The sequence below is a fragment of the Achroia grisella genome, unplaced genomic scaffold (assembly GCF_030625045.1).
Source record: "Achroia grisella isolate CSIRO2021 unplaced genomic scaffold, CSIRO_AGI_Agris_v1 utg1112, whole genome shotgun sequence".
Classification (NCBI taxonomy): domain Eukaryota; kingdom Metazoa; phylum Arthropoda; class Insecta; order Lepidoptera; family Pyralidae; genus Achroia; species Achroia grisella.
Genome location: NW_026712582.1, coordinates 867015 through 939103, shown reverse-complemented (window position 1 = coordinate 939103; position 72089 = coordinate 867015). Strand labels below are relative to the sequence as shown.

General features: G+C 38.1%; 1 protein-coding gene across 1 annotated transcript; it reads right to left on the bottom strand.

Moving 5' to 3' along the window:
- Positions 1-41924: 41924 nt before the first annotated feature.
- LOC131849987 (uncharacterized) lies at positions 41925-47561 on the bottom strand. Its single transcript, XM_059200126.1, has one exon. The coding sequence runs from the start codon at positions 47559-47561 to the stop codon at positions 41925-41927; it is 5637 nt and encodes a 1878-aa protein (XP_059056109.1).
- Positions 47562-72089: the final 24528 nt, after the last annotated feature.

Genomic DNA, 72089 nt, shown 5'->3' with positions numbered 1-72089 from the left:
ATTAACGCGAGCAAAGCCGCGGGCTAAAGCTAGTAGTGTATAAAATGCTGAAGAACAATGTCATTAACAGAAATATAAAACTTTGTTGTGAAAATCGATGCCAGCCTCCGAGTTTATTTAATATCAAAATTATTTCTATTGTCTCATAAACTGTACATATTGAAAATACATTCATATTAATATCTTTTTATAAAGTACTAGCTACTCGCACCGGCTTCGCACGGGTGTACATGTATTATATGTACATATACCACTTCCTCTTGAATCACTCTATCTATTAAAAAAACCCGCTTTAAAATCCGTTGCGTAGTTTTAAAGATTTAAGCATATCATCATCATCATCATCATCTGCTTCACCCTTATCCCATTTATTTGTGGTCGGCGTAATATGTTTTTCTCTTCCATTCATCCCTGTCCGCAGTCATCTCGTTATTTACTTCCTTTCTTACCATCTTTCACACAGTCCATCCATCTCTTTTTCGGCCTTCCTCTGCCCTTATAACCATCCACATTCATATGTAACACCTTTCTTAAAATATTATCCTCGTTTAAAGATTTAAGCATATATAGGGATGTAAAGCGACAGCGATTTTATTTTATACTATGTAATGTTGCTAAGGAAACAGTCACGAATAAAATTTTGCAAGTGTTAGCTACCTTTTAAAAATATTTAACTGCTATTACGTATAATGACATAATATTTGTATAGTACTTAAGAATTCCATAAATAAATGTAGCATTCAATTATTGAGCATTATTAGGTATATATAATAATTGAACATACAAAAATTTACAATAATAATAATAATATCTCACGACAATTCACACAGCGCCATCTAGTCCCAAGCTAAGCAGAGCTTGTGTTATTGGTACTAGACAACTCATAAATACATGGATACATTTTTTTTCGTAAATAAATACATATTATACATAGAAACAATCATACTCATGAATACAAATGTGTGCACCGTGCGAGGAATCGAACCCTCGACCATCGGATAGTAAAGCGGTGTGCTAAACCACCAGACCACGGAGGCTGTCAAACTAACTAACAATAAAGTAACTTCCGCTGTCTGTTCGCTTAGATCTTCTAAACTATGCAACAGATTTTAATGCAGTTTTTAGCAATAGACAGAGTGATTCAAGAGGACGGTTTATATGTATAATACATATACTTCTGCAAAGTCGGGGCAGGTAACTAACATATTATAAATCCGATTCCATCAAAATGAGCAATGAATTTCAGTAAAAATGTACTTAATACTTAACTATGCGATAAAAAGCATCTCTAATATCTAAAATAACCGTCTTTAGCACAAAAATCACGTAAAAACAAAAGCTTTTAAACATAAAATAGCGTAGCAATGAAACGGTTTGAACACAAAAAGCAGATTTACAGCCACGCAAAGGGTCGTCAACAAATAAATTCCCCTTTTGTACCGTACGTGTTCCGCACAAAGAGACACGACAGGTGTGGAGCGATTGAAGAAAATAATTATATTTAATTACGCTTCACGCCCTAAAGGAACATTCAAAGGCATATGTTCTTAGAAAATTATATTAATGTCGTATGCGAGAACGCGGGTTACGCAATGTACTAGAAGGATATTGCACGAGTGTCGTTTCGTTAGGGTCGTTGGACTTTGCGACCGGGCAATTAGAAAATAGGGTTAACCGAGTTAAACATTAGTATTTACTATGTCACCAAAAAGGCAGTTAAACTGATGGCCCAAATCATTGCAAATATACATAAACAGCCCTCTGATCGATCAACCGTCAACTCCAAACGGCATCAAAATTACGAAGGTCTGAGCTGAAGTACGAACCTCTAGCAGTACCCTCAGACTAAAGTTGTATCCTGCAACCAGGATTTGGCCTTCAACCGCTGTGGCCATAAGTCCTTCCGCGGATTTGGAGTGCCATCTGCACCCCTAACCTTCTGTAAAGTTTGGTGAAAGGCCAAATGCAGCTAACAGAAGTAGAATAGTTCGAAACAAAATACATGAATATCATCACGGAAATCGCATCATCATGATATTCCTCACGAATCTCCTTTTTGATGTACTAAGGAGTTATGTTTCCTTATTGGAAATATGAGTTGTTAATACTCATAGTATTAACATCGCGCATACTGCCATGACGCGCTCGTCATCCTACTGCGGCTGCGCGCTGTGCAATATTATGAATCTGTGGCGCATTGCGTTTGCGCGGGAAAAACTAACGACAAAATGGCTTCTTCTGCAGACATTCTTCTAAACTATTGTACTTATGATCACTAATTTCTTTATACTGCTCTTCATTACTTTATCTGTCTGTAAATTATTTATATTACAATAAAATACTTATATACAACAAAACTGGTATATAAATAAAGCTATAATCTTACCGCTAACACGAGTACTAGTTACTTGAGATCTTGATTCACTAGTTTACGTCTAGCCAGTTTCAAAGACCAACTTGTCAGCCCAACTAAACCAACTGGCCCTCTCTATTGTCAATATATTTGAATACAACAGTTTGTTCCGATAAATCGAGTGCGGAATTGATCGTACGAAGACGTTTTGCAATTATAATTGTTGGCGACCGACCGCCGAACTCTTTAGATATTTTTATTATTTTTAAATTTATATTTTTGAAGAGTTCTTTTTTTATATGTCATGTTATTTGGTATACTTCAATTTATTGTATCATTCTATTATTGTCTTTCGTATAGTTCGCAATTGCACATAGGTATATATTATATTATTGCAAACTACGTGTTTTCATCATTTAGACACCCATACAGTCCACCGATCCATTACAATAATCATGTAGGATACAAGTAGTTAGTTTTGCTGACTCCTCACTAAACAGGTGTTAGTTCAATCTATAGTATAGATTTGTGTGTTTAGGTTTGTTTCATTAAGTTTACTGAATCGCTTCATATACGTTATCTTACAAAGCAAGTCACAAAATTACATAACTCTTTTAAGTAAATACAAGTTAGGCTCTTAATTATAGGTGGGCTGGGTCAAAGTGCTCCCTCTAATAAGTGCAATGATGGCTGGCTCATCAGTCTTACTCGTGAACGGCTGCTGCTTGTGGGGACTGGACTGTTTTGGTTACGAACACTCATTAGACTACTCGTATTTGCATTTGCAATAGCATATGCTGACGGTCACTCTATTATCCCAAATTTGAAATTAATAACAAATTTGTATTATTGTAAACATGTATAACATTTATTTGAAAATAATACGAGCTGAGTTTCTTGTCAGTTGTTCTCATCTCGAAATCATTCCGAACTGACGGTAGATTTGATATATTATAAGAATCTGTTACTTGAATAAAGATATTTTGAATTTTGAATACATGCGTTGTGATACGGTATAATACGATGCAGTGCGGTGTATTCCTAATGATTTTATGAGTAGAGACTGGATGCTTGCGGTACGGTGCGATATGATACGTTATTTAAATAATGTAAAGTTACAGTTATAATTTCTCTGCACAACCTGTGGTTGACTGGTAGAAAATGCCGTAAGGCGTTAAGTCCGCCACATGTACTTTTACCTTGGTATTTTGTGCATTGAATTTATATAAATAAATAAATAAATAAAGTGTTGGTGAAATACTCTACAGCATCTCACGGCCTCTTGACGACCTCGTGGCCTTACTTCCGATGGTCGCGGGTTCGATTTATCGCACGACACAAACATTTGTGTTCATGAGTATGATTGTTTGTATGGACTGTGGGTGTTTTCTATGTACATATGTTAATTTATGGATGATTATAGAATGATGCATCCGTCTGCGCTAACGGTTTACGCTAGAGGGGCACCAATGGAGGATGACATGATGAGCATGAGGTCAATCCAGTTAGCGCATGATGATAAATTCACCAAGAATTTATCACGATAGTTCCCAGGGGGAACCGCGTGGAGATTCACCTGATTTAGTACAATATTAGCAATGGAGTAATTAGTTTTCATTACTATCAATCCCCTTCCACCCCTAAACCTATGTAAATTATGTAGGTATATACAAAAAAAATCTATGTATTTATATCACTCGTCTATTACTTATAACATGCTCTGTTTAGCTTGGGACCAGATAGTACTGATGATGAATACTCCTGAAATATTAATGTATGATATATATACTTTATTGCACTTTAAAAATACATTCATTGAATATGTGTTACAAATTTTGTTAACAAAGGAGGACTTACCTCTAAAAGAGATCTCTTCTAGTTAACCCAAAACAGCGTGACACTGGAAGCGATGTGTGGGTCACAGGAGTGTAAATAATAAATGTAAGAAAAGATAAAATTAAATATAAAGGATTAAAGTCAAATATAATATATAACTATAAATATACTGTAGATATAAATATATACATATTTATATATATATAAATAATCAAACAAATTATAAAAAAATAACCGCGTAATCAGATATATAGATTATAATAATAATAATAATAATAATAATAATCTTAGGACAATTCACACATCGCCATCTAGACCCAAGTTAAGCTAGCTAAAGCTTGTGTTATGGGTACTAGACAACTGATACAAATACATAGATATATTTTTTTTTGTAAATACCTACATATTATATATAGAAAACACCCACACCGATACAAACAATCATACTCATGAATACAAATGTTTGTGCCGTGCGAGGAATCGAACCCGCGACCATCGGTCGTAAAGCGGTGTACTAGACCGCTGGACCACCGAGGTCGTCAATCAAATTATAACCATTATTATTTTTTACATTTATTTTAATTTCAGAAGTTACTAAATAAAGTATGTATAAGACTTTATGACAAATAATATCGCCAGACAAAAACTTCAAAAGTCCATTTAATGTTACGGTGAAACTTCGCTGCCCTTATTAGGAGCGTGTCACCGGAAAAATTAAGGAGGAATTTATACTTTCCTAATTTCTTATAATACCATTCAGCTAATCCTTCCTTTGTTGGTGATAGCGAATCATCCCTTATTAGTGGGGTTCTTCAAAAGTTAACGGAAAAGATGTTGTAATGCGCTAAACCATACCCAAAAAAACCGTATTATTATGGTCCGTAATTGGATATATTTTTAAGGAAAAGAAATCGTGTTTATTGCCGCGTACAACTTGTGGCGAGAAGTATAATTGTGGGAGTTCTATACTTTTTGTATGTATTGTAAGTTGGTAGGGATTAAGTTTCAATAGGAGTTCTGTTACACATTTATTCTTGTTGGAATACGTGAAATACAATTGTTATAAATTATTTTTCGTCTTAGATATTTGTTAGAAGTTTGCACAGTTTTCGGTATATTTCAAAAAGTTTCTAGTGACTAAGTAAACAGCTTTTTTATTATATAAAATACGTTACGGCACTTAAGTAGATCATTTAAAAAAAATACCTCATGGGATTGTGATTAGAAAGAAATTAGTTATTTATTGAGATTGAGATATGTTGAGCAAACATTGTAGCCGTAGTTTTTGCTAATTGCGTTCATCAGGCGTTATAATGTTTATTATTTGTATACCTTCGAGTTAGTCGATATTATTATGTACTTTTATTACTGCTTCTAATTGTTCCACGGCTAGTTGCTGTTTTAAATTTATTCTTTATAAAAACCAAAAGGCGAAATTAAATGTATTGTTAAACTGTGCATCAGAGTTTGTTATTGACAAATTCCATTGTGTCCACTACGAGACAAGTTATATATTATAATATAATGTATATCAGGACAATTCACACAGCGCTATGTAGACCCAAGTTAAGCTAGCTAAAGCTTGTGTTATGGGTACTAGATAACTAATACAAATTCATAGATTATTCTTTGTAATAACATACATATTATACAGTATGTCATACAAACTATCCTACTCATGTATAGAAATATTTGTGCCGTGCGAGGAATTGAACCCGCAACCATCGGAAGTAAGCCGGTGTATATGTGTATAACTACTAGACCACTGAGGCCGTCAAATATATATACAATGATAATTCGATATAAAAATTTATTTTTATATTTTTTTTTGTACTAGTAAAATGTAGAACAACGTCGAATGAAAAGATTATATTCTATTCATTACACCGCTACTTAAGAAATAGAATAAAATCTTCATTTAAACTTAACTTAACTTGAAATAAGCACTTTTGTATAGTTTTTCTAATGTCAACGATCACTCTATTCACCCAAATTGGAATTTAAAAATGAATCTGTATTATTACAAATATGTACAACATTTATTTGAAAAGAATACGAGCTGAGTTTCTTGTCAGTTCTTCTCATCTCGAAATCATTCCAAACTGCCGGTAGATTTGACATATCATAAGAGTCTGTAATAGACCTACATTAATAGAGATATTTTGAATTTTGCATTAATTAAAAATTTTATCGATACTATAAACTATAATAAAGTAGCTGGCCATTTCACCTTCAAAAACTTTTATCCTTAGGCAAATTCTGGAGGCTCCTCTGGAGTTGTACAGAAGTGGAAATTCAAGAAATAAAATAATATTAAAGTAAATTAAAAAAGGCAGGACGATTATGTCTGTGGAAAAATGTATTTTATTTAATAAAAATAAACTTATGTCCTATGTGTGATACTGATTATTCTAAATAAAGATATTTTGAATTTGAATTAAAAAAATATCAATGGCAGTCGTAGACACAGTACTTAAATCCAATAAACAAACAACTTTATAGCTCTAAAAATACGGATTAATTTTAATATAACCGTTTTAAGTTTAACTGAGATAGAATTAATTATTCACTACAATGGCATCTTTAACTCAGGATGGTAAGAAGATTATACGGCGATGGAGATCCTAATAAATATGAACTTGATTTATTTTGGTATTAAAATTTAACCCCGAGGTACCTCTTAATCGTAGGGCGTTTCGACAACTAAAACTTTCATCCCCTATTTCACACCCCTCCAGATTAGTTCTTGAGATGAAAGATGTGTAAGAACGATAATAAAAATGTATAAGAAACATAAAATCCGCTTTACACCTAGCGGTGCTCTCAGACTACAGTATCAGTCAGCCGGGAGTTGGCTTTCAGCCGCTCCTTAAGTCTTTATGGAATATACATTTTACCATCGCACCACTCGCCGTCGACAGCAAATTCATCCCACATGCTAAAACCTAAGTGGTCTCGGACAGTGTGGTTTGAGAGGAGCTTAGCTAAGCTATATTACTGTGAAGTTTTATTAAAATCCGCTCAGTAGTTGTTGCGTGAAAGAGTAACAAACATACATCCATCTCAGAAACTTTCGCGTTTATAATTATAGTAAGTTAATTTATCTATTTTTGAACACACAGTATCATATTATTTTACGTAATGAACAAATGGTACCTCTTACAACAGACTTCACTGCGGATCAGAGACTTCTCTTGTGTAAGTCACAGGTTAGCCGCACATGGTGTACTGCTCTCATCTTTGAGCAGGAGCACCTGGATACCAGCTCGGTCCTTTTGACCTTTGGTCCTTTTCGGTTCAGAGACGTGCTATGAGAATTGTCGATGATCCCAATCTCTGAAATGGTACGCCACTTAGCTTGAGGCGAGACTTCGCATCGCTTTGTGTGTTCTACCGATTATACAACGGACTGTGTTCTGAAGAATTGTTTGACATGATGCCTACGGCTACCTTTTACCACCGCACCGCTCGCCATCGACAGGGAATTCATCCCCACCCGCTGGTACCTAAGTGGTCACGGACAGTGCGGTTTCAGAGGAGCTTCCTCCGGCGTACACTTAGATTATGGAATGAACTACCTGCCGAGGTTTTCTCGAGAGACTACAGCATGGGGTTTTCAAGAAGGGTAGATTAAGGTTTCTTAAGGGTCGGCAATGCGCATGTGACACCCCTGGTGTTTAAAGCGTCCATAGGCTACGGTAACCGTTTATCATCAGATGGGCCGTATTCGTTTTTGCCACCTACGTAGTATAAAAAATAACTCAGCAATTTATCTTAATTTAATTAAATATATCGCAAGTATATATGTTTTAAATATACTATTTTAAACTTGACGTTATCATTATTTATATGTAAATGTATGTCTAATATTTGTTCTTATGATATACCTACATACATATGCTGTGATAACATTTGAAACACAATTTCGGGAAATCATTCTAAAACATGGTGAGACGCTGTGATTTTTCCTAATTATGTTTTAAATGTTATAAAATATACAAAAATTATATATTAATAAAATAAATAACTAAATAAAAAATCATATACAATTAACACGGCGCCATCTAGTCTCACGGTAAGCAGAGCTTGTGTTATGAGTATTAGACCACTGATATAAATACTTGATATATATTTTTTTTGTTGTAGCGATACAAACAATCATACTCATGAATTTTGTATTCATGAGTATGATGATTGCACCGTGTGAGGAATCGAACCCGTAACCATCAGAAGTAAAGCGGTGTAAATATTTTTACTCGCAGTATATTTACACTAAAACACCCATACTACAGTTTTCTAGTTGGTAAAAAGTATTCTTTGATGGCAGAAAGAAACGATACAGAGATATACAGACAGACAACTTTGCACAAAGTCAATCTCTGTAAAGGCTATTTGTCTATTATCTATTTATTTTACATAATAAATATGCCATAATTCCTGGGGACCATTAAAAATATTACCCATAAACTTGGGGCCACTGAAAAATATATAAAAGGAAAACCGCAGAAGTGCTATCAGGTGCATTTAATCACGGCCACTGAATATTTTACGATGATATAATTATGTAAATCTACCCACCCGAAACAATTTTGTATATGAAAATTCATGAAAAAGTCATTGATGTATTATATAGTTATATGTTAGAGTACATGATGATTAGCAGCAGTAACAATTTCTCTGCGTGATCGAATCAGAAATGAGGAGATCCGTAGAAGAACCTGAGTGACCGACATAGCCCGAAGAATTGCGACACTGAAGTGGCAATGGGCAAAGCATATAGCTTGTAGGATAGATGGCCGTTGGGGCAATAAAGTCCTCGAGTGGCGATTACGGACCGGAAGACGCAGCGTGGGAAGGCCTCCAGCAAGGTAGATCGACGATCTGGTCAAAATCGCTGGAAGGCATTGGATGTGAGCAGCGCAGGACCGATCGTCGTGGAGATCTTTGGGGGAGGCCTGTGTCCAGCAGTGGACGTCTTCCAGGCTGCGATGATGATGATGATGAATGCTACAATTCAGTCATATGGCTAATATAATCGTTAAATAAATTTCATTTAAACTTATTTCATTTATAAATCCATTAACATTTTTTTTATGTATTTCTTAGCATATGCGGCATGATATTTGAAGGCATGCATGTCTTCTCTAGATAGATTTGTAGAAATAGCTCAATGGAAAACACTATGTATGGTATATTGTAATACTTGCCTCACTCGAGGGGGACGACGTTTTTTTAGGATGGAATTAACCACTTTTCATAAAAGGATCTGAGAAGCTTACATTGAAATGTCTTATAGCTTTGAGAAAAGTACTATAATTACCTATTAGACGGTCTCGGTGGTCTAGCGATTTACACACAGCTTTACTTCCGATGGTCGCGGGTTTAATTCCTCGCAAGATTATTAATATCGGTCTGGGTATTTTCTATATAATAATCATAATAATAATTTTTAACTATAATCTACAAATTCTTTTTTTTTTAATATATCTCTAATTTCAGTGTGCCTTTTGGCATAGGACTCCTCCAGCGACTTCCATTGACTCCTATCCTGTGCAACTCTTCTCCATTTTGTGCCCACAGTTGACTTCAACTCATCTTCCTATTTCATCGTCTGCCTTCACCTCTTTCTCTTTCCGTCTCTAGGATACCGTTCTGTTATTTTTCTACTCCATTTTTCCCTAGTATCACGCATCATGTGGCCAATCCATCGCCACTTCTGCTGGTCTATTTATGACAATATGTCTGTTACTTTCGTCTTCCTGGTCCAGTCTTCGTACGCCGATCATACTTCTCTCCATAGCCCTTTGGCAGGTGGCTAATTTTGCTCTATGAGCCTTGGTCAAGGCCCAAGTTTCGCAGCCATAAGTTAGGCATGGTATAGAAGGTTTTTCTTTTGATTGCCATTGCTAGGTCTTTAGACTTCATTATTTCCTTAAGAATCCAGTATTTTTTCCAACCTGTAGCTATTCTCAGATTTATCTCTTTTCTAGTTTGATCCTCAGTAGAGATAACTTGACCTAAGTATTCGTATTCCAGGTCCTCGTGTCCGATTTTGATGCTCTTTATCTTCTATATATATACATATATATTATGTATGTATTTATGAAAAATATATGTAAGTAATTATAACAGTGTTTAGTACAAATAGAGCTAAATAAGGTTCCAGATACACAGTTTTCAAAAACAAGACTTGGTAAAACTTTTAAACAAGGCATTAGATTAGAGATAAAAACGTATAATAAACTATCTCCTTAGGTCTGATAATTAGCTGACTTTCTGAATATTTTCTATGTATTTGAGTGTATATTTACAAAAAATAAATCTATAGTCTAGTACCCATAAAACAAGCTAAATTTAACCTGAGATTAAACGGCTGAGACAGAGAATAACTGCTCCATAAGTCCTTCCTTGGTTTGGAGTGCCATCTGCACTCGCCCTCTATCGTCCGGTGAAGCTGTAAAGGTCACCAACAGCATTAGCGTAGTCCGAAAAAACCCGCTTTATATCCGATGGTCGCGGATTCGATTCCTCGCACGGTGCCCATAAAACAAGTTTTATACAGCTTCCGACTAGATGGCGTTGTCTTTCACGGGTTTGGAGTGTTATCTGCACTCGACCCTTATCGTCCGGTGAAGCTGTAAAGGCCAGCTGCGGCCAACAGCATTAGAGTAGTCCGAAAAAAGTAACAGAAATCAGCTGATCATAGCAGTAGTCTGTGACTCGACTCTTCTGTAACTTTTTTTAGTCTAGAAGATTACCTTCATATTTCTTGAGTTCGCGCGATATTCGTAAATATACAAAATGTTTTGTGATAAAGCGCCGCTACGTGAACATTTTTCATGGACTTAATACGAAAATAACAAAAGTGCGACGCGACCATCAATCTTCTTTTGTTCTTATGGCGTTAGAGAAGGAAAGGTCGAGGTTATAATAGTGAGTGATAATATGGTTTAGACGAAAATTATAAACTTGTAAAAATATAATAATAATAATAATAATAAGTTGGCATCCTCTCCTTAAGAGAGTAGATGAGATTTTTTTTTTTAATTAAAAAAAAAAAATCTTTCTATAATAATAATCTCAGGACAATTCACACAGCGCCATCTAAACCCAAGTTAAGCTAGCCAAAGCTTGTGTTATGGATAACTGATACAAATACATAAATATTTTTTTCTCAAATACATATTACACATAGAAAACACCCAGACCGATACAAACAATCATACTCATGAACACAAATATAATTTTCATTTTTTTTTTATTTGCATTAACGTATTTTTGTGTGCTTTTAACACTAGAGCTGTGACAAATGTCACAACTCACAGCTGACATCTAACATTTCGTTCAGTAATTATAAATGGTTAAGTACCCATAATGAGTATTTTGTTTTACGCATCACAGTAAAGTAAAGGTTGAAAATAAAGTATTTTTGCATACTATATTTGTATGTAAAAGTGTAAAGTATAATTACCAAAAATAAAGTAGGATATGTTATTATAAAGTATGGTTGGCAACTCTAAATATCGTATATGTTTATCGCAAATAAATTTGTTTTGAAATTATAATACTCGTACTATTAGAAAGTTGATATCGACCTCGGTGGTCTAGCGGTTTAGCATGCCGGCCGCCTTACTTCCGATGGTCGCAGGTTCGATTCCTAGCTTAACACAAACTTTGATTGACTTATATTATTTGTATCGGTCTGAGTGTTTTCTATAATATATATAATATGTATGTATGTATTCACGAAAAAAATATATCTATGTATTTGTATCAATTATCTAGTACACATAACGCAAGCTTTAGCTAGCTTAACTTGGGACTAGATGGCGCTGTGTGAATTATCCTGAGATTATTATAATATATGAAAGAATACCACTAGACCGTGATGTTAACTATTTAATCTATACAGATCTATTAATCTGACAGTTACTATTATAGTTAGAATAGAATAGAATAGAATAGAAAATCATTTGTACAAATAAACTTAATTTAAGCACTTCTGAATAGGCAACTTTTTTTTTTAATCTAATGCTTATTCCGAAAGCTTTCTCATCACGAGAAGAATAGGCAAGAAACTTGTGTGTTGCTCTTTTAAACAATCCTTGTAAGTTCACATTTTACAAGTCGAAACGTGTGAATACAAAAGTTATGTAAATGTATCTATGTTATTTTGTTTACTCTGTGCTGATTGTTTCTGAACAGCGGAGCGCGACTCTGGAATGATATCTGCCTCGAGCTACATATTGTGCCTTTTAATTGCGGAAAACTATTCTAGAAAATTGTAAACTTCACTTTAAAGTCTAGAGACATTGTTGTATTCGAGAAAATGATGCAGTTTTTGCATATAGAATACAAATCTGGTAAGAATAAGCGTATAAAATAGAATTAGAACGAAATGGGTATAACGTTTTTTTTTTCGGACTACTCTAATACTGTTGGCCGCAGCTGACCTTTACAGCTTCACCGGACGTTAGGGGGCGAGTGCAGATGGTACTCCAAACCCGCGGAAGGACTTATGGAGCGGCTGAAGGCCAACTCCTGCCTGACGGATACGACTTTAGTCTGAGGGCACCACTAGGGGTTCGAACCTCGGCTCAGACCGTCGTAATTTCGACGGCCGACGGACGGGGGATCGATCGGGGGGTATAATGTAATCGGTAAAAGGTATGAAATAATTTTATGACAACTTACTAATATTATAAACGCGAAAGTTTGTGAGTACGGATGGATGTTAGTTACTATTTCATGCAAAAACTACTGAACTGATTTTGATGAAACTTTACAATAATATAGTTTAGACATCAGAGTAACATATAGGCTTTAATTTAAAAAGATATTATGTAAATTGAGCAGAACATATCGATAAATGTCAAGTAAGATGCAGACGAAGGCGCGGGTTAGCTAGTACCTAAATAAATCTGTTCAGATATATCTAAGCAATGCTTGTAATTTGGTAATATGTTAATTTATATCACTGACTGACTCTCCAACAATGGAAACACCGTTAACGAACCAACACACAGAATCAAACGAAATATCAATTGCTGCGTTCTGCACGTTGTTACAAACTAAAAAAATAGCTACTATTTCGTATAACTGCAGTACGCAGTGCTGTTTATGTACACAGACGATGGTCAACACTTACCATCAGATTAGCCGTCTAGTTGTATGTTATTCTAATAAAAAAAACAAAAACAAAATACAAGAATTCAATAGAATAAATCTAAAATCTATACATTTTCAACATAGACTCTGTATAAGACACAGCGAGGAAGCGTTATTGAAAAATCTCACGGGAAATAGAGATAAGGGATTTTGTGGGAGTAACGATCTTTCTATCGAGTGTATCATAAAACTCTGAGATAGTCCCAATCATGATGTCTTAATAAAAGTAGTCGACATGCAACATAATATAACAATGTATGTTAAAACGACATAGCTTCTGATACTGGGGAAGCGGATCTTTAGAGTAGAATAGAATAGAAAATCATTTATTCAAATAAACTTAATTTAAGCACTTTTGAGTAGTCCATAAATAAATAATAATAATGATATTTTTTTTTTATAATAATAATAAATTTATTTCATTAACATAGATGTTTTACAAATTTTTTTTTTACATATCAAAGCACAGAGTAGGCCTGTTTTCAAACGGAAAATTTTTGATTATCTCTTGAATGAACAAAACGGTTCTTAATTATCTATTGTTGTCATAATATATATGTAAATTTCTCATTTATTTAATTTTATTGGTGTATCATTATTATGTATTATAGTAGGTATATATTTATATTTATGTATGTATATTTGTAATTATTTTTAAGGAAACCTATTTACCTATGTTAGGTAAAATTATAGGTTAGACTTAGACCCACTACTGCCCATCAACCGTTTTCTGTTCTCACCCAATAGTTAGCTGGTAGAAAATGCCATATGGTACTAAGCTCGCCAAATTGTACAATTTTTAAAAGTGCAATAAGAATAAATAAATAAATAAAAAAATATCAACAATCACATATTCTTATTTATATATTTCCTTAAGCCGGGCTGGTATCTCCTTGTAAGCATAATTAAATACTTGTGATAGGAGGTCACGCTCTTCTAGGGTTATTTATTATTATATTAAGAATTTGTTTCTACTGTAAAAGACTGTATGTGTGTGTGTGTATGTATGTATGTAAGTGTATATGTGTGTGTGGAAGGGTAAAAATAAATGTACCTTAAAACATATGTACGATTTATCTATGTTACCCTTACAAATATTACAAATACGAAAGTAACTCTGTCTGTCTGTCTCGCTTTCACGCCAAAACTACTGAACCGATTTAAATTAAATTTGATACGCAGATAGTCTAGACCCTGAGAGGACATAGGTTACTTTTTAACGCGAAAAAGATGATAGGGGAGATGAAAAGTTGTACGGAAGTATCGTCATTTTTAAAGTTCGATGCTCGAACTTATTTTTTAGGCGTTGATTCAAATATGAATAAATATTACATTGAAAGTTTGTAACGATTTTACCTCTAAGGGGATAAAATAAAAAAGGGAATGAAAGTTTGTACGGAAATTTGTCATTTTCAAAGCTAGAACGACGAAACTTTTATCTTTGGCGTTTTATAATTAGCCTAAATAATTACAAATGCCATCAAGGGTCATTGTTCCACGCGGACGAAGTCGCGGTCACAGCTAGTAGTAATATATGTACAATACGTACCTACATTGTTATAGCAGCATCCATCATAAGAAGGTCAAATTGAGAAAAATCGTTTTTTTCTGCTACCTGAAAATAAAATGGTGTCATAATAATATATTATCTTTATGTACAGGCGTATGACGACCTCGGTGGTCTAGCGGTTTAGCACACCGCTTTACGTCCGATGGTCGCGGGTTCGATTCCTCGCACGGCACAAACCTTTGTATTCATATGTTTGTTTGTATCGGTCTGGGTATTTTCTATGTATAATATGTATGTATTTACGAAAAATAATCTATGTATTTGTATCAGTTGTCTAGAACCCATAATACAAGCTTTAGCTAGCTTAACTTAGGTCTAGATGGCGCTGTGTGAATTGTCCTGAGATTATTGTTATTATTATTATTTATTTTCTCTCAGCTTTTGCTGGTTATTTTTTTTTTACACTTACGAGCCGAAATCTTTATATTATTATTGTTTTTTATATATATATTATATATCTCCCTTTGATGGGGTGTTAAACTTGTCTCTTATTATTATTATTATACTATATCGCGTATACCATAATATACATATACTAGCTGGCCCGCGCAACTTCGTCTGTAATACACTTACTTGATACGTTATATTTCGCCCAATTTACATATTTTTTTAAATTATAGCCTATGTGTTACTCTGATGTATAAGCTATATTACTATAAAGTTTCACCAAAATCCGTTCAGTATTTTTTGCGTGAAAGAGGAACAAACATCCTTCCATACAAACTTTCGCGTTTATAATAAGACTAGCTTTTGACCGCGGCTTCGCTCGCGTTAATATATTCCCTTAGGAGTAAAAATACCAAAAATATTCCTTAGGGGATGCCTACATCATAGTAGCTTTATGCATGCAAAGTCTCAGCCCGATCGGTTTAAAATTGACAAAGTTTCATACAAACTCCCCTATTTTATCCCCTTGGGGGTAGAATTAATAAAAATCCTTTCATAGCGGATGCCTACGTCATAACATCTACCTGCATGCCAAATTTCAGCCCGATCCGTGCAGTGGTTTGGGCTGTGCGTTGATAGATCACTATGTCAGTCACCTTTGAGTTATATATATACATATACATATATAGTTATTAGTATAGATTATAAACTCGCTGTAGTTCTAATCGAGTGACGTCACAATTACACCTCATCTGTAAGAATCGCTAGCGACCGTTCAGAAAAAGAAACTGTGGTAAGCATGAGCCATTACAGTAGCTCCACTACAGCTAATACCCCGGGCAGGACCATAAAAGTAAATTATGTGACATTCTCATCTAGAAGCTGCTCTTTTGTCGGCACCAGATTTATTTGTTACATTAGCCCACGAGCAGCGGATAAAACTTGGTTTATGAGTTTCAACGGTTTATTTTTTGGTGATATTCCCCATTCTATTGTTTGATGTGAATAGAATCGCTCCACTGGATCTTACTTCCAGTGTCTGCCACTTTATTTCGGTAAATTATTATAATAAGGATATTTCTGTCATAACAAGTTATTTGCGATTTGATCTAGTGGTTTACTAACTCGACTGGACTCCAATAGGATCTGTATACCGAATCTCAAATTGGATCTATATACCGAACTGGACGGTAGGGAAAGAATTAAAATTATAATGTAAAATTTTGACGTTCATACGCGGCTAAAATGTCCTACATGAATAAATTATTTTAAATTTTGAATTTTGAATACTGAATTTTGAATTTTGAATTTTGTATTTTGAATTTTGAAATTTGAATTTTGAATTTTGAATTTTGAATTTGAATTTTGAATTTTGAATTTTGAATTATAATTTTGAAATTTGAAATTTGAATTTTGAAATTTGAATTTTGAATTTTGAATTTTGAATTTTGAATTTTGAATTTTGAATTTTGAATTTTGGAATTTGAATTTGGAATTTTGAATATTGAATATTGAATATTGAATATTGAATTTTAAAATTTGAATTTTGAATAGACTCGATCTAGACTCGGTATTGGTAACGAAAAACCGTTTCTCAATACTAATAATAGTCGAAGTGATCTTTAAAATGGCTAATTATAAAATTGACGAGTTTACAAATGATAACATTGTTTGTTAGAAAAAAATTCTAACATTTATAAAAGTGAACAATATCATGTGTTTGCAGGCAGAATGTCTGCTCTGATTGTCGTCTACAACTCATTCTTCTTGTGATGAGTCTGCATTCTAAATCTAATAGAATAAAAAAATATATGATATTCAAAAGTGCTTATATTAAGTTTATTTGAAAAAAGGTTATTTCTATTTCTATCAACGAAAAAAAATATAAAATATCCGATTCTTGTAATGAGTCTGTGTTCCAAATGAGTAGTAGAATAAAAAATATGACTATTCAAAAGTGCTTATATTAAGTTTATTTGGATAAAGATTATTTTGTATTTCCACGAATCTTTATTGAATATAAAGTATCCGATTCTTGTGATAAGTCTGTGTTCCAAATGAGTGTTAGAATAAAAATATATGACTTTTGCATTAACTATTAAGAAATCCCAAATCCACACCTACGAATTAGTAGGGATGGACTTACGAAAATAATGTTTTACTCAAGGCCAACTGTATGTTGGCGTATCGCGGGTCGCAGCTTCTGAAAATCAATTTATTTTGCTGCCACAAAACAAAATAACATCAAACATGGTGTACAGGAAAGCTCTGACTCAATAAATTTAATAGCTTTTGTTTTGTAGATATGAACTGTTTGCAAACATTAGAAATGTACGAATTAATTGATATAATACAATTTCAAAAAACAAATCATTCAAATAGTAATATTTTAATAATTCTTTATAATATTGTATTAGTATCTGTATTTTGGACATTATATTTTTATGTTTAGTTTTAATTATTTTGACATTTTCATAAAAAATATAATTTGCACATTTTAACCCACTCAACACTTCCTATGCCACGCTCTATTGGGTTGACTGGAAGAGATCTCTTTTAGAGATAAGTCCTCCTTTGTTAACATTAGCTGTAATTAATTTACTTATAAATGTATTTAAGTGCAATAAAGAATATTTATAATTTTTTTCTCTTTTTTGTAACCCGACTGAAAAAAAGTGTATATTTATGTGAGAGTGTGTATGTTAAAATTGACATGTTTTGTGATTTTTTTTTTAAATACCCGTGAGAAGTCTTTGCAAGCCGCTATAAAGTATAAAAGAGTTTCGCTTCCCGTTGTCTGTCAGTACCTATGTATGTCTTGATCTTAAAAAGATACGCGGATTTCGATAAGTTTTTTTAATAAACAGAATAGAATGACTTAAAAAGAAGGTACAATCTATATAACAACATCCCACTACTGAGCAGTGTAACCTATAGTCCACGCGGGCGAAGTCTAAATATATATAAATATAACTCAATGGTGACTGTCCAACATAGTGATCTATCAACACACAGCCCAAATCGCTGGACGGATCGGGCTGAAATTTGGCATGCAGGTAGATGTTATGACGTAGGCATCCGCTAAGAAAGGATTTTGATTAATTCTACCCCCAAGGGGATAAAATAAGGGTTGAAAATTTGTATGAAACTTTGTCAATTTTAAACCGATCGGGCTGAGACTTTGCATACATAAAGCTACTATGACGTAGGCATCCCCTAAGAAAGGATTTTAATAAATTCTACCCCTAAGGGGATAAATTAACGCGAATGAAGCCGCGGACAAAAGGTATCAAATATAAAGTGTTTGATACACAAGAGTATAAAGTTAGAAATAAACAATGTATAAATAATGTATGCGTCCATTTTTCACTGTGCGCAACGCACTGGGCACGTTTGATTTATTCTTCCCCGTTAACAAACATGCGACTCAATTTACATACAAACTCCATGAATCATCTCTCTGTTAGTTCTGACATCAAAGCCGTAACAAGTCAATATGTAGAAATCACAAAACTCTAGTTAGTGTTGTGTACATACAACATAACAAGTTTCACATTTAACATTATAATATTAATAATAATAAACTTTATGTTATTAGATATATTAAATTTACATAATATAAAATTAGATTTATTGTTAACTGGCTACCCACCCTGGCGTCGCACGGATGTACATGTATTATACATATAAACCTTATTCTTGAATCACTCTTTCTATTCAAAAAAACCGCTATAAACTCCGTTGCGTAGTTTTAGACTTTGTTATCGCGAGTAAAAACTAGTAAAGTAGAATTTCAAATAAAGGTGTCATATAACTGATAAACTGTGGGAAGCCACAACACATATATTCGCGAAGCAAGCAAAGCGAGTAAAAAGATGGAATAAACTAAATAAATAAAATACAAAAAAAAGATCATGGACCTTCAGTCTATGTAAAAAAGGGCGTAACTTAATAAACAAAAATATCTAATAAACGATTTATCTATCCATCTCTACAATGTGGTTGTATGTGGTAGAGAGCCCCTATAAAAAAACACGCCGCTAAACGAATGCGAATGTAATATTACAGAAAATTTACTGTATACAATAGCTATGTGCAATTTGCAACTAGATGAAACACCCCCATATACGTGCACAATAAAGTCATCTCTACGTGCGTAACTACAAAGTTGATAGTCCATTAAATTTGCATCTGACATTTTATACAGTATCTGGGCACAGTAAAAGTACTCGCGCAACTGTAGTAAAAACGGCGTAAAACTTTTTGTAAGGGAATCCGTTAAATTGTGAGGAAGTGGTCTGTTTAATAACTAAAGAGGTTTAGATTAGACGGTAATAATTTAGAATATTTCTACTTGTATACATATTTCACCAGTTACGCATTTTTTTTATGGATCATAATGGAATGGTGCACTCGCCTGCGCTAACGGTTTACGCTGGCGAGGCATCAGTGGAAGTTGATAAGATGAGAATGAGGTCAGGTCAGTTAGCCCATCGTGATAAATTCATCTGAAATTTATCACGATGGTTTCAAGGGGGAACTGTGTGGAGGTCAAGAGTCCACATTACTAACAATCCCTTTCCCCCTCATTACTAGCATTGTACCATGTCAGGTTGACCTCCACCCGGTTCTCCCTGGAAACCATCGTGATAAATTCCTGATGAATTTATCACGATGGGCTAACTGACCTGACCTCTTACTCATCTTATCATCCTTCACTGGTGCCCCGCCAGCGTAAACCGTTAGCGCAGGCGGGTGCACCATCCCATTATCATCCATAAAAAAAAAACAATCCCTTTCCCCCTCATTACTAGCAATGTACCATGACAGGTTGACCTCCACGCGGTTCCCCCTGGAAACCATCGTGATAAATTGCTGGTGAATTTGTCACGATGGGCTAACTGATCTGACCTCATGTTCATCTTATCGTCCTCCACTGGTGCCCCGCCAGCGTAAACCGTTAGCCTGCGCTAACGGTTTACGCTGTACCTCACAATTAGTATGAATATATAGATTTTTTTAAATACATACGTAATATACATAGAATATACCCAAACCGGTAAAGACAATCACACTCATGAATACAAATGTTTGCACCGTGCAATGGAACCCGCGACCATCAGAAGTAAAGCAGTGTGCTAAACCGCTAGACCACCGAGGCCGTTAAAATACATAGTTTAGTATAATACTATCATCATCATTACATAGTATAAAATAAAGTCGCTGTCGCTGTCTGTCCCTCTGTTAAGCATACATAATGCTTAAATCTTAAAAACTACGCAACGGATTTCGAAGCGATTTTATTAATAGACTAGCTTTTGCCCGCGGCTTCGCTCGCGATAATTTATCCCCTTATGGGTGAAATTTATCAAAATCCTTTCTTAGGGGATGCCTACGTCATAGTAGCTTTATGCATGCAAAATCTCAGCCCGATCGGTTTAATATTGACAAAGTTTCGTACAAACTTTCATCCCCTATTTTATCCCCTTGGGGGTAGAATTAATCAAAATCCTTTCTTAGCGGATGCCTTCGGTATAACATCTACTTGCATGCCAAATTTCAGGCCGATCCGTCCAGTGGTTTGGGCTATGCATTGATAGATCACTATGTCAGTCACCTTTGAGTTATATATATTTAGATAGAGTGATTCAAGAGGAAGATTTAAGAAATATTTACATGTACACCCGTGCGAAGCCGGGGCGAGTAGCGAGTAATATATAAATGAAGCGATTCTTTTTATTGCTACTGATTTTATATTAAGTCTCGATACACAACATCTTGTTATTTAGTGTCAGAATAAAGAAGAAAAAAATCCAATTAGATTCTAGCAAACTTTGTCTAGTCGCCAGTTCCTCATCGTAAATTTAATTAAAAATTGTATTTAATAATTTATATATAGTGCAAACGTTACGGGTCTTTGATAATAGACGCCCGTAATGATTTAACCTATTTCATAGGGCGGAATAATAATCAAGTGATAACAATATAATAGCTATAATAGGAATGAATTTGCATTATTAATAGCCGAAAGACCTGTCCATTTAAATCACGGTCCCTCAGTTATTCGGGCGTACCTTGTTAAGACCTTCCCGAGGACTATATAATTGTTTTATAAAAAAAAAGGGGCCAATCATCAAACTGTACGAAAGTGCCAAATTACCAAAAGAAATATATTTCATAATAAAATATCGCTCTTCAGAGGCGTCTAAGCGTCGTAACGGTCCGGCGAACATTCGAAGTTTAAATTACATTTTTTTTTCGTCCCAAGGCAAAAGATGGGAATGAAATTTTATGCCCAATTTACACTCAGTCCGAGTGGGCAGGAAAGTGAGCAGCGCGATAGTGTAAACACGATACTTCCCATGCCATAAACGCTGCCACTCGCGCTGCCCGGCGCTCCCTCGATTGAAGATTTTTCATACGCGAGTCAAAGGACTGACAGCGCGAGTGGCAGCGTGTGTTTACATTTAGTCCTCTCGCTCAGTTGTCGCCCGGGAATATTTCCGGCAGCGCCACTGACAGTATAAGCGGCTGAATGTAAACTTAGCATACGTAACGGTCCGGCGAACATTCGAAGTTTAAATTACATTTTTTTTTCGTCCCAAGGCAAAAGGTTGGGAATGAAATTTTAAACAAAATATATCAGTTGCCATTGGGCCGGATGGCAAAGGCGTGAGTGGGTGATTTAATTGATTCCGTCTTTCACACAAATGCAAATGTTTATTCGTGTCTAAATTTATATTGGCATTCTGTATAAAGTTCATACCAGTTAAGTTGGAATGTTTAGAGTACATATCGCCTACACATCAACCTTCTCTAAGTGAGTCTGCCACTGCTATTTATTTATTTACTGGATACGTCCGCTTGGAATTCAACCTTATTTTTCTAAAATAAAAGTAGTCTAAGTTACTCCTTATTACATCAGCTACCTACCAAAAAAAGTCCCGTCAAAATTAGTCTAGCCATTTCAGAGATTAGCCGGAATAAACAGACAGACTGACAAAAATTGTAATGTTATTTTAGTGTATGTACCATGCATGGAGTAAAAAACTGTTATTTCAATATTACTATTTCAATATTCAATATTTCAATATGCTATCGTCGTCGTAGATCACATATTGTATTATTTTACTGATAAAGGCTATAACAGAATAGCAGAGAGGGTGGACTCACTGCCCTCACTGAGTTATAGGCCGTTTTGTCTCATTCATTAGTTTTAAATTATATTATTGTATGGGCAACAGTTGTATTGTGTGAAAAGTTTTTGTTTGAGACAAATAAAGATTATTATTATTATTACAAACAGATACTTCAATTTTATTTATATGTATAGATAACCTAATATATATTATAAAAACATTTATCCACTATTTCACTATATTCCCGACTTCCCGACTTCACATGGATGCATTACATATCTTTGATTTTCTCGGCTTTTTCTATATTAACACGCATATATCTAAATATATATAACTCAAAGGTGACTGACGTAGTGATCTATCAACGCACAGCCCAAACCACTGGACGGATCGGACTGAAATTTTACATGCAGGTAGATGTTATAACGTAAGCATCCGCTAAGAAAGGATTTTGATTATTTCTACCCCCAAGGGGATCAAATAGGGGATGAAAGTTTGTATGAAACTTTGTCAATTTTAAACCGATCGGGCTGAGACTTTGCATGCATAAAGCTACTATGACGTAGGCATCCCCTAAGAAAGAATTTTGATAAATTCCACACATAAGGGGATAAATTAACGCGAGCGAAGCCGCGGGCAAAAGCTGGTTATACCTATAAATCTTCCTCTTGAATCACTCTATCTATTGCTGAAAATTGCATTAAAATCCGTTGCGTAATTTAAAAGATATGAATGAACAGACAGCAGCTGTTTGTTTTATACTATGTAAAAATTATTTCTTGAGATAAATGACTTTCTCATAATTATAACCAACGTTTATGTAAATTTCGTTTTCTGCCGTGTTACAGATCTTTTAACTAAGGTCGGATTTCACCAAAGAAACTGATCGCGTTTAGTTCGTACTGAACGCCGTTAAAATGTTTTAACGTGTTCAAAGCTTCATTTTGCATTTCACCACTACAAATTTCGCTAAACACGTTTATAAATTCTGAACGTCTGATTTCCTACAGTTAACTCTTTAAACGTATTTAAAGCAGCTGTCATCAAAACAGTCATCAATCAAATTTGTGACAATATAATATCGGGATTTTTTATTTATTAATATTTTACGGCTCTGGATACAAGTCCCTTTTTATAATATCGGGAATAAAAAGAAAACTGCCAGTAGTGTAAAAAAATCTCAAATAATATTGTACTAGTTTATAGGTAGGTGTTGTTTTATATTTTTGAGTCGACGGTACTTATTAAATTAAAAATTAAAATACCTACTTATCCTAATTATCACATGATTGAATTACAAATATTTCTTAGAATTATTTTATTTAAATTACCCATTACATCAAATATTATTTTATGAGCATGCAACACTTTGAACGAATGTAAAAATAAACTTCATTTTGGTAAACGCGATCTGTATAATGCTGATAAATTCCATTTAAAGTAAAACGAGATCAACGTAGTTCTTTTTTTCGAGTTCACGCTGAACTCCGTTTCCTTGAACGTGTTTATACTACGATTGGTGAAATCCAGCCTTTTATTATACAGCACAGAAAGAATAAAACTGAATTAACATTTCTCTGTAACGAGGTCGCGTTAGCATTCTATCGCAACTCCGGCTGCGTTGGTCCAGCCTGTAGATGGTGTAGGGCAAGTTCCATGTCGTTGTTAGGACGACCTATTTCGCCCTATACAAGCATTACGATATCAAATGATCTTTGTAAAATAATTATATACTGATTTTTTCTTCTGTCTTCATCATGTACAATCTAGTATGCCAGAAAGAATAGCGTCTCTTTTATATATATATATTTTTTATTTGTATTCAAAAGTATTTAAGTTTTTTTTTTTCACACCTTTATGTACACAACTGCAAATGTACCAAAAATGTTCACAGAATCTTGGAGGCAACTGGCTTTCGTGGCACAGGTTCACCTATATCGAAAGCCAGGGCTAACTATATTTAATTGTACCGTACATTTATTACCCACTCAGTACCACATATCCCACTGTTTTAGGTTGACTGGAAGTCTCTTCCAGAGATCTCCTCTTCTAGGGATAATTCCACCTTTGCTCACATTGTCTCTAAATTATAATATCTTTTTATTATCTGTGCAATAAAGAATATATACATTTACGAATAAAGCTTATTATTATTATTATATTACACGAAGTTTATAACAAACTAGTTGTGCCCGCGACTTCGTTCGCGCAGCGTACAGAAATAGAAATAGAAATAGAAATAGAAATAGAAATAGAAATAGAAATAGAAATAGAAATAGAAATAGAAATAGAAATAGAAATAGAAATAGAAATAGAAATAGAAATAGAAATAGAAATAGAAATAGAAATAGAAATAGAAATAGAAATAGAAATAGAAATAGAAATAGAAATAGAAATAGAAATAGAAATAGAAATAGAAATAGAAATAGAAATAGAAATAGAAATAGAAATAGAAATAGAAATAGAAATAGAAATAGAAATAGAAATAGAAATAGAAATAGAAATAGAAATAGAAATAGAAATAGAAATAGAAATAGAAATAGAAATAGAAATAGAAATAGAAATAGAAATAGAAATAGAAATAGAAATAGAAATAATCTTTATTCAAATAAACTCATTACAAGCACTTTTGAATAGTCATATTTTGATTCTACCACTCATTCGGAATGCAGATTCATCACAAGAAGAACGAGCAAGAAACTTGTGTGTTGCTCTTTTTAATAGATGTTTTTTTTTTATATAAATAATTACAGTGTAACAAGTAAGAGGCATGCGACAATCAACATAGAAATCGCTACGCACTCATTATTAGTGTAATCAGATAATATTATCAGTGCTATGTATTTAAAATTTTTCTACAAAAACATTATTATCGTTAACGAATTCTTCAATTTTATAGTAAGCTTTATTGCAAAGGAAGTGTTTTATTTGACATTTAAATCTTTTTTCTGGCAGATTTATAACAGACTCTGGTATTTTATTGTAAAACCTTACGCAATTGCCATAAAACGAATTACTAACTTTAGCCAAACGACATTTAGGTAAAATCAGTTTGTTATTGTTACGTAAGCTTTTATTAGTGCAATCACTAACTCTTTTGATCGCAACGGAAGCCCTCAAATATGAATAATTTTCCCCGTATTTGCAACACTTTTCACTGATGCTTCGCTTCTATTAGTCGTAGCGTAATGTTATATAGCTTAAATCCATCCTCGACAAATGGACTATCCAACACAAAAAGAATTTTTCAATTCGAACACGTAGTTCCTGAGATTAGCGCGTTCAAACAAACAAACTCTTCAGCTTGGTAATATTAGTATAGATATATATATATATATTTTAGTATAGGAGCCAACTTTAACTTTATGTTTAGTTGGTTGCCTATTGATCTTTGCGGCACACGAACCTACTTCCAGTCGTTTTACGTATATTTATATTTTCTGTGCCTATGTGTATATGTTTATAGTTGGTGAGTAAATAATTTATCTATCTATTTGTCAGCACATAAACTGCTCTCATTTCCGAGGTTTACACCTCGCACATGTGTTTACGGTATTTTATAATATTATCTCCGGAGATAAAAATTATATGGAAATGCCGTGACGACCAATAGCCTATCTATTCATCTATACATATAAATAAAATTGGAGTGTCTGTTTATAATATTGAAATAACCGTTTTTTACTACATGCATATGAATATAAATACGGTACATACACCAAAATAACATTTTTTACAATTTTTGTCTGTCTGTCTGTCTGTTTGTTCCGGCTAATCTCCGAAATGGCTGGACCGATTTTAACGGGACTTTTATTGGCAGGTAGCTGATGTAATAAGGAGTAACTTAGGCTACTTTTATTTTAGAAAAATAATGTTAAATTCCACGCGGACGAAGTCGCGTGTACAGCTAGTCAGTAATATACATTGTCTCCACCGACGACATCGCATTATTACCCCACAACACTTACTAATACCACAGATAATATAACTAATACTATAAACGCGAAAATTTGTGAGTATGGATGTTTGTTACTCTTTCACGCAAAAAGGAACAGGACATTGTTGACTACATCCGGACTAAAAACTATAACTATATAACATTTTTTACAATTTTTGTCTGTCTGTTTGTTCCGGCTAATCTCCGAAATGGCTGAACCGATTTTGACGGGACTTTTATTGGCAGGTAGCTGATGTAATAAGGAGTAACTAAGGCTACTTTTATTTTAAAAAAAATTAATTTAAATAAGAGTATAAGTTAAATCTGCAGTTTTATATAATCGTACTGTAGTTATTGAACTAATAGTCAGTTCCATTGTGTAGTAGAGCCTTGTTTATCTGTGGCTGGTGTATAACCCACAGCGGCGTGTGATTGTGGCCCACCGTGCGGAAAATGAGACGTTTCCCGTTGCACTTTTACCACTCACGTACCAATGAAATTTGTTTTGAGTTAACCGTGAAATGAGCGCCGGCAGCAATGTCGGTATATTTATACCAAAGTTTGATCATTTAAGGTGCAGGCAGGGAGAAAGAGCTAAGGAATTCTGTTCAGTGGGTGGTGACTAAATAATTAACTCCAGTTGTTAAAATAGAAATAAAAATAATATTTATTTGAATAAATTTTGCACGAAGCAACGAAACGACGACGAAAAAGCACTTTTGAATACTAAATTTTTTTTTTATTATAGCACTCATTCGGAATGCAGACTCTGGATACTATTTTTCATACCCTTAAGTTATAAAGGTTGTCCATCCTTCATCATCATCATCATCATCAGCCCACTGCAGTCTACTGCTGGACATATGCCTCTCCCAAGGTACTGCCACTGGGCACGATCTTCAGCCCTTCTCATTCAGTGAATATCCTCAACTCATCCTTAACATTTATTTTTTGTTTTTCATTTTTTATAACATGGCATTAAAAATACATACTATCCTAAATAATAAATAAATAATTTCACCCTTCTACCCCCAACCCTTATTTTGTAATAGCGATATTAATACTTAATTTTTTTTATGTTTTCGTACATGTATTTTTTTCTTTCTTTATTTCTTTTGTTTATTTTTTATTTTCTTTTGTTTGAATGTCTTCTCTTTTTTATGTAATGATTTGTATTATGTTATTTCTATTTATATGCTATAATAATTTATATACTGCTGAGCATTATCATTGTTGTGTTGTGATGTGTGATTGTAATAAATATTACTCTATTCTATTCTATTCTAAAGTTAGTCGACCGAAGTCGGTAAGCATGGTCAGGAACAATAATGTCTGACTCACGGCGCTTTTTTTTTTTTTTTCGGACTACTCTAATGCTGTTGGCCGTAGCTGGCCTTTACAGCTTCACCGGACGTTATGGGGCGAGTGCAGATGGCACTCCAAACCCGCGGAAGGACTTATGGAGCGGCTAAAGGCCAACTCCTGCCCGACGGATACGACTTTAGTCTGAGGGCACCACTAGGGGTTCGAACCTCGGCTCAGGCCGTCGTAATTTCGATCCCCGTTTGAATTGGACGGGGGATCGATCTGATGGGCGCCCGGGGGCGCCGGTGTGGAGCGCCCGGGCGCGCGCAGGCGCCCGGTTGAATGCGCGATATTGTGTGTTTGAGGTCGTCGTCTTCGCCGGCGAGGACGGTGTCGTGTGTGTGTGTAAAAGTGTGGTCGGGGTGGAACGGGTGGGCCCGTGGGGAGGTTACCTGCCGTTATGGGGTCGTCGGGGTCAATGAGAACGTGCCTCGGGCGACGTTGTCGCGTATGTCGGATATTACTCCTCGGTGCGTAGTCGACCGCACTGACTATAAGCGGATTAGGGTGGGATTGGGCAGAGTCGAAGTAGCGTCGAGACGCTTCCTTCATAAACTGCTTGATGGAGGGCAGATTAAGATCGCGGTGGAGATCTACGCTGCGAACGAACCACGGCGCACCGGTGGCTCGACGCAGAAACCTATTCTGAATGACCTGTAGTCTGTTGATTAAGCAGTAGGGTATGTGGGCGAATACGGGACTAGCGTAGGTCATGATGGGACGGATGCAAGCCTTGTATAATGTCAGCTTGTTGCGAAGCGACATTTTACTGTGCTTGTTAATAAAAGGATAGAGTCGCCCTAGTATAAAGGCGGCTCGGTCGCGGACACGCTTGATGTGAGGACGAAACGTTAGTTTCCTATCTAGGGTGACGCCGAGATATTTCGTTTTCGAAACCCACGGGATGTTTTGGCCGAATAGTTCGATCGGGTGATTCATAGAGTCGAATTCCCTGCTAAAGTACACTGCTGCACTTTTTTCGGGATTGACTTCTATGCGCCACCGGCGGAACCATTCGCCCAGTATCGTTACGGCTTTCTGAAGCCGTCTGGCTATTGTCGCACGGGACTTGGCGGATGTAAAGAGAGCCGTGTCATCGGCAAACAGCGATATTTCGACTTTTAAGTCGGAGAATTTAGGGATGTCGTTGGTGTACAACGAGTAGAGCATCGGAGAGAGGACGGCGCCCTGAGGGACGCCGGCTCGTATGGGGTGCGGGTCGGATAACGCTCCGTTTATACGGTAGCGATAAGAGCGATTCGACAGGAAGTCTCGTACAATGAGTACTAGCCTGTCGGGGACACCTAACTGATGAAGCTTGTAAATCAAGCCGTTGTGCCAGACTTTATCGAAAGCCTTAGCCACATCGAAAAATAGGACGCCTGTACCGCCTTTGGGGGACTTGGTGGCGAAGTACAGAGTGTTTTTGTGAATGTGCTCCGTGATGCGGTGCACTTGATGGACGCATGAGTGTTTGGCTCGGAAACCAAACTGCTCATTGATGAGCAGGCCTTTGGAGTATACAAACTCCTTTAGGCGAGCGAGGAGGATTCGCTCGTACAGCTTGCCTATAGCCTTGAGGAGGCTGATAGGACGATAACTGGACGGGTCGGATTTATTTTTACCGGGCTTGGGGATGCCAATGACCACGGCTTCTTTCCAGCTGTCTGGAAATATAGCGTTGGACAGCGCCGCGTTAAAAATAGCGACGAGTAATAACAAAAGTTGGGATGGCAGACTTTTGACTAATCTATTCGATATGCCGTCTGAGCCGGGTGATTTTTTGATAGGTAGTTGTTTAACTAGCGTTTTGACCTCATCAAGCGTGACTGGTGAGAGGGATTCGGTGGGCGGGGTGGACGCGATGCGTTCGACTTCGGTGTCTATCTTCTCGAGATGACCTGCCTCGACTGGGAGCGTGCTGGGGGAGCATTGGGCTTCTAAGTTGGACGCTAGACACTCAGCCTTGTCTTCGTCGAAGAAGGCTATAGTGTTGTCGGGTCGGACTAGCGGGGGCATGTCGTTTGTCTGTTGGTCGGTTTTGAGAGATTTCGCTATGCGCCAGTACGCGGTGTGGCATGGCGTTATCTCTTCTAGGAGCTTGCCCCACCGGCCGTCCCGGATCTGCGCGATGCGCTCCTTAACGCTACGCTGTAAGGCTCGCAGGCGCATCCGGTTCGGTTCGGAGGGGTACCGATCGTACGCTCTAGTGGCTGCGTTCTTATCGCTTATTAACCTCCTTACGTCATCGGGGAGCTGCCAGCGACGGTCGTCCGTCGCCGGTACCTCCCTGGAGCAGTCCTTGACTGCCGACTGTAGGTGATTAGTAAGCGAGTCGATCGCAATGAGAGTGTCCTCGGTGGACTCTATGACGTCGGGAATACGGTTGAGTATCGGTGTGTCGGTCGATTCGAGAGATTTCTCGAGTCGTTGCCAGTCTGTTATTGTTTTGGTTGGTAGTGGCGTGTCGGGCGGAGGGCCCAGAAGGAGGGTTACCGGTCGATGGTCCGAGTTAAGCTCGGCATGGACTTCTGGGGAGCTCACCCGTAGGGTTACGTTCCTCAGCAGTGCCATGTCCAGTATGTCGGGTCGGTGGTTGACGTTATGGGGATAATGAGTAGGGCGGAGCGGGGCAATTATCTCGAATTCGAGCGAGTTGGCTAGTCTGTCTAGTTTGTGGCCGTTTGTCGTGGACACGTGGCAGTTCCAGCGGGTGTGTTTACAATTCAAATCGCCAGCCAGAATGGTGGCGCTGTTGATATCTAGGAGGGCGCGTAGGTCGCTTTCCAGCAGTAGTTTGCCGGGAGGCTGATATACGGATGCCACGGCGAGCGGTCGGTGGCCGGTCATGCCGAGAAGATAAACGGAGGCCTCCATATGAGTGAGAGGCGGTGTTTGTAGCGGTATACAATGTAGGGACCGTTTATAGTATATGAGCGTACCGCCGCCTCTACAGGCGGTGCGGTCGTTCCTAACTATGTTGTAATTGGCGATTCTAGGATCGCGGACTGAACGTTTCAGTAGGGTCTCCTGCACGAGGAGAATATCGACTTGGTGGTCAGTGAGAAAGGAGGCTATTTCCTCCTTTTGTTTTTTTAATCCGAACGCGTTGAAAAACGCTATTCGAACGGACCGAGGCTTTTCTCTCTGAGCTCGAGTACCCATAATTACAGGTTAAAATTGAGGATGGCGGTAAGTACGCCGATGTGCTCGCAGACGGCTGCGAGCCTATTTTGGGGCGACTCCTTATACAGGCGGAGCTTGGAGGCCAGAAGGGCAATCTCGTTAGGGTCGATGGTGCTGGCTAAGCGAGCGACCAATGCGAAATCCTGCGCGAGCGAGCTGCCGTTGGCCTTGGGGGCCGCGGGCAGTGTTTTGGGGACGGGTTTGTGTATGGGCATGGGCGGGGCCGATTGGGCGGGCGGGGCCGACTGGGCGGGCGGAACTTTCTGGGCGGGCGGGTTGGGTGCTACCTTGCTTACAATTGCCGGGGGTTTAATCCAGGCATTGTTAGCAGGCAGAGGGGCGGGTACGAGTGGCTCGGGTTGTGTTTGAGCCTTGGCGGGGGCACGTGCCGGAGCACGGTTGCCCTGGGTGTGGGTGGCCTTCTTTTTGGCGGGACGTGGGGCGCGTGAACAACCGCGGTAATTCGCGGTGTGACCCTCTGTGAGGCAGAGGGTGCAACTGGGGGGCGTGGGGGTGTTGGGCCTACGGCCGCAATCTGCGGTGGCGTGATCACCTAGGCACTTGACGCACCGTGGGCGAGCGAAACAATTACGGGCAGAGTGCCCGTAGTTCTGACAACGGTGGCATTGTCCGGGGTAGGTACGCTTGCGAGGCGCCTCTACGGAGAGTGAGGATAGTTGGCAAACGCTCTTTATATCAAAGATCGATTTGCCTTCTGGGGATAAGTCTAATACGACTAGAACAAGGTCGATAGCGGCCTTGTTGCGTGAGCGCGACTGGTACATACGATGTACCTCGTGCGCTGGGTAATTCTGGGACTGAAGGTCCTCAAGGATGGAGTCTGTTGAGAGCTCCTTGGGTAAACCGCGTATTACAACGCGGAGCTTTTTCTCTTCCTCGAGAGCATAGGTGTGATAACCTATGTTTTTCTCCCGCAGGAAGGTGGTGAGACGACGATGGTCGTCAGATGATGGGACTGATACTTTGATCCCTATTGAGGTAGCCTTTGCATGGCTGAAATTGATATGCTTGTTTTTAAGCATATTGGATACGGTGTTCCAGGCACTTTTGTCCTGGATGATGACGGGGGGCGGGGCTTTGGTCTCGGGGTGCGACTTGCGTGCACTCGGACCGGGGGCGGTTTTAGCGGTGCCGTCATGGGCACGCTTTGTTTTGGCTGGCTGGGAGCCCTGGGTCTTCTTGGCACGCTTGTTGCCAACAAGAATAAAATCGTCTTCGTCTGAGGAGACCGGGGGGGTGGGAGAGGGGACGTCGCCGTCGCGGATGGCGTCGAGCTCCATACTAGGAGCGTCAAGCTCCGCGACGGAGTCGTCCTGCTCCATGGCGGGCGAGGCGGGTTCGGCCTGGTCGGCTTGGGTCGGGGGAAGCGGCGGGAGCCGTTGCGAGTCGTCCTCGAATTCGTCAGTGTCAGTGTTCGGTTCGTCAGTGTGAGTCATCATTGGGGACGCGGGGGGCGAGCTGTACACTAAGTGGACGGGCTTGGCGGCTTTGAATGCTATAAAAGCATTTAAGATGCCGGGACACTTTTTTTCCAGGAACTGGAAGAACAGAGGCATATCGGCCTCTGATAAGGACATTTTTTTGAACAGTGGTAATGTTAATTACCACTGTTCAAAAGAATAGAATAAGAGTAGAAATAGTAATATAAAACAATACAATAACAATACAATACAATGAAACAATAGGGTAAGTCAGTACTTAAGATAAGGACGGTCGTCGGCGGGTGCAGCCGACGGTGTCAGCGGGGGCCTCCCTGCCGGGTGAGGCAGGGGGGTGAGTGCCTATTGATATGTGACCCTAATATGTAAGATCACTAATCTTATTGAGTGAAAAATGTGTACCTAAGCGAACCTACTTGGTGGCGTCGGCGGCGGGCGGCAGGCAGCAGGCGTCGGCGGGTGTTGGTGGCAGCGGCGGCGGCTCGGATCGGCGCGTCGCGCAATAGGCGTGACGCACCTCCCTAACTCACGACAGTCCGTGCCACTGAACGTCCACACACAACACTTCACTTCACTTGAACGAAGAGAGTTCCTCCTTCAGTCCTCACAACACAACACTACACACGCGGAAAGTCCGGTAGCACTGTGTCGGAACGGATGCCGAGAGCGCGGTCGGCCGCGGTCGGCGCGGGACACGGAGGCCCCGGGCCACGCTAGGTGCACCGAGTGCACCTAACACGCGGCGAAGTATATGAATAAGAACGCGCGAACGTAACTGCGCTACGTGCGCGCGCGCGGTGGTTTGCTCGAGGGAGCAGAGAACAGCGAGACGGCGGCGGGACTAGCGAGCACATACGTGCGTTCGCTAGCGCGTCGGTCAGCGGACTGTGACAGAAGTTTTTTTTTTTTTTTTTTCGGACTACTCTAATGCTGTTGGCCGTAGCTGGCCTTTACAGCTTCACCGGACGTTATGGGGCGAGTGCAGATGGCACTCCAAACCCGCGGAAGGACTTATGGAGCGGCTGAAGGCCAACTCCTGCCCGACGGATACGACTTTAGTCTGAGGGCACCACTAGGGGTTCGAACCTCGGCTCAGGCCGTCGTAATTTCGATCCCCGTTTGAATTGGACGGGGGATCGATCGGAGGGGCGCCCGGGGGCGCCGGTGTGGAGCGCCCAGGCGCCCGGTTGAATGCGCGATATTGTGTGTTTGAGGTCGTCGTCTTCGCCGGCGAGGACGGTGTCGTGTGTGTGTGTAAAAGTGTGGTCGGGGTGGAACGGGTGGGCCCGTGGGGAGGTTACCTGCCGTTATGGGGTCGTCGGGGTCAATGAGAACGTGCCTCGGGCGACGTTGTCGCGTATGTCGGATATTACTCCTCGGTGCGTAGTCGACCGCACTGACTATAAGCGGATTAGGGTGGGATTGGGCAGAGTCGAAGTAGCGTCGAGACGCTTCCTTCATAAACTGCTTGATGGAGGGCAGATTAAGATCGCGGTGGAGATCTACGCTGCGAACGAACCACGGCGCACCGGTGGCTCGACGCAGAAACCTATTCTGAATGACCTGCAGTCTGTTGATTAAGCAGTAGGGTATGTGGGCGAATACGGGACTAGCGTAGGTCATGATGGGACGGATGCAAGCCTTGTATAATGTCAGCTTGTTGCGAAGCGACATTTTACTGTGCTTGTTAATAAAAGGATAGAGTCGCCCTAGTATAAAGGCGGCTCGGTCGCGGACACGCTTGATGTGAGGACGAAACGTTAGTTTCCTATCTAGGGTGACGCCGAGATATTTCGTTTTCGAAACCCACGGGATGTTTTGGCCGAATAGTTCGATCGGGTGATTCATAGAGTCGAATTCCCTGCTAAAGTACACTGCTGCACTTTTTCGGGATTGACTTCTATGCGCCACCGACGGAACCATTCGCCCAGTATCGTTACGGCTTTCTGAAGCCGTCTGGCTATTGTCGCACGGGACTTGGCGGATGTAAAGAGAGCCGTGTCATCGGCAAACAGCGATATTTCGACTTTTAAGTCGGAGAATTTGGGGATGTCGTTGGTGTACAACGAGTAGAGCATCGGAGAGAGGACGGCGCCCTGAGGGACGCCGGCTCGTATGGGGTGCGGGTCGGATAACGCTCCGTTTATACGGTAGCGATAAGAGCGATTCGACAGGAAATCTCGTACAATGAGTACTAGCCTGTCGGGGACACCTAACTGATGAAGCTTGTAAATCAAGCCGTTGTGCCAGACTTTATCGAAAGCCTTAGCCACATCGAAAAATAGGACGCCTGTACCGCCTTTGGGGGACTTGGTGGCGAAGTACAGAGTGTTTTTGTGAATGTGCTCCGTGATGCGGTGCACTTGATGGACGCATGAGTGTTTGGCTCGGAAGCCAAACTGCTCATTGATGAGCAGGCCTTTGGAGTATATAAACTCCTTTAGGCGGGCGAGGAGGATTCGCTCGTAAAGCTTGCCTATAGCCTTGAGGAGGCTGATAGGACGATAACTGGACGGGTCGGATTTATTTTTACCGGGCTTGGGGATGCCAATGACCACGGCTTCTTTCCAGCTGTCTGGAAATATAGCGTTGGACAGCGCCGCGTTAAAAATAGCGACGAGTAATAACAAAAGTTGGGATGGCAGACTTTTGACTAATCTATTCGATATGCCGTCTGAGCCGGGTGATTTTTTGATAGGTAGTTGTTTAACTAGCGTTTTGACCTCATCAAGCGTGACTGGTGAGAGGGATTCGGTGGGCGGGGTGGACGCGATGCGTTCGACTTCGGTGTCTATCTTCTCGAGATGACCTGCCTCGACTGGGAGCGTGCTGGGGGAGCATTGGGCTTCTAAGTTGGACGCTAGACACTCAGCCTTGTCTTCGTCGAAGAAGGCTATAGTGTTGTCGGGTCGGACTAGCGGGGGCATGTCGTTTGTCTGTTGGTCGGTTTTGAGAGATTTCGCTATGCGCCAGTACGCGGTGTGGCATGGTGTTATCTCTTCTAGGAGCTTGCCCCACCGACCGTCCCGGATCTGCGCGATGCGCTCCTTAACGCTACGCTGTAAGGCTCGCAGGCGCACCCGGTTCGGTTCGGAGGGGTAGCGATCGTACGCTCTAGTGGCTGCGTTCTTATCGCTTATTAACCTCCTTACGTCATCGGGGAGCTGCCAGCGACGGTCGTCCGTCGCCGGTACCTCCCTGGAGCAGTCCTTGACTGCCGACTGCAGGTGGTTAGTAAGCGAGTCGATCGCAATGAGAGTGTCCTCGGTGGACTCTATGACGTCGGGAATACGGTTTAGTATCGGTGTGTCGGTCGATTCGAGAGATTTCTCGAGTCGTTGCCAGTCTGTTATTGTTTTGGTTGGTAGTGGCGTGTCGGGCGGAGGGCCCAGAAGGAGGGTTACCGGTCGATGGTCCGAGTTAAGCTCGGCATGGACTTCTGGGGAGCTCACCCGTAGGGTTACGTTCCTCAGCAGTGCCATGTCCAGTATGTCGGGTCGGTGGTTCACGTTATGGGGATAATGAGTAGGGCGGAGCGGGGCGATTATCTCGAATTCGAGCGAGTCGGCTAGTCTGTCTAGTTTGTGGCCGTTTGTCGTGGACACGTGGCAGTTCCAGCGGGTGTGTTTACAATTCAAATCGCCAGCCAGAATGGTGGCGCTGTTGATATCTAGGAGGGCGCGTAGGTCGCTTTCCAGCAGTAGTTTGCCGGGAGGCTGATATACGGATGCCACGGCGAGCGGTCGGTGGCCGGTCATGCCGAGAAGACAGACGGAGGCCTCCATATGAGTGAGAGGCGGTGTTTGTAGCGGTATACAATGTAGGGACCGTTTATAGTATATGAGCGTACCGCCGCCTCTACAGGCGGTGCGGTCGTTCCTAACTAAGTTGTAATTGGCGATTCTAGGATCGCGGACTGAACGTTTCAGTAGGGTCTCCTGCACGAGGAGAATATCGACTTGGTGGTCAGTGAGAAAGGAGGCGATTTCCTCCTTTTGTTTTTTTAATCCGAACGCGTTAAAAAACGCTATTCGAACGGACCGAGGCTTTTCTCTCTGAGCTCGAGTACCCATAATTACAGGTTAAAATTGAGGATGGCGGTAAGTACGCCGATGTGCTCGCAGACGGCTGCGAGCCTATTTTGGGGCGACTCCTTATACAGGCGGAGCTTGGAGGCCAGAAGGGCAATCTCGTTAGGGTCGATGGTGCTGGCTAAGCGAGCGACCAATGCGAAGTCCTGCGCGAGGGAGCTGCCGTTGGCCTTGGGGGCCGCGGGCAGTGTTTTGGGGACGGGTTTGTGTATGGGCATGGGCGGGGCCGATTGGGCGGGCGGGGGCGACTGGGCGGGCGAGGCTTTCTGGGCGGGCGGGTTGGGTGCTACCTTGCTTACAATTGCCGGGGGTTTAATCCAGGCATTGTTAGCAGGCAGAGGGGCGGGTACGAGTGGCTCGGGTTGTGTTTGAGCCTTGGCGGGGGCACGTGCCGGAGCACGGTTGCCCTGGGTGTGGGTGGCCTTCTTTTTGGCGGGACGTGGGGCGCGTGAACAACCGCGGTAATTCGCGGTGTGACCCTCTGTGAGGCAGAGGGTGCAACTGGGGGCGTGGGGGTGTTGGGCCTACGGCCGCAATCTGCGGTGGCGTGATCGCCTAGGCACTTGACGCACCGTGGGCGAGCGAAACAATTACGGGCAGAGTGCCCGTAGTTCTGACAACGGTGGCATTGTCCGGGGTAGGTACGCTTGCGAGGCGCCTCTACGGAGAGCGAGGATAGTTGGCAAACGCTCTTTATATCAAAGATCGATTTGCCTTCTGGGGATAAATCTAATACGACTAGAACAAGGTCGATAGCGGCCTTGTTGCGTGAGCGCGACTGGTACATACGATGTACCTCGTGCGCTGGGTAATTCTGGGACTGAAGGTCCTCAAGGATGGAGTCTGTTGAGAGCTCCTTGGGTAAACCGCGTATTACAACGCGGAGCTTTTTCTCTTCCTCGAGAGCATAGGTGTGATAACCTATGTTTTTCTCCCGCAGGAAGGTGGTGAGACGACGATGGTCGTCAGATGATGGGACTGATACCTTGATCCCTATTGAGGTAGCCTTAGCATGGCTGAAATTGGTATGCTTGTTTTTAAGCATATTGGATACGGTGTTCCAGGCACTTTTGTCCTGGATGATGACGGGGGGCGGGGCTTTGGTCTCGGGGTGCGACTTGCGTGCACTCGGACCGGGGGCAGTTTTAGCGGTGCCGTCATGGGCACGCTTTGTTTTGGCTGGCTGGGAGCCCTGGGTCTTCTTGGCACGCTTGTTGCCAACAAGAATAAAATCGTCCTCGTCTGAGGAGACCGGGGGGGATGGGAGAGGGGACGTCGCCGTCGCGGATGGTGTCGAGCTCCATACTAGGAGCGTCAAGCTCCGCGACGGAGTCGTCCTGCTCCATGGCGGGCGAGGCGGGTTCGGCCTGGTCGGCTTGGGTCGGGGGAAGCGGCGGGAGCCGTTGCGAGTCGTCCTCGAATTCGTCAGTGTCAGTGTTCGGTTCGTCAGTGTGAGTCATCATTGGGGACGCGGGGGGCGAGCTGTACACTAAGTGGACGGGCTTGGCGGCTTTGAATGCTATAAAAGCATTTAAGATGCCGGGACACTTTTTTTCCAGGAACTGGAAGAACAGAGGCATATCGGCCTCTGATAAGGACATTTTTTTTGAACAGTGGTAATGTTAATTACCACTGTTCAAAAGAATAGAATAAGAGTAGAAATAGTAATATAAAACAATACAATAACAATACAATACAATGAAACAATAGGGTAAGTCAGTACTTAAGATAAGGACGGTCGTCGGCGGGTGCAGCCGACGGTGTCAGCGGGGGCCTCCCTGCCGGGTGAGGCAGGGGGGTGAGTGCCTATTGATATGTGACCCTAATATGTAAGAACACTAATCTTATTGAGTGAAAAATGTGTACCTAAGCGAACCTACTTGGTGGCGTCGGCGGCGGGCGGCAGGCAGCAGGCGTCGGCGGGTGTTGGTGGCAGCGGCGGCGGCTCGGATCGGCGCGTCGCGCAATAGGCGTGACGCACCTCCCTAACTCACGACAGTCCGTGCCACTGAACGTCCACACACAACACTTCACTTCACTTGAACGAAGAGAGTTTCTCCTTCAGTCCTCACAACACAACACTACACACGCGGAAAGTCCGGTAGCACTGTGTCGGAACGGATGCCGAGAGCGCGGTCGGCCGCGGTCGGCGCGGGACACGGAGGCCCCGGGCCACGCTAGGTGCACCGAGTGCACCTAACACGCGGCGAAGTATATGAATAAGAACGCGCGAACGTAACTGCGCTACGTGCGCGCGCGCGGTGGTTTGCTCGAGGGAGCAGAGAACAGCGAGACGGCGGCGGGACTAGCGAGCACATACGTGCGTTCGCTAGCGCGTCGGTCAGCGGAATGCCCGCGGCGCGTTTAGCCAGCGACCTTATATATGCTAACAACAACTATTATTTATGTACGTAGTATGTATCTATAGGTTAACAATATATGTATAACATAACACACCACTTCATTTTTAATCTATTTATATATTGTATAATGTTTTGTAATAGTATAATTTTTTAAGAGCTCGAAGTGTAATATATAAAAATTCACGTATATATGTATGTAAGTATGTATTTAATTATAGGAGCCAACTGAATATCAGCGCTGCAGACTTATCTGTAGCTTCATGCTGAGTTGGTTGCCTCTTCATCATTGCGACACATAAAGCCACCTCCATTTTTATTTTATTTTGTAATATTATATTTCTGTATTATTTAATTTGTAAACTTTATTTCTATTTATAAAATGTATCTCATGTATGCTATGTGTTTGTAATTGTTGAATAAAGAACTTATCTATCTATCTATCTATATGGTAAAACAACGTTTGCCGGGACAGCTAGTAAAATATTAGAAATTAAAACACCTTTTGGAAGTTTGTTAATTTAATTTAACAACATTAATAACTTGCCCAACAATGAATTAACAGAAGATAATTCACTTCACCGTATCATATACGTACGTTTTTCCACTAATTTCACAAAACACACTTGACGTTTTATTACATAACTCCGAGTTGCTGACGAGGGTATCCGCTTGGGGGTGAGGGGTGAAGGGTGGGGAGGTACCATTAATTTCCATTTATTCCCACTGACAGCGGATCGGCAGCGTGTGAGCTGTGCTGTTTGCAGACCCTGAAATTTTGCTTCCACCATGTTTTGCAATACCTTACAATTTTACATTAGGCTTTTCATAAATTGCCCCTTTTCACGTTTCCAATGTGGATTAAGGAAAGTTTACTATTCAAGAAACTTAATTAGGACTCTTTACAAAAAGTTATACAACTTTATATGTTTCAAATTTTATATAGATAATTACTAAAAATGATTGAATAGCTCCAAATAGTAACTATTCAAGAATACTCATATTAATTAACAAAACAAATTGAGATAATTAAAGTATTCTCATCTTTAATAACATTGCACATATAAAAGAGTATGAATTTTCACAATATATTGTAAAAAATTATAAATATCAAAATTCATTTGTTTTTGAAACATGTTCAATTAATTAAAGATTATTTACAAGACCAACTAAATACTAAATGTGAACAAAATTAATGAACATAACATAGTGATATGATTTTTTTTTGTGGATGATAATGGAATGGTGCACCCGCCTGCGCTAACGGTTTACGCTGACGGGGCACCAGTGGAGGATGATAAGATGAGCATGAGGTGAGGTCAGTTAGCCCATCGTGACAAATTCACAAGGAATTTATCACGATGGTTTCCAGGGGGAACCGCGTGGAGGTCGACCTGACATGGTACATTGCTAGCCATGGGGTTATAATGCCCTTTCCCCCATAGTGATATGATTAAAAATTTCATATTTTTATTTATTCATTTATTTCGGATATCCATCCATATTTTATTCATATTTCAATTACATGTCAAGATATGATTATAATAAATTTGAATATCAAGAATTTTAAGATTTCAATTAATATATAGTCATCATCATCTGCTTCTTCCTTATCCTATTTATTTGTGGTCGGCGTAATATGTTTTTCTCTTCCATTCATCCCTGTTTGCAGTCATCGCGTTATTTACTTCCTTTCTTACCATATCAATTACTATATAGTGAAGGGACAAATTAGAAAAGAAATAAAGAATTAAAAAACTCATACGTTTTCATTCATTCTTCCATTACTGCTCACTGAGATTTATTGTGGCACATAATATTGAATTGCACCCGTCATGAGTTCATTGCGATATTTTTATATATTTTTTAGAAATAGAATAACTTTTATTTCGGAAAACTTAACTTCATTTTAACATTATATCTATGACTCCACACTAGACTGTGCCTGTAGCGTCAGAGCAAGTTAAGGCTATTAGAGATTATAATAATTTAGCGTTTATATAATAACTAGCTTTTGCCCGCGGCTTCGCTCGTGTCAATTTATCCCCTTAAGAGTGGAATTTATGAAAATCTCCTTTCTTAGGGGATGCCTACGTCATAGCAGCTTTATGCATGCAAAGTCTCAGTCCGATCGGTTTAAAATTGACAAAGTTTCATACAAACTTTCATCCCCTATTTTATCCCTTTGGGGGTAGATCCATCAAAATCCTTTCTTAGCAGATGCCTACGTCATAACATCTACCTGCATGCCAAATTTCAGCCCGATCCGTCCAGTGGTTTAGGCTGTGCGTTGATAGATCACTATGTCAGTCAGTCACCTTTGAGTTATATTTAGATAATATTTATTTCAATATAAACATTTCATATGAGACACAACTTTACGAACATAGATCTTAACTTAACTTAACTTAAGACAAATAACTAATGAATTAGTTGTGTTTATTTACAACGATCTCTGCACTAAGCGTAGCTTGTATCGCAGACTATGTTTTACCTGTTTACTTTACTTATATAATAGTAATATTGGTAATATATGAATAAAGACGATAATAATAAAAACAAAAATTATATATTTTATAATGTGCGTGTGTGTATTTGTTAGTGTATATAAGTTTGTGTGTGCATGTTTTTTTTATAATATATTTTCGTAAATACGAAATAAGAAGAGAAATAAATAATTCATATGCATTCGTTCATTCTTCCTATACTGTCCACTGTTAATTAATGTGGCACAATAATACAACACGCCTGATATGGGTAGTTTTATATTATACTACCTTGTAAAGGATGGAACTAAAACACCGACTTATTTTCGCAAACTGAGAGCACGCACTTATTTTATATGTGACACCGAGCGTCACCGCGATCGTCTGAATCCGACTACAATATTGTGTAGAAAACGGGTAGATTTATATTAATTATATTGTGCGCACCCTCATATATATTTATTAAAAAATGACGAACGTATCGTGTACATTTATGCATATATACGTACATATAATAATAAATTTAATTTTATAAAAAAAATGATAACGTAGTGCGTCGCCTACAATTCTGCCTCCTTAGTGCTAACTAGTTAGCACTACTAACACTAGCTGGTGATAGCAAGGCGACGCGAGTGACTGGTCGACGCAGTAGTCCCGCCCGGGTGCGTACGTCTACGACGCGTACGCGGCCGTCCTCACCTGTATGACTTGAGCTGACCACTCCATGACGCCAGCATCCACGATCCAGTTTAGGGTCCACTACTACTACGTAATCACCTACCTGTAATGATCTCGACTCCTCCATCCATTTTTGTCGAGGTAGTAACGTAGGCAGATATTCCTTTATCCAACGACTCCAGAACATATCCGTAATACGTTGCGCTATACGCCAACGCTTTCGTAAACAAAGGTCAGAATCATTGAAAAGTCCATAAGTGGGACCGCTGGATGGCGTACCAATTAAAAAATGATTTGGGGTTAAAGCCTCTGGATAGTCGGGATCCAGAGAGACGTGTGTTATAGGTCGACTGTTAACCAAAGCCTCAACCTCTGTTAAGATAGTGGCTAGTGTGTCAGGATGAGGGGCTCTCTCTTTGAGAGTTACTTTAAGCGCTGTCTTAACAGTACGTATCATTCGCTCCCAAGCGCCTCCCATTTCTGGAGCGCCTGGGGGAATGAAACGCCATTCAACACCTCGTATTGTGCCATCATCACATAACAATTTAGTATTTAATTCTGCAATACTACGTTTAAGTTCAGAGTCGGCGCCCCTTAAATTAGTTCCGTTATCTGAGTAGATAACTAGAGGTAAACCCCGCCGGGCTCCCATACGACGTAAAGCCATTATTGCTGAATCACTGGACAGATCTTCAGTCAATTCCATGTGAATTGCACGTACTGTCAAGCATGTGAAGAGCATGCAATATCTCTTCTGCCTCCTGCGACCGACAGTGACTTCTATAGGTCCAAAAAAATCAACGCCAGTGTAACTAAACGGCCTCCTATTATGTTGTAGTCTCGCCGCTGGCAAATCAGCCATCCGCTGAGGCTGCGGTGCGGCGCGACGTGACCGACAGGTGAGGCACTGGGTAGACACAGTACGAACTGTTGGTCTCAATTTAAGTATCCAGTACTGTTGTCGTAACTGGTTTACAACGAGTTCGTTAGAACCATGCATAGCTTCTTTATGGTGGTGGTAGACCAGGAGCCGAGTAATTCTATGTCCGCCATCAAGTATTGCAGGTCTCAACGTAGACAGTTCTACTCCTGCCACTCTATCGATGCGACCACCGACACGCAGTACTCCTGTCTCATCGAGATAAGGACTAAGTTTTAATAATCTACTATTACGCATTATAGGTTTATTCTGTTGTAAACAAGATATTTCAACAGAGAAACTGTCCTGCTGACATTTTTTAATTAATAAAATTTCAGCTCTTTTCATTAAAGAAACATCAAACTGAATGTTTTTACGCCGACATTTGTTAATAAATAATAACACGCGGGCGGTGGCTCGCACTAATGTGATCCAATTCGAGATATTATCTTCGCTAGGCAAAGATAATTCTGAACTGTACATAACCACATTAATTGATCGTTCTTCACAAGTCACATCTTGCGATGTCTTGGAGAACTTACGATCTTTAGGCCACTCACTCTCAGGTCGCCGTAGAAAGGCAGGACCCTGGAACCACGGGTCTGAGTATGACAGTGGTGATGCATCATGTCGTGTAGCTACATCGGCTACGTTAGCATCAGACGGCACATGACGCCACTCACAGTTTTTCGTCAGCTCATCTATCTCACCGAGTCGATGAGCGACAAAAGGTTTATAATTACGCGGATCGCTACGGATCCATTGTAAAACCGTACTAGAATCTGTCCAAAAGTAACGCTTTGCTGGTTTAAAATCCTTATGATCGGTCTCAATAATATTTGCAAGGCGGGCGGCTATTACCGCTCCCTGTAATTCAAGCCTCGGTATTGAAATAGGACGGAGTGGACTCACTCTGCTTTTACTACCAACGAAACTAACTTGAACACAACAATCCGACCGAATCAATCGCCAATAAGATACGGCAGCGTATGCCTTTGTTGAAGCATCACAAAAAGTGTGGAGTTGTATGTCTACAAAATTATTATTAATACATGTAATATTCGGTAATTCATTATAGCAAAAAGTCCACTCATTACCATTAATATAACACCTAGGTATACGTAAAGAATCTAACTTCTTTAGTTCACATAACCAACTAGTAAACTGAACAAACTCTGTTGGTTGGATGTGGCATTTCCAGTCGACACCACTACGATGTACACTTTGAAATAATATTTTACCTTTAATTATACAAGGAGCAAGAAAACCATGAATATCATAAACAGACATTAATATACTAAGCATTTGAGATTTCGTAGGTGGCTCCGTGCCATTTATTATGTTTTGCGGAATACGGTTGAATGATATTTTAAAAGCAAATGCATCGTCATTAGGATACCACATCAAACCGAGAGTGCGCTCAGTTGTATTATTAGCTCCGTGTTTAAAATCAACAGCAGACTGAGTGAGCGCTCGATGCGGTATTGTGTTTAAAACCGGTTTGCTATTACTCGACCAGCGGCCTATCTCGAATCCGCCGTAACTATGTATTTCCGTAATTTCACGAACTAATTTAATTGCTTTTTCTTCGCTGTCACACGAGTACAAACAGTCATCCATGTAATGATTGTTAATAATAACATCTACCGCTTCCGGATACAAATCCTCATATTTAAGCGCATTTTTATTTTTTATATGTTGCGCAATGAATGGAGAACAAGTTGCACCAAAAACTAAACTTTGCATGACACATATTTTTAACGGGGACTTGTCGTCTTCCCGCCATAAAAACCTAAATAAGTGTTGATCTTCAGCTCTAATACGTATACGTAAAAACATGTCCTTTATATCGCCTACTATAACATATTTATGTTCGCGGAATCGCAACATAATACCTAGTAATGAGTTATACAAATCGGGTCCAGTAAGTAAGAAGTCATTTAAACACAAGCCGTTGACCTTACCGGCACCGTCAAACACTAACCTCAGCTTACTGGGTTTGTTCGGATTTAGCACGCCAAAATGACAGAGATACCATATACGATTACCTACAAGTTCATTTTCCTTTAAAACTCGAGCATAACCATTATCAAACAACTTGTGCATCTCTGTTTTATACCTATCAGCGTACGCGCTGTCCGACTTAAATTTTCTCATTAACCCGTTCAAGCGTGATAGTGCATAGTTGTAACTATCAGGTATACATAAAACATCCTTAATGAATGGCAGTCCGACCTCCCACCTGTTACCTATGTTTCGCGCGGTCTGATCTAATATATTAACCGCTCTTAAATCGGCCGTATTCTCACGGCGTAAGGTTGATATTCCTATGCAGTCCAGTTCAAATGAATTTTTAACTAAGTTGTTTAATATAGTAATTTCACTTACCTCGTCGTTGTGTGTAACGTGGAAACTGTGCCCCTGTGTGAGTGATGAGTTCGTGCGACCATAACTACCATGTATCGACCAGCCTAAGCGACAACGCGTTGCATAGGGTTCATATTTATTACCGTGTAATATTTCTAACGGCGCTAAAAGAAAATAATTATCTTCACCTATTAACAGACGAGGCACCACGTTCTCAGTACATACAAATTGTTTTACAGATGATAAATAATCACAGTGAATATTATTTATTACAGACAAATTTTGCATAGGTAATTTTAGTTTAGATACATTACGTAAAGTTATATTATAGTTACACTTATTATAGTTACAATTATCATAGCCAGAAATATTTAAACAGACTTTAGGAGCATCAGACTGGTATACTTCTAAACCAAAAGCATCAATTAATTTAATAGAACTAGAACTTAAACTTTTAAGACCAAGTTCATTTACTAAGCCGGAATCGATCATCGATATCGAAGCACCGTCATCTAATAAGGCATAAGTACTCACTGTACCGTTGGGTCCACTTAACTTCACTTTAACTACTTTGAGTATCACATCACATGACGTCACTGTGGGGGAGCGACCGCGCCCCGGTAGCCCGGGCGCAGTCCCGTCGGTAGCGGAGTTCACATAGGCTACAGTCGCGTCGGTACTCGATGATTCATGTTGTGATGATGTCGCCATAGTGGTCACGGGCTGTGTGTCTGTATGGATGGGCTTTCTGTAATGCAACAATGTGTGATGCGCCAGCCCACAGTCGTCTATGTTACATACAGGTGCAGCGCATGACATACGATCGTGTCGCGCCAATAAACAACAATAACATAGCTTGTTATTTTTAACAAAATTCCATCGATCCTTACGCATAGCTCTTCGAAATAATCGACAATCTGGCAATAAGTGTTGTGATTTGTTGCAAAATCTACATAATTTTGATTCATTAATAGTTGTAGTTGTAAATACTTGTTTATTATAGTTGTAGCGGTAGCGATCATCTGTTCGCTTGTTATTTATTGTAGGCATGTCGGGTTTCTTTTGTTCTCGCGGCTGTGATAGACCGAGAGCCGACGTCATTTCAGCCTCACGTTTTAAAAAAGATGCATATAACATTAGTTTTGGTGTATCATCTGTCAAGCGATCAAATGCATAATCAGTGAATTTACTAATTAATATACTTGGTAATTTCGATGATATTGCTGACGCGAGCTCTGGGCTGCGTAAATAATCATGCAGATTCATTGCGTTGAGTGTAGCAATGCAATTATTAATTTTTATTGAAAAATTAACTATATCTTGTTGATAATGAGTAGGTAAAGATGGTAACTTTTTTATCTGTGTAGTTACATGGTGAATAATAATATCGGAACGGCCAAACCTCAGTTCCAGCGCAGATATGATGTCGCCGGGTGACGTGTTTCCGATTAACAGATCGGTGACTGCCTCCTTAGCATCACCTCTTAGTGCACGGCGTAACCTCCACAGGTTCTCCGAATCACTAAACTGACACACGCGAGTGGACTCCATGTATGCACTTTTAAAATGTAACCACTCCATGCAATCGCCAAAATAAGTGGGTAATTCCCTCGGTGTGGCGAGACGGGTTAGTAAGCGCTCATCCTGGTGTGATGATGAGTTCACCATCATATCCTTCAGGGTGTGTGCTAGCTGCAGAATACTATCTTCTCCATTGACTGGTGCAGGGCGGCTATGTTGTGGACAATCGGTTGCCGGCACTGCTTGCATCATCGGTGCCGTGTTCAACTCCTGATCAGCGTTACACGGCGGTTGTACATTACTCTGTTCTAGCCAGTCTTCAACATGGGAATTAATATGTGGGTCATATACGGAAGCGTGCTTAGAAGAGTGAATGGACCTTCTGCTGCCATCCGTGATGATGGCCAGGTTAGCTTCCAGCTCCTTATCAATCAAATCCAGTTGAATTTTTGCCTTTGCACGGGCAGCCTCCAGTTCCAACTGTTTTCGTTTGATCTCTGACGCCTTTGATGACGTAACTGACGGATCCCGTAGAGGACGTTGCGATGACATATTTTGCTGCATGAAGAGCTCCTTTTCTCCACGTAGCGATATATTACTCCGTACCGTGCTACGCGGCGGAATTACAGCGGCGGTGTCTTTAGCGAGCACATGCTCCGAAGCACATTCTAACCTATCGGTCAGTCTATGGCGTTCTTTGTACGATATTATTTTATCGCGCGGCGGTGTATTGAACATTATTCTGGTTCAGATTTGGCGAGAAGGATCAGCTTTGTAAAGGATGGAACTAAAACACCGACTTATTTTCGCAAACTGAGAGCACGCACTTATTTTATATGTGACACCGAGCGTCACCGCGATCGTCTGAATCCGACTACAATATTGTGTAGAAAACGGGTAGATTTATATTAATTATATTGTGCGCACCCTCATATATATTTATTAAAAAATGACGAACGTATCGTGTACATTTATGCATATATACGTACATATAATAATAAATTTAATTTTATAAAAAAAATGATAACGTAGTGCGTCGCCTACAACCTACTAGTCCCGGATTCACACGGGTGTACATGTATTATATATATAAACCTTCCACTTGAATCACTCAATCTATTAAAAAAAACCGCTTCAAAATCCGTTGCGTAGTTTTAAAGATTTCAGCATATACAGGGACGGACAGACAGCGACAGCGACTTTGTTTTATACTATGTAATGATGATGATTTTCATAATATGCCAATGCAGAATGATAGCATTACAATTCCGAGCATGATTCACAGTTAAGTACATTGATATCGCAAACAGGCCCGGGTGAAGTTTGGAATTCCATTCCGGCTTGTAACATCGGGCGGGGTGTTAATAATTGATAATTAATATAGCACTAATATACATATACGTGTATATGTTACATTTTCATGATTAACGACCCTGTACCTCTATATATATACTAGCTGACCGAGCAAAAGTTGTTTTGCCATATAAATTAATATTTCTATTAATAATTGCATTGGTGTTGGTGATAGAAGGGTGAAAATTTAGGGTTGTATGTATTTATTAATGCCACATAATAAAAATATTAAAAAAAATTTTTTTTTGAGACCCGCAAACGTTTGCCATGTAAATTAATATCGCTATTAAAAAATAGGAGTTGCTGATAGAAGTTTGAAAATTTCGGGTTGTTTGTGTTTAATAATGCCACATAAAAAATAAAAATTTAAATAATTTTTTTAGAGCGAGCCACCCTTAGCACCTAAGGATATAAAAATTAGTTATAGAACTTATTTACTCAGAAACTCCGAGTAGTTTCCAAGCTTTAGATACAGGTTCTAGTATAGAACTTCCTACAGTTCTATTTTTTTTTCAGACTACTCTAATACTGGCCGCAGCTGGCCTTTACAGCTTCACCGGACGATAGGGGGCGAGTGCAGATGGCACTCCAAACCCGCGGAAAGACTTATGGAGCGGTAGAAGGCCAAGTCCTGTCTGACGGATACAACTTTAGTCTGAGGGCACCACTAGGGGTACGAATCTCGGCTCAGGCCGTCGTAACATCGATCCCCGTTGAATTGGACGGGGGATCGATCGGAGGGGCTGCAGTTCTAGACAGGCCAAGATCTTTTCTTTTGGAAGATTCTAGAGAGATTTCGCTGGTATACCTCTCACTCCCACTTCGACCGCATATAAAACTAGCTTTTGTCCGCGGCTGCGCTCGCGTTAATTTATCCCCTAAGGGAATTTATCAAAATCCTTTCTTAGGGAATGCCTACGTCATAGTAGCTTTATGCATGCAAAGTCTCAGCCCGATCGGTTTAAAATTGACAAAGTTTCATACAAACTTTCATCCCCTATTTTATCCCCTTGGGGGTAGAATTAATCAAAATCCTTTCTTAGCGAATGCCTACGTCATAACATCTGCCTGCATGCCAAATTTCAGCCCGATCCGTCCAGTGGTTTGGGCTGTGCGTTGATAGATCACTATGTCAGTCACCTTTGAGTTACATATACATATGTAGATTATTGTATAATCTGTAAGTATTTAGATTTCACTTAGATTAATTTTTTTTAGAATACGTTGTTAAATATCGGTCACTATATAAAAAAACGTCCCAGTAGAATTCCTTATCAGTTCTTCTCAAGATTCATCTACGTTCTTCGGTAGGGATTATAAAAAATTATGACGTGCCTGAAAAATCCTTTAAGATTTTTTTAAATTTTAATAATAATATTTATTATTATTAATTTTTATTTCATGAAATGTGACGACCACGATGGTCTACTATTTAGCATACCGCTTTACTTCAGATGGTCGCGGGTTCGTTCCCTCGCGCGGTACAAACATCAATATTCATGAATATAATTGTTTGTATCGATCTGGGTGTTTTCGGTAAACATATACACTGAATAAAATATTTTTCTTTCTTTCTTTCTTTCTTTCTTTCTTTCTTTCTTTCTTTCTTTCTTTCTTTCTCTCTCTCTCTCTCTCTCTCTCTCTCTCTCTCTCTCTCTCTCTCTCTCTCTCTCTCTCTCTCTCTCTCTCTCTCTGTCTTTCTTTCTTTCTTTCTTTCTTTCTTTCTATATATATATATATAGTGTAAATATTTACAAAAAATAATCATTTATGTATTTATATCAGTTGTCTAGTACCCATAACACAAGCTCTACTTAGCTTGACACTAGACGGCGCTGTGTAAATTGTCCTGAAATTTTATTATTTTCAGTAATGAACTCATTCTTCCGAAAAAATATTTATTTCTTAATATTCGCAAGTAACTTCAAGTTCGCGAATTTATTAAAGTCCCCAATCTAATAGGAATTATATGCATCCATTAGCAAAAGGGAAAATGGCTTTCAGGGGACATCAAAGAGGACGCAGGACTTATTACAGGAGGCAGCCGCCTCTACAGGAAACAAATTCACTGCGTTGACTATGTTTCGTATTTCAAACGGAATCGTATTTACTGTTGTATCTTATACGCTTTTAAATTTCTCAAGACTTGCGACGCGCCCCGGTTTTGCATGCAATTAAAGGCTTTTTGCAGTTGTTTTTGTTGGCAACATTAATAGTATTATAATCTATACATCTATACATATAAATAAAATTAGAGTCTTTTTGTAATATTGAAATAATCGCTTTTTACTACTTACATGCTTATGAATATGAATACATATAACCAAAATAATATTTTTTATGATTTTTGTCTGTCTGTCTGTCTGTTTGTTCCGGCTAATCTCTGAAATGGCTGGACCGACTTCGACGGGACTTTCTTTGGCAGGTAGCTCATGTAATAAGCAGTAACTTAGGGTACTTTTATTTTAGAAAAATAAAGTGAAATTCTACGCAGACGAAGTCGCAGGTACTAGTAGTGTATAATAAAAAAAAAAATAATATTACTTATAATCTAAATATAATATACATTTCGTGTCTGTCTACATCAAAAAATTAATTTTAGAAATTTTTATGTCTGTTTATTCTTGCAAATTGTGAACCTATTTTGACAGAACTTTCAATTGCAGCTAATGTTATAAGGTGTGTTATAAGGTGGTGTAACTTAGGCACCTTTTATTTCAGAAAAAATATTTCATAAATTCCACGCGGACGATGTCACGGTTAGTGACTAGCATATAATAACACAAAACAAACACCAACAGCCGAATTGAACCCTCTTCCCTTACGAAATTATTTGAAAAGACTAATTATAAATATTTAATTAACATTGTAATCATTAATTACATTGTTGTCTCAAAATTATGTACAAATATATGCATCAGACTCCACCCGAACATAATTACAAACCATATTTGCATATACTTCATTAAATTCAATCTTTTTAGGTGTAAACGTGTTTTTGTACCGTGTCACAGTTTATATTACAACAATACGAAATGTTTGCACACTTCTCCTACGATGCAGATATTTGTTCTCCGTTTTTTAGACTGTGGTCAAAATTGTTTAATATTTTACTGCCGTATCGGGATTTGTAAATTTACATATTAACGATGTGCGTCGGTTGGGAACTCTTTCGGTCCTCAACAAATATGAAGCTAATTATACTTTTTGGGATATCACAGTTTAATAAAAACTACGCGTGCAATTGTGAAATCTGTATATCAGGAAATGTTATTTCATAATCTGTCTCCTCTACTTTCTTATCTGTGGAGAAGAATAAAATTATTTAAAACAGCAACACGCAAACACGTTTAACACTTTTTAAATAATTTTATTCTTACTTTACATTTTTGAGTTTAAGTATGTGAATACAAACTACCAATTAGCACTAATTCAATTAAATACTCAAATAGAAAAAGTATTAAGTACCAACTGGTTAAACAATTAATAAGAGGAAATCAATCATAGTGATTAGAGCAAACCAGTCCCTACAAGCAACACCCGTTCACGAGTATGACGGATGAGTCAGCCATCACTGTGTACGTAACAATAACAAACTGATTTTACCTAAATGCCGTTTAACTAAAGTATTTCGTTGTATGGTAATTGCGTAAGGTTTTACAACAAACTACCAGAGTCTGTTCTAAATATGCCTGAAAAAGATTCAAATATCATATTAAACAGTTTCAATTAATAAGAAAATGAAATTGAAGAGTTTGTAAATGATAGTAATGTTTTTGTGGAAAAAACTTAAAATACTTAGCGCTGACAATAAGAATAAGTGTGTAGAGATTTCTATGTTGTTTATCGCATGCCCCTGACTTGTTATTGTGAAATTATTTATTTAAAAACAACATTTAATCAAAAAAGCAACACACAAGTTTCTTGCTCATTCTTCTGGTGATTAAGCGTGTAGAGGTTTATATGTTGTTTATTGCATGCCTCTTGTTATTGTGTAATTATTTATTTAAAAACAACATTTATTCAAAAGAGCAACACACAAGTTTCTTGCTCATTCTTCTTGTGATGACTCTGCATTCCGAATGAGTGGTAGAATCAAAATATGACTATTCAAAAATACTTGTAATGAGTTCATTTGAATAAAGATTATTTCTATTTCTATTGAGGATCTCAGATCCGATTGAAGAACGAAAGTCATTCGTAGTTAGCCAAATGAGATCTAGTCGAAATCCTAAACTTTTAATATTTAATAACGTCCTTTTTCTATCTATGCTAATGCTTTGGCCACAGCTGACCTTTGAAAATTTTTTTTGACCTTTGAAGATTCTTTGAAGACCTTAACAGATTAACCGAAAAATGTAGGCGAGAGTACAGGACACAAACCCATAGAATGGGTTTTTTATAATAGAATATAGACTACTCTAATGGCCTTTTTCAGGAAAATTTTCATAGAGGCCCACCGGCTTAGGGACCAAATGAGTAATGCCGCATTCTTACCGGCCTGGACGACTATTCCTCCTAGAACACATTGCAGTAGCCATAGGATCGCATATGCAGTCTCCAAGACCACCGAGATGGTTCCCATCGAAGGGACCTTTCATCTAGCCGTGCAGGAAGGGACGTTTCATCTGTCGCTTTTCCCCATAATAATATTCCATATAAAACATAAACTATGAAAATAACTAAAATAGACCAATCTAGCAGTATCAGTATCAGTGTACTGGCTAACCTTACGCACGGCAAAAATACAGCAGCAGTTATACAGACAACTGTTACCCACTACCATCAGATAGTCTGACAGTCTGTTTGCCTTTCATCTTATCCGGCCGCATATAGAATACCGTTCTCATCTCTGGGCGGGAGCACCACAATACCAGCTACTTCCATTTGACCGCATTTAGAACCGAGCAGCCAGAATCATTGGTAATCAACGTCTATGTGACAGACTAGACCCATTGGCTTTGCGGCGAGATATTGCATCTCTGTGCATTTTCTACAGCATATATCACGGGGAGTGTTCTGAGGAATTGTTCGGATTAATATTAGCTGCTGAGTTTCACCACCTTACAACCCGCCAGAAACTGAAATACCATCCTGATCATCTGGATGGATGGCGGTCCTCCACAGTGTGGTTTTCTAGAAACGCCACGCACAACCACATTGTGGAATCACCTTCCAGCAATGGTATTTCCGAACCGATACCATATTGAAACCTTCAAGAGAAGAGCTTATTCCTTTTTAAAAAGCTGACAACGCACTGGCAATTGCCCTGGTGTTGCGGGTACTCATGGTCGGCGATAATCACTTACCATCAGGTGAGCCGCATAATCGTTTGTCCCCTGTTATAAAAAAAAAATAATCTTAATAATATTATAAACGTGAAAGTTTGTGAGTATGAATGTCTGTTACTCTTTCACGCAAAAACTACTGAACGGATTTTCATGAAACTTTACAGTAGTATAGCTTATGCGTCACAATAATAATACTTGAGATACTTTAAGGGTCGGCAACGCGTACGTGACACCCCTGGTGTTTCAAGCGTCCATAGGCTACAGTAACCGTTTACCATCCGACAGGCCCTATGTTGGTTTGCCACTTACAAAGTATAAAAAGAAACAATTTCTAAATATTAGTTAGTACGTATAATGAGTGTAATATCCTTAACATTCCACCTTCTAATTTACTTAAGCGATTTTCCTTGTAAATAACACAGTAACTTCATTTTCTCCTTAGTTTCATGTGATTAGATTTTATCCCGGTCTTCATTATGGGGGTCAAATGGATATGTACTATGACTCGTTTAGGTTTACGAGGTATGCGATGAATATATCATTACATAGTATAAAACAAAGTCGCTGTCTGTCCGTCCTTATGTATGCTTAGATCTTTAAAACTACGCAACGGATTTTGATTCGGTTGTTTTTAATAGATAGAGTGATTCTAGAGAAAGGTTTATACGTATAATTCATGTACACCCGTGCGAAGCCGGGGTGAGTAGCTAGTCACATAGTATAACACAGAGTCGCTGTCGCTGTCTGTCCCTATGTATGCTTAAATCTTTAAAACTACGCATCGGATTTTGAAGCGGTTTTTTTAATACACAGACTGATTCTAGAGGAAGGTTTATATGTATAATTTATGTACACCCGTGCGAAGCCGGGGTGAGTAGCTAGTCACATAGTATAACACAGAGTCGCTGTCGCTGTCTGTCTCTATGTATGTTTAAATCTTTAAAACTACGCATCGGATTTTGAAGCGGTTTTTTTAATACACAGACTGATTCTAGAGGAAGGTTTATATGTATAATTTATGTACACCCGTGCGAAGCCGGGGTGAGTAGCTAGTTACATAGTATAACACAAAGTCGCTGTCGCTGTCTGTCCCTATGTATGCTTAAATCTTTAAAACTACGCATCGGATTTTGAAGCGGTTTTTTTAATACACAGACTGATTCTAGAGGAAGGTTTATATGTATAATTCATGTACACCCGTGCGAAGCCGAGGCAAGTAGCTAGTTACATAGTACAAACACAAAGTCGCTGTCGCTGTCTGTCTCTATGTATGTTTAAATCTTTAAAATTACGCAACGGATTTTGATTCTTTTAAAACACAGAGCGATTCTAGAGGAAGGATTATTTCATGTAGACCCGTGCGAAGCCGGGGCAAGTAGCCAGTTTATACATATATTGAATACTAACTGTTACCTGTGACTTCATTCTCGTCTCTTTGGAATTAAACATTTTTTATTTTTGTTTTATTTATTTAAGCTTTATTTTTCCATAAAATTATAAATCAAAATATCTTCATTCATGTAGGTCTATTACAGACTCTTGTTATAAGTCAAAAACTACAGTCAGCTGGAAGAGCTAAGAAGAACGGACTAGAGACTCAGACATGTTTACAAAAATACAGATTCATTTTTAAGTTCAAAATTAGGGAGAATAGATTGTCCCAGACATGTTTACAAAAATACAGATTCATTTTTAAGTTCAAATTTAGGGAGAATAGATTGTCCCAGACATGTTTACAAAAATACAGATTCATTTTTAAGTTCAAATTTAGGGAGAATAGATTGTCCCAGACATGTTTACAAAAATACAGATTCATTTTTAAGTTCAAATTTAGGGAGAATAGATTGTCCCAGACATGTTTACAAAAATACAGATTCATTTTTAAGTTCAAAATTAGGGAGAATAGATTGTCCCAGACATGTTTACAAAAATACAGATTCATTTTTAAGTTCAAAATTAGGGAGAATAGATTGTCCCAGACATGTTTACAAAAATACAGATTCATTTTTAAGTTCAAAATTAGGGAGAATAGATTGTCCCAGACATGTTTACAAAAATACAGATTCATTTTTAAGTTCAAAATTAGGGAGAATAGATTGTCCCAGACATGTTTACAAAAATACAGATTCATTTTTAAGTTCAAAATTAGGGAGAATAGATTGTCCCAGACATGTTTACAAAAATACAGATTCATTTTTAAGTTCAAAATTAGGGAGAATAGATTGTCCCAGACATGTTTACAAAAATACAGATTCATTTTTAAGTTCAAAATTAGGGAGAATAGATTGTCCCAGACATGTTTACAAAAATACAGATTCATTTTTAAGTTCAAAATTAGGGAGAATAGATTGTCCCAGACATGTTTACAAAAATACAGATTCATTTTTAAGTTCAAAATTAGGGAGAATAGATTGTCCCAGACATGTTTACAAAAATACAGATTCATTTTTAAGTTCAAAATTAGGGAGAATAGATTGTCCCAGACATGTTTACAAAAATACAGATTCATTTTTAAGTTCAAAATTAGGGAGAATAGATTGTCCCAGACATGTTTACAAAAATACAGATTCATTTTTAAGTTCAAAATTAGGGAGAATAGAGTGTCCACCAACATATGCTATTGCAATATTGTCATAACGAGCAAGTTTAATTAATTACCGTAACCCGAACAGACCAGTCCCCACAATCAGCACTCGTTCACGAGTATGACGATCTATTTCAAGTTTAATTCATTTAGTTTCTTTACATATAGTCCCATGTGTGTAGGAACCTCGTCCAGCTTGCTCCATGATTTTCTATTCATAACTACTCTCATCCAGTTTTCCCCTGTTATTTCTTTGATGTCATCAACAGTAGACAGAAAAAGATGGTTGATAACACCCATGCAAATGCAACCATACTCAAAAACTTTCTCTTTTATAAAAATTAATAAGATTATACATTCAAAATAAATTAGTAAAAAATTGTCTAGTATTTTGAAATAAGCAGCAAAAGTCACGGGTACTAGCTAGCACTCTCTTATTTATATATTTATGTTTATTTCAGTCTGTTTGTTATGCCAGTAGAATAATTTAAAAACTGTATATTTGATACAAGTGAAACTAACAATTCGCGCACGCAATTTGTATTGTTATTGGAAATTCGCAACTGCACAATAATTGGGTGGTTGGAGCACTGTGCTGTATGAATACATGTATTGTATTCATAAAACAAAAGAACACAGCCCGTATACAGCAACAGCCTGTATACAGGATTATTGGCGCACAATTACGTAATTGAGATATTTTCACTCATTCATTCATTCATTCATATTTTAAGAGCGACGCCCTTGTCTGTGGAGATCTTGCAACTTTCCACCACCTTACATCGTACTCTTTAAATCTTGATACGACACGACTCCAATTTTTATTAAATACTAGCTGTGATATATAAGCACGTGAGATTGGGGGATGGGGGAGGGGGTTGAATAAAATCTCAAGACATCTCACCAGAGGAGAAGGGATGGACAGAAAATTAAAAAAAAACCTCATGTAATTTATGAACGCACCCTGAGTGCTTTAGTTGGGGATGGTGGGATATGACACACTTGAAGTAAATTCAAATTCTAAAATCATTTATTCGTGTAGGACATTTTAGCCGCTTATGAACGTCAAATTTTGTACATTATAATTTTTTCCCCTACCGTCCAGTTCGGTATATAGATCCAATTGAGAAGAACTGGCAAGAAACTCAATTGAATTACTTTTTTTTAAATCCAGTTTATTTACAATGCATAGGTATTTATATAGGTGTCTATGTCTAACATTAAATGAAAATCCCGAACATGAACAACTATTGCCATGCACGCTCGTCATTCAAGTAATCGTTTAGTGAGTAATAGGCCTTGCTCAATAAATATGATTTAACAGATGTTTTGAATTTATTTAATGGTAATTCCAATATATCCTTTGGTATTATCAGTAAGACGGAAGATTGCATTAATGGAATATGTTGTCAAGGTGAAAATGTAACCAAGCGGTATTAACATCAGTATCCATAAGAGCGCCCAATAATTACGTACAAGCAAGAAGACGAAACTTGTTTGATGTTCCATAGAGAAGAACAGAGCTAAACAGGCCAAACAGGCTCCTATTTCTCTGGCATTGAGTCTACTCAACGATGTAGTTAGTCGCTTTCCAGATCTAGACATATTTACTTGTAATTTGCTGGAGTTTCGTAGGATGGCAGTAGATTATTTAGGTAGTATGTTAAATGAAGATTAGGTATTATTTCTCTTTTGTTTCCTTGTGTGATTAGTGTGTATGTATGTAATTAGTGTTTATAATTGTGTGTATTTGTATACAATCATCCTAAGGGGGCATATTGGGAGACTGTAACGCTCACATAGTGTGACGTAAATAATTAAATAAATAGTATATATCTTGTAAGTATAACGAATGTCGTAAATATATGACGACCGTGCATGGCAATAGTTGTTCATGCACTGAATTTTCATTTAAAGTTAGACATAGACACCTACATAAATATACATTGTAAATAAACTGTCTTTAAAAAAAAAAGTAATTCAATTGAGTTTCTTGGCAGTTCTTCTCAATTGGATCTATATACCGAACTGGAGGGTAGGGAAAAATTAAAATAAGAATGTAAAAATTTGACGTTCATAAGCGGCTAAAATGTCCTACATGAATAAATGATTTTTGAATTTGAATTTATTGATCTCAAATTATTAATAACGATGTCAAATATCTTCAAACCAGCAGTGAATGTAAGGAGGTACATTAATAAATGTCACATCGTGCGTTGTCGACGAGGGACACGCGTGCCTGAGTTACACCCACCCATACACATATAAACACACAACTTGCCACAGAGGACTATATGATATACAGATTGTAAACTTGAGTGTTGCCACAAACTACCAAAGACTGTTCTAAATCTGTCTGAAAAAGATTAAATGTCGTATAAAACACTTATTTTGATGATGATAATACTGCAACACTGAAACGTCGGTATTTCAGCGGTACAGAGACAATATGACAATCGTTATAAATTCACATTTAAAATCTGTCAACGATCGTATTTACCATTATCGTACACAACCATTATAAACCACTAACAAGTAAAAAACTAGCCAGGAGTCTCTGAATATGATTACATACACCATCAAGACCCACTTCTCACTAAAAGGCGCAATCACGTATAATCATACCCATGAATATAAATATTTGTGCCGTGTTAGATGTGAGGAATCGAATCCGCGACCATCTGGTGTAAAGCGGTGTGCTAGATCACAGAAAACCACAAAAAAATAAAAAAGTGTAATATAAAAACTAGCCTTTGCTCGCGGCTTCGCTCGCGTTAATTTATCCCCTTAGGGGTGGAATTTATCAAAACCCTTTCTTAGGGGATGCCTACGTCATAGTAACTTTATGCGTGCAAAGTTTTAGTCCGATCGGTTTAAAATTGACAAAGTTTCATACAAACTTTCATCCCCTATTTTATCTCCTTGGGGGTAGAATTAATCAAAATCCTTTCTTAGCGGATGCCTACGTCATAACATCTACCTGCATGTCAAATTTCAGCCCGATCCGTCCAGTGGTTTGGGCTGTGCGTTGATAGATCACTATGTCAGTCACCTTATATATATTATATATTTAGATATAATCAAACAAACAAATGTATATAGTATGTACTTACTATATACATTTGTTTAATTCTTTCATTCAAAAGATTTCACTAACACAAAAACCTTTTCAGCATCCGATAATTTGGCTCCATTTCTTTAAGAACTAGTAAGTGATTCACTCGGAATGAACCACTCAAAGTTTCCAGATTCATTCGGACAGAAGAAAGAAGACTTATTAGAAAAACTTCAAACACCGCCGACGCCGGGCGAATGAGCTCCAAACGTTCATACCCAGTTACTAGTTCGAATTAGTTGAAATGCAGTTTCGACCGAGTTGAAATTGTGCAGGTACGAAAAGAAATAATCTTTATTCAAGTAAACTTAATATAAAGCACTTTGAAAATTCTCATTTTTTTGTTCTACCGCTCATTCCGAATGCAGGTTCATCACAAGAAGAATGAGCAAGAAACTTGTGTGTTGTTCTATTAAATAAATCTTATTTATAAAATTCTAGTGTCACAATGTTAGTTACCATACTCCTCTGAAACGGCTTGACCGATTTTTATGAAATTTTATATGCATATTCAGTAGGTCTGAGAATCGGCTACTATCTATTTTTCATACTCCTAAGTGATAAGGGTTGAACACCCCTAACTTTTTTTTTTATGGGCAAATTTTTTTATTTATATTTTTTATTATGTGTCATTAAAAAATACAAACTACTCTAAATTTTCACCCTTCTATCAGCAAACCCTATTTTTTTATAGCGTTATTAATTTATATGGCAAAACAACGTTTGCCGGGAGAGCTAGTATTATATGAAAGTATAATGTGATATTTGTTCCGTATTCCGAACTTCCTTAGTCTAAGCAGATTGTATCGCTGGCTTGCTTACTGCAGCAAAGGGCGCTTGGTAATACTGGCCACATATAAATACATGTGGCCAGTTATATTTCGAATATAGAAGAAAAAATCAATTGAAAATAAGAACTGGAAGAAAAAGGACGCTCCTTATTTTTTACTAAATTAAAACAAGAAAATTGTTGATTTAATTAATTTAATATAACTGTTTTTATTAAAATATACAGTCTAGAGTACACATCAGGACGTTCCTGAGCAAAGGTGAGTAAGTTTGGTGTTAATTTGCTTACTTAGGGGTGTTCGAAGTGTGGAAGACGTTCTTCCTGGGTGAAATCGTATTTTGTCTTCCATTTCCAATAATTATTTTTAAAAAAATTAGAGTCCATTCTCTATTTTTATTTATTCTTCATAAGGATTCGTAATCCAACAATAGTGTTAGAAAATTTTAAATATGTATGTATTTAGAAGCGTATAGTATCATAACGTACTTATATTACCATATAAGTACGTTATGATGATTTTAGCATTCGAGGCGAGGGCGTAATAGAGCCGAGTGTGTTAAATACGCACGTATAACGTACATTTTTCAACACACTTGATTTTAAATAAAATCAACCATAAAACTGTGATCCATACTGTTGTTTTCCCGCCGTTTTACTTTCAGTCAGTCAGTCAGTCCGAAATTTGGAAAAAAAATAGCAAATAGTGCGGTTATAGAATATAACTTGACTATTTGCGTTTATGACGCACACATGTTTTATGAGTTATATATATATATGTCGAAACGGGGAAATTTGATCCACTTTACGAGCAAGTGGGTTGAAAAAATATTTTTATTAGTGTAGGTCTAATATAAACACGTCAAAGATGATTTGTTGTTTTGTGAAAGCTTTATATAAAGGGATAATCTAAGAACACATAACATAGCAGGCAATTAGTGTATATATTGAAAATTTTGGTACAGATCTACATAATCGTAAATTTAGGCTTACAATTCAACTAAATTATAATAATTTCTTTATAGGCTTTCGTATAAAATTTTATCATAACAAGCCCGGAAACGGAAATGGAAACGGAAGTGTAAACAAGGAATAGAATATTGAATGAAGTTAATATGAAAACGGGGAGGAAACGTAGGCTCCGGGCTCTGCAAACAACTTGCCGATTATATAAATAATATATTATTTTATTCTATCGAAGAAAGTAAATTATTACGTCATTTTAGGTATATAAGGTAACAAAAATGATAATATAGGAGATGAATTAAATAAATATATAAAACACATAAAACCATTCAGAAATTAAAATACTAGTTAGACTTATGTTAATTAGTTTTAATACATGCAATAACGCAGGAATGACAGCCATTGCTAATACTTTTTTTGTAGGCGTTTTACTTATTTATTTTTAGTTTTGACAAACTATTCTATTAAAAACTTCTAAAAAATCAGTATATCATACCAAATAGTTTAATCAATTCAGCTTGCTGTGCATGCTTTAATATATGCAATAACGTAGGAATAACAAACATTGCTATTACTTTTTTTGTAGGCGTTTTACTTATTTATCCTTATTTTTGACAAACCATTTTACATAGAAACCTCATAAAAAATCAGTATATCATACCAATAGGATTTATTTCAGCTTGCTTTATAATAACGTGCCGCGAGCGTAAAGTGATGACATGATGTCCGCAGTGCTTTCAAGTACTCGTAAGTATAGTATAATTATCAGCTGTGCAGGTAGATTATTTTATAAAAAAGAAAAGATTATTTTATACCAGGAAGATGGCAATCATCCATATGATCTAACTGGTGGTAAATGGTTACCATAGTCTATGGACGCTTGAAACACCAGGGGTGTCCCTTGCCGACCCTTTAGCAACCTATATTCTTGTTAACCGATGTTCTTGTAACCTATATCTAATTAATTCCACAATCTAAGTGTACGCGGGTCGAAGCTCCTCTAAAACTGCACTGTCCGATACTTCATAGGTTCCAGCGTGTGGGGATGAATTGGCGATGCCGAGCGATGCAGTGGTGAAAGGTAGCCGTGGGCATGTCTAGAAATTCTTCAGAACACAGTCCATTGTATATTCGGTAGAACACACAAAGCAATGCGAAGTCTCTCTCAAATTAAGTGGTTCGGCCGTTTGAGAGAATGGTTTCATCGACAATTCTCATATCATCTCTGAAATGAGTCAAAAGAACCAAGCTGGTATCCAGGTGCTCCTGCCAAAAATTGAGAGCAGTACTCCATGTGCGGCCGAACCTGTGACTTATTCAATATAATACGCGTGATTAGAAATAGAAATACTATATGCATGTAGTCTCTAACCTCTCAAAAATGCTACTCTATACATATAAATAAAATTGGAGTGTCTGTTTGTAATATTGAAATTACCGTTTTTACAACATGCATATGAATATAAATACGGTACATACACCAAAATAACAAATTTTACAAATTTTGTCTGTCTGTCTGTTTATTCCGGCTAATCTCTGAAATGACTGTACCAATTTTGACGGGACTTTTATTAGCAGGTAGCTGATGTAACTTAGGCTACTTTTATTTTAGAAAAATTCTCCAATTAGCTTTTTTCGTAAATTCCACGCGGACGAAGTCACGAGTACAGCTAGTACAAAATAAATCAAGCACACTGAATTGTATTCAATAGGTCTCGTTTTGAATTAAGTATGTACGGCGACAAAGGATTACTCCTTATTAGGTATTTCGAAACACTTTCGGCCCTTTTCGTTTAAATTATAGGCAGTGTAGCAAAACCCGCATGTGAGGGCAATCAATCTTCGAATACCTAAGTGAGTACTTCAGGAATGATGTAGCCACTCGTACATAAGTACGGATTGGACAAATTCTATTCCCGTAACAGTAGGTATAAGGACCTTATGAGCAACTGACTAATTTATTACAAAAATAATACTAATGTATTTTGGAAGTTTTACATATTTGTTTAACTGTAATCTTGTAATTTTACAAGAATTAGATTTGTTAATCGATAACTTATAATTTTATATAAAGTGGCCTTTTTCAGCTGTATCTTATATCTAAATATATATGATGATGATGATGATGATAATGATGATGTAAATCCAGGCCGATTTCAGCCACTATCTTCAATTCCGATTTTGTCGGTAAATATATATAACTCAAAGGTGACTGACATAGTGATCTATCAACGCACACCCTAAACCAATCGATCGGGCTGAAATTTGGCATGCAGGTAGATGTTATGACGTGGGTATCCGCTAAGAAAGGATTTTGATTAATTCTACCCCCAAGGAGATAAAATAGGGGATGAAAGTTTGTATGAAACTTTGTCAATTTTAAACCGGTCTGAGATCCGAGACCGATCGGGCTGAGACTTTGCACGCTTTTGCTTGATTGATACCAGACGACTCATCGTTATAATATAATAAAATTAATCAATTAACAATGAAAATAGTCATTCTATTGAACTTGCGCTATCATTTTTTTTATACTGCGATGGTGGCAATCAAGCTTACCGCCCATTTGATGGTAAATGGTCACCGTTGCCTATGAACGCCTGAAACACCATTGGTATCACGTGCGGCTTGTCGACCCTTAAGAAACCTTAATATGCCATTAAATTAAATTAAAATTACAGTTGATTGCAATTTTTATGTGGATGATAATGGAATAGAGCACCCGCCTGCGCTAACGGTTTACGCTGGCGGGGCACCAGTGGAGGATGATAAGACGATGATGAGGTCAGGTCAGTTAGCCCATCGTGACAAATTCACCAGGAATTTAACACGATGGTTACCAGGGGGAACCGCGTGGAGGTCGACCTGACACGGTACATTGCTAGCAATGGGGTTATCAATCCACATTACTAACAATCCCCATCCCCCCAGTTGATTGCAATTGCATTACACAAGCAAGTCTCTAATTCAATGTCGTAAACAAATTGAATAATCTTAATCACGGATCCCCAAGGGTGTACTTTGATTAGGGTAGTTAAATAAATTAAACTACGGAAACCTTTCCACAGTCGTTGTTATATTATTTAATTGATAATTATTAAAAGACTATATGTGTTCCAAAAAAAATCTAAATAGCGTGATGTAGAAAAAAGTATAAAACTAAACAACGCCATCTAGCGGCACACTTAGGAACTAAAACAAACGTAATCTCGTTCGATTGTACACAAATGAAGCCTGGATTGTCCTCCCCGGGCGCAACTAAACATTGTAATCAAAATTCAATTACAGTCATTAGCCAATTAAATATTCGTAAACTTCTAAACACCGTCACATTAGCGTAACGCGATTTATTAGCAATTAAGACGAATGTGTGTCATGCAGTTAATTGATTTTAGGCTCTACCAACATGGGTATTAGATTATATTTTAGAACGGTTCTAAATTATTAGAATGTCGCAGGATATTAAAGCCTTTTCAGCGCTACAGTTGGAATATTTTGAAAATAAGATATTTATCTCAATGTGAAGGAAATTGTAACTGACAGCTCGTTATCTTTGTGCATAAATCTTGCAAAGAAAATTCGAGAAGTTGAGTTCAGATTCGAGGTTTCACGGCAATTCACTGGTACAACTTGGAGGTCGTGCTTTGGGTTGGAATTTGATATTGTAATAATTGCTTAAACTGAAACTGCCTTGCATATAAAATAGGTGAGACGTAAAAATAAAAATAAAAAATATTTTGAAATAAATAATATTTTAAACGGCCACAGAGCGATATTTTATTCATGTTGAGTTATTTACGTTACACTAGCACTAAATAAAAGATGGAGGAGCCGGCAAACGGTGCTTTCCAACATTACTCAAGTTGCAGACCTACTCACTGAAGCGTAGCTTTCTGTTCAGCATTTGTCACATTGCCGGCGAACACTCGGAAGTATTTGAGTTTTTTGTTTAAAGGAAAACATATAAAAAGTACATTTGCTCGCATTGTCACAGTCAGAATTGTTGGAAACTCCAACAATAATAGATATTAAAACCTCCTCAATTAATTACTTCTTAATATTTAAATATAGAACGCTGTGCTCTCTATATTACGATTGTCGTTTGTTTTATGTGCTTCAATATATTGTTACACCGCGAATTGTATGGACATTTTAATAAATATATATACGATTTAATTTACAATTTGGTGTTTGATAATTATTTACAACGAATACATCCACGCAACTCGTTGAGTGTTAAAGTAGATTACAATCCATAAAATAGTATTGTTTGCATGCAGCGCCAATAGATGGCGCTGTAACAAAATTAAAACTCGCTAACGTTTCGTTTTGTAGAAAGTCCATATGTATTTTACTTTATAACATTTTTTGTGAACCTCCCTACGGGCCCACCCGTTCCACCCGTTCCACCCGTTCCACCCGTTCCACCCGTTCCACCCGTTCCACCCCGACCACACTTTTACACACACGCACGACACCGTCCTCGCCGGCGAAGACGATGACCTCAAACACTCAATATCGCAAATTAAACCGCGCTCCACACCGGCGCCCCCGGGCGCCCCTCCGATCGATCCCCGTCCAATTCAAACGGGGATCGAAATGACGACGGCCTGAGCCGAGGTTCGAACCCCTAGTGGTGCCCTCAAACTAAAGTCGTATCCGTCAGGCAGGAGTTGGCCTTCAGCCGCTCCATAAGTCCTTCCGCGGGTTTGGAGTGCCATCTGCACTCGCCCCATAACGTCCGGTGAAGCTGTAAAGGCCAGCTACGGCCAACAGCATTAGAGTAGTCCGAAAAAAAAAAATTTTTTTGTACCTGTATTTAAAACCGACCAATAAACCTTATATGCACGAGTGTAGTGTTTTGGTTTATAGTACCCTTAGGACCTTGTGGTTTTAACATTGAGATTCACACAAGAATCATTAGTTACATGTCCGGGCAAGCTATAGGTTTTTAGAATGGATTCCTAATTAGTGCACCTGTCTGCGATAACAGATTACGATGGAGAGACACGAGTATCTCACTGAACACGAGGTCAAGTCAGTTAGCCCATCGTGACAAATTCATCAGGTATTTATAAGGATGTTTCCGCGATGAACTGCGTGGAGATCAACCTGACATGGTGCAATGAGATCAACAGTCCACATTACTTACAACCCCTTTCAACCCAGTAGCAGTCAGCTAACAAGCCTATGGCTCATCAGTTATCATGGCCTATGGACACAACAGGAGTGTCACATACGCGTTGCCGATCCTTAAGAAACCCTAATACATCCTTTATGAAAAACCTCACGCTTTAGGTCGGATTTCACCAATCGTAGCATAAACACGTTCAAGGAAACGGAGTTCAGCGTGAACTCGAAAAAAAGAACGACGTTGATCTCGTTTTACTTTAAATGGAATTCACCAACATTATACAGATCGCGTTTACCAAAATGAAGTTTAGATTTTCATTCGTTCAGTGTTACACGCTCATAAAATAATATTTGATGCAATGGGTAATTTAAATAAAATAATTCTAACAAATATTTATAATTCAATCATGTGATAATTAGGATAAGTTTTTTAATTTTTAATTTAATAAGTACCGTCGACTACAAAGAATAAAACAACAACCTTCACCTATAAACTAGTAAAAAAATATTTTATTGAGGATATTTTTATATTACTAGCAATTTTCTTTTTATTCCCGATATTGTATTGTCAAAAATTTGATTGATGACAGTTTGACAACTGACAGCTGCTTTAAATACGTTTAAAGAGTTAAGGTTCAGAATTTATAAACGTGTTTAGCGAAATTTGTAGTGGTGAAATGCAAAATGAAGCTTTGAACACGTTAAAACATTTTAACGGCGTTCAGTACGAACTAAACGTGATCAGTTTCTTTGGTGAAATCCGACCTTAGTCTCTAGGAAAAACCTAGGCAGTTCATTCCATAATAAAATCTAAGTGTACGCGGGAGAAAACTCCTGTGACCGCACAGTCCGAGACCACTTAGGATCCAGCGTGTGGGGATGATGTTATCTGGATTAATCCAGAATAAATCAAACGACGCCATCTAGTCCAAAATAACTAAACCTTATTACTACGTATACTAAACAACTGGTAGAAACGATTAAATATTTTTTTTTTAATATTCTAAAAGCACCCAGATCTATATTGTTCCGTATTCTGAACCTCCTTAGTCTAAGCAGGTTGTATCACCGGCTTGCTTACTGAAGCAAAGGGCGCTCGGTAATACTGGCCACATATAAAAACATGTGGCCACTTAAATTTCGAAAACAGAATAATAAAATAATTGAAAATAAGAACTGGAATTAAAAGGACGCTCCGTATTTTTATCTATATAAAACAAGATAATTAATGATTTATTTAACACAATATAATTGTTTTTGATGAAAATATACACTCAAGAGTGCGTGGCCACTAAACAGTACTACACATCGGGACTTTCCTGAGCAAAGGTGAGTAAGTTTGATGTTACATTGCTTACTTTGGGGTGTTCGGAGTGTGGAAGACGTTCTTCCAGGTCGAAATCGTATTTTTACTTCCTTTTCCATTAATTATTTTCTTTTCAATAAATACAGTCCACTCTCTCTTTTATATATTAATTTATAAGGATTCGTAATCCAACATATATAAATAAACATAGTCATAAATACAAAAGTATATCATACCACAATGTATACCAGAATCAAACCCGCGACCATCGGATATAAGACTAGTAGCACTAGACCACTGCGTCCGTCATTTGTTACAGACATGTAAACATAAAATAAATATTATACTTTATCTCCACCACTGTTAGTTTCGTATAAAAGCAGGTTTAGAGTTCATAATGTCGCTCTATGGCAGTACTGCGAACTTTTGCAATTTAACTTCGATCATCATGAAACTTAACGGGAAGATGTAGAGCGTTAACAGTCAGCTGCAGGTATGGTATGGATAAACAACACTTTATTTATACCTTCTCATAATTTGTTTAACTTATATCAATTTTCTGTTGGAGGCCTCGTGATCTGTATTACAGGTTATGCCTATCTCAGACACCAGCTCCTCACAGCAAATCGATTAAAATAATAAATTTAAGTATTTTACTATAAAAAATACTACATGTATTGTTGCCATCATGTTTGTGAGGAGAAATAAATAAATCATATTATTATTATAATACAATTACAATATAATAATGGGTTTAGGATGTTGTTGGGGCTCCCTCGATTTTGTAGCGCATCAGAGATGTTTGCAGCAGCGCGGATAGATGGTTTTGAAGCCATAATGCGAAATAGAACTGCATCACTGATGTGTAGAATTCGGGGGAGCGCAAACAGCCTCCTAAACACCATATCCAATATGTCGGATTGTCCACTTCAGGGGCACTGGATATCGCTGCATTGCTGCGGACCCAGGGCTTCTGGACGTGGACAAAGACATAAATATATGAATTAAATGTATAAAATTGTAAATTACTAACATAGTTAATAAGTTGTTTACTAACATAACATGGATGGATAAATATCCGAAATAAATGAAATAATAATAATAAATTATTATTATTATTCTCATTGCGTCGCACCGTACACACAATATTATTGAAGCTAACGCATGTACATTTCATTTGGAAATAATACGAGCCAAGTTTCTTGTCAGTTCTTCTCGAAATCATTTCAAACTGACTGTACATTTGACATATCATAAGAGTCTGTAATAGACCTACATGAATAAAGTATTGTTTTTTTTTTTAATTTAATGATTTAGACAAGGAAATTTCTATTCTTATTAATATAATATTATAACATGTGGCCACTTAAATTTCAAAAAAAGAATAATAAAACAATTGAAAATAAGAACTGGAATTAAAAGGACGCTCCGTATTTTTATCTATATAAAACAAGATAATTAATGATTTATTTAACACAATATAATTGTTTTTGATGAAAATATACACTCCAGAGTGCGTGGCCACTAAACAGTACTACACATCGGGACGTTCCTGAGCAAAGGTGAGTAAGTTTGGTGTTAGGTACATTGCTTACTTTGGGGTGTTCGGAGTGTGGAAGACGTTCTTCCAGGTCGAAATCGTATTTTTACTTCCTTTTCCATTAATTATTTTCTTTTCAATAAATACAGTCCACTCTCTCTTTTATATATTAATTTATAAGTATTCGTAATCCAACATATATAAACGCGAATGTTTGTGAGTATGTATGTTTGTTACTGTGTCACGCTCATTCGGAAAGCTGTCTCATCACAAGAACAACAGGCAAGAAACTTGCGTGTTGCTCTTTTAAATAATTTTAGAACAACGTATATTCAAAAGAGCAACATGCAAGTTTCTTGCGCATTCTTCTTCTGATGAGTCTCCGTCGCGAAGAGAGAGGTATGGACCAAGTGTGTATGTACCACCAAAATATCATTTTTTACAATTTTTGTCTGTCTGTAATTTACTTAAAACAACATTTATTAAAAAAGAGACAAGCAGGTTTCTATTGCATTCTTCTTGGGATGTGACTCATCACATCACATAAAAAAATGTGATAAACCACAGTGCGTTTTAAATTTATTTGAACAAAGATTATTTCTATCGTAGATACTCTATACAAATAGAATCGCTATACAGCGTCGGTGAGACAAATCCCAAAGCGGTGCGGATTGCTGAATCCAGCGGTTCCCTCAATAAAAGAATGGTTATTATTTCCTTGTGGCCACGCAAAATAACTCTCCAGTCAATTGTTATTGCACAACGTTTCCTTTCACAGGTCATACTACTATATCTATATAATACCAACTATCTAGCTATAACAGAACATACTATATCTATATATTACCCCAGATAATATAATATTACATAATAATACTATCTTGCTATAACTATCATTCCATTTTTTACAGCCTCGGTAGTCTAGTGGTTTAGCATACCACTTTACTATCCGATCGCGGGTTCGATTCCTCGCACGGTACAAACATTTATATTCATGAGTACGATTGTCTGTATAGTTCTGGATGGGTTCTATGTATATTATGTATGTTTATAAACAAATATATCAAGTATTTATATCAGTTGTCTAGTACCCATAATACAAGTTTTGCTTACTGTGTGACTGGATGGCGCTGTGTTAATTGGCCAAGAGTATTTATTTATTTGACTATTTTTGCCCTTTCTATATTTTCTGTGTGACTAGATGGCACTGTGTTAATTGACCAAGGGTATTTTTTTTTTTTTGACATTTCTAGATTATTTTTTTAGATAAAAGATATCGTCGTCGTAACATGTGTGTCGCATATTTAGTTTAACATTAACTTTAAGATAGTTTTTGTTTTAAATTTAAAATATAATATCAAACTATATGTATTCTTTTGGAATTTGGGATCGTTTTACGGAAGTTTTCATTAATTAATGGATTTATATAATTTGTTTAATTCAACTACCATTAGCATGTGTGAGACCACAAATATTCAGTGCGGAAACCTGACCACCGCTACTGGAAGCGTTATGACTTTCCCTATGAGTGTGTAATATTATGTTATATGTGTTATTAGTAATCAAATTCCGATATTACTGAATCTACACCCATAAACGAAATACATAGAAGTAATCTATACATATAAATAAAATTGGAGTGTCTGTTTGTAATATTGAAATAACCGTTTTTAACTACATGCATATGTGTGCATGTGTGTAAGCATATGTGTCTGTCTCTCTGTCTGTTTGTTCCGGCTAGTCTCTGAAATGGCTGGACCGATTTTGACGGGACTTTTTTGGCAGGTAGCTGATGTAATAAGGAGTAACTTAGGCTACTTTTATTTTAGAAAAATAAAGTCAAATTCCAAGGCCACCAAGTCGCCGGAGTATATTATATATTACATTAATATTAGTTACTTAATATATATTAAGTTACTAATATAAAAAATGAGTGATTACATATTTAACTAGCTGTACCCGCGACTTCCTCCGCGTGGAATTTAACTTTAGTTTTCTAATATAAAATATTTTTTTAAAATAAAAGTAGCCTAAGTTACTCCTTATTACATCAGCTACCTGCCAAACAAAGTCCCGTTAAAATCGGTCCAGCCATTTCAGAGATAATCGGAACAAACAAACCGACCGCCTGACAGACAAAAATTGTAAAAAATTGTTTTTTGGTGTATGTACCGTATTTATATTCATATGTTAAAAACTGTTATTTCAATAGTACAAACAGACACTCCAATTTTATTTATATGTATAGATTGCAATAGGAATGTATTAATAGTGTGATATATAATCACTTCCGGTCAATCATCATCATCATCAACAATAAGCATCAAAACATTGTCTTAAGTATTAATTTCTGTGTAATCTTACTCATAGATTGTTAGGCTGTATAGTAATTGTGAATAGGAATATATTCACGGAAGCAATCGGATGAAAATCGGATGAATCGCCGGCACTCGACTGTAATGTCTTTAATCGATTAATTCCTTTGAATTTCAGCTCGAGAAGTGAATTCTTTGTGCCGTGACGACGTATCGAATAATCTCCTCCACTTCCGGTAGAATGCGATGGGAAATATTTCGACTATGAACATAATTATATATAATCTTAACATATATATGAATCGCAATGCGTACAATTTAATCTATAGAGAATCTATTTCAGTTTGGTTTTAAATGCATAAAAAAAGAGCTGTTCCCTCGACTTCGTCCGCGTGGAATTTAACTTTATTTTTCTAAAATAAAAGTAGCCCAAGTTACTCCTTATTAAATCAGCTACCGGCCAATATAAGTCCCGTCAAAATCGGTCCAGCCATTTCAGAGATTAGCCGGAAGAAACAGACAGACAAAAATTGTAAAAAATAATATTTTGGTGTATGTACAAGTATTTATATTCATATGCATGTAGTAAAACACGGTTATTTCAATATTACAAACAGACTCCAATGTTATTTATATGTATATATATAACTATATCCATATTCTTAGTAAATACATATATAATATTTACTAGCTGTGCCCTCGGCTTCATCGCCTATGTGTACCATTTTGAGGTATAAGCTATAAAATATAAAATTCTCGTATCAGTGTTAGTTACCATACACCTTAGAAACGGCTTGACCGATTTTTATGATACTTAGGCAACTTTTATTTTAGAAAAATAAAGTTAAATTCCACCCGGACGAAGTCGCGGCTGCA

What these genes read in the sequence shown, in the direction of transcription:
- LOC131849987 (XM_059200126.1), bottom strand. Translation starts at nt 47,561, where the DNA reads ATGTTCAATACACCGCCGCGCGATAAAATAATATCGTACAAAGAACGC.